Source organism: Pongo pygmaeus, chromosome 4, assembly GCF_028885625.2.
Source record: "Pongo pygmaeus isolate AG05252 chromosome 4, NHGRI_mPonPyg2-v2.0_pri, whole genome shotgun sequence".
In the NCBI taxonomy this organism is placed as follows: Eukaryota; Metazoa; Chordata; class Mammalia; order Primates; family Hominidae; genus Pongo; species Pongo pygmaeus.
The window spans coordinates 32,962,047-33,034,135 of record NC_072377.2 but is presented as its reverse complement, the minus strand read 5'-3'; the positions used below and the strand labels follow the sequence as shown (position 1 = coordinate 33,034,135).

Sequence of the window (72,089 nt, the reverse complement as noted above, 5' to 3'; positions counted from 1 at the left end):
AAAATACATTACAAAAATAATTAACAAGGTACTCTACTTCTTTCAACTTAGCTCTCCCCCAGTCAAAGAAAAAAATCAAGGACAAGTTCCACGGTTCATTCTACCATTTTTGTGGTACTGAGTTGTTACACTGAGCAAAAGTTTTAATCCATACTCTTTTAAGTTGCAAATAACATGCAGGGTGCAATGTGCTGAATCCAGTAAGAACAATGAACTAAATGTCATACACTCCTACGTCTCTAACCTTTCTCCAAGCCAATGGATCTTTCTATACTTCGTTTTAGTGGCATTACACACTATGGGTAGGGTAAACTGCAAGAAGGCAGCAGACAACAATTACTATTAAAACCAGAAGAAATGTAATTCTACTATTACTGCTTTAGACTTCTCATCAATGAGAAGTCACTATGGGAAATTGACCCCAACATTTACACAACAGGGAACTAGCTGTACTATGCAAATGTGACATCTAATTAATTTTTACATAATATTTTATTCATATTTTGACTTTTTGGCCATATCACCAAAATAACAACAGGTACTAATTCAAGAGTACACAAAATCATACGCAATTCAGGCCGGGAAATCACGTCTGTAATCCCAAAATTTTAGGAGGCCAAAGCATGTGGATCACTTGAGCTCAGGACTTCGAGACCAGCCTGGCCAACATGGTGAAACCTTATCTCCACTAAAAATACAAAAATTAGCAGGGCACGGTGGCACACCTGTAGTCCCAGCAATTCATTACATTTTACACAGATTTTTCTACTCTGGAACATAATTAAAATTTGAAGAACCTATTTATGGGAGGTGCAAAACCTATTTATGTGAGGTGCAAAACCTTCCCGCAAATTCCTACTATGCTGGTAACTTCCCAGGTCCCCCCAGAGACATAGATAACTTAGTGCCTTGCTTACAAGTGGGTGTTTACTGAGTGCCTGAGTGCAAGTTTGCAGAAAGCAAACTATCAGTAATCCTAAGCCCCAAATTTCAAGGAATTCCAAGATATGTGGATACCTCTATTCAAGGCACTTATAACACCAGATCATAAAACGCTGATTATCAAAATATCTTTTGCTCTCCCCATCTCAGAAGAGATTAGGTCCTATTAATCCATTTATGCCGGAGGTTGCAATTTTTTGAATTTATGCAACCAGACCTTGGCGATGATCTTGAGCAGTAGCACATAAATAACTACCACATGCCTAGCGTTCCAATAGTGGAACGCTAGGCATAAATGGGTTAATTTCTGTATGCCTTAAAGGGCCTAATAAACACAACACACACTGTATTTGTTGAATACAAGAAAAAAAGACTTAAAATTCCTCCTTAAAAAAAAAAATCATAATCTAGCTCTCTAGACGAAACCTGCATTAGCACTGACGCTGCATGTGTTCCAAAATTGGAGGTCAAGGAAAAAGAAGTGGGCCACCCCAATCCTAGCCATTAAATTCAAAAACCTCAATCTGATTTTAACTGGTAATGTCTTCAAGGGTAAATTCAGAAGGGAAAAGCAACGTTCATGACCACGTTTTATCCGTTTTTCCTGTTTCTGCTCCATTTTGCAACCTCATCTCTAAAATCAATTTAGTTCAGTTTTTTATGCTAATACGACAAAAAGATATTTTTTAAAAAGGTAATTAAATTGAACATAATTTTTCACTTTGAAACTGTCGATCATAACTACCGTCTGTTATTAAAAACTGCCTGGGGGCCTAAGAATTTTTCAAAGAACCACCTGGTACTCAACCCAAAGAATTCCACTGGAGAAGAAAGGTAACGGTAACTAAAGCCAGCCTCTAAACTTTTAACAAATATATTTTTACCTTAATGAGCCTGTTCCAATGTGGGGGTGGGGGGAGAAGCAGCTTGTAATTCAAGTAACTGATACTGAAACCGCTATTGTAGAATTTATACAAAACGCAACTTTAAAAAGAGAAACGAAATCTTCAGCCCTTGCTGATTGAGGGGAAGATGAGAAAAAAACGAGGTGAAATTGAACCAGGACTGAAGAGCACACGACTTCGGTATAACAGGAAGGTGACAAGAACAAGACCAGGGAAGGGGTCGCGCGGCCCCAGCAAGCCGCTAGAACCCCGTAGCTAGCAGCCGCTCGGGCGAGGGGAGACAGGTTGGTCGGAGGGGGCGTGGGAGGCGGCGAAGTGCGGAGGCGTGAGAAGGGGCGGGACTTGCACCAAGCGCCATTTTATTCTCTCGAAGCGTTCCCTCCCCCCGCACATCAGCCGTTCTTCCCCCGGCCCTCTCCCGCCCGCATCCGCTCTCCCAGTCTCCAGAGCGCCCGGCTCAGGGCGAGGGCCAGGGAAGAGCAAGTAACCGCACGCGCCCCACCTAGGTCGGCCGCCGCCGCATTGTCCCGGGGACGCCGCGACCCTCTCCCCGCGGCTCCTCGCCCCCCGGCCGCCCTCAATCTACCGCCCCGGGCCGCAGAGCCCGCCGCCTCGACTCGGCTCCCCTGGGACGGGAGTCTAGCGCGGAAGGGCCCACAGCGCGTCAGGCGTGGAGCCAGGAACGGAGGAGGGGGCCGGGGACGCCGAGGGGAAGGGGGAGGTAAGACAGAGCCGCCATTTCCCGCGGCCATTGCCGGCGAGAGGAGTGGAGAGCCTGAAGGCAGCTCATGGCCCGGCTGGGAGGGTGGGGGTCCCGCGCACTCACGCTTCGCTCGGCTCTAGCAGTCGAACACCCTCCTGCTCGTTCGCTCGCGACTGACAGAGAACCGGAAGTGACGGCAGCCAGCAGACGCCAGCCCCGCCCCGCTGGGGCTGCGGTCACGTGATGGGGCGTGGCCTCCCCACAGAAACGAACAGACCCTTTCCAGGGCCTTAAAGGGACCGCGTCTCTTCCTAAATGGGTGACGCGAAAGTCAGATGTTGGAAGATTACATCTGACCTTTGAGAGAATGAAAGAGCTAATATCCTTCTTGTAGGAGATAGCTTTAAAAAAAAAAAAGGAAAACGCCAATAAAGCATGAGTGACAAGCGCCAAGATTTGCGCTTGTTCAATAAATGTTTATTCTAATGAAGCGAAGGGGTCGTAATGAAAAAGATCAATACTCTGGCCCATTTTCCCAGAAATGGTCTTCCTACCCCACTTCACCCACCTCAATACATGCCTCTGCCTCCTAAAATCCAAAGGAAGGAAGCTAAAGTCACAGCGTTTAATTCCAGAAAGTGCAAGAAATCTTTGGAGTACTCCTTATTCCTGTACTGAAGTCCTGGAGATGTGAGGGAGTTCACAGAAGGCAAGAGGAATCCATATACAAGCAGGAATATAGCTAAAAGATTATTTGAATATGTATTTGAATGAATACTTCCCACAGCTAAGAATCAATATAAAGGCATATCTGTTAACAAAGATTTATCAAGCACCCACTACGTGTCAGACACTGCAGGAGGCAATTTACATTATTCATCCTAACAAGCATGTTCCAAAGCAGGAATGACTGTTCTCTCCATTTTATAGACGAGGAAACCAAAGTTAACGCCCTATGGAGAGGATATTTCCTATTATAGATGAAGTATGAATTGTCCTTATGTTCTCTCCCTCCCGACCCTATTTTCCTGCCTCAGGTAGAGGAATGGTATGGGATTTTACAAAGTAGAGGATGGAATCCTGTCGAAGCTCAGAATTGCACATCGGAGATGCCACAGAGGCTAAGGAAGGGCAGTGGGTTGCAGAAAGGGAGGAGTGTTTGGATCTACATATGGAGCGGTTAGACCTGTGGTTCCCACCCATCCCACCTTTATAGGAGAAGAGAGTTATATATTCCCTGGAAACATTAAAGCTGGGAGCTGAACGTGTAATGGGGTTGAGACGCAAAGAATACAGCGGATGGAATCAAAGTCTGAACACTAAACGTGAAAGCATCCCCCACACGTCCCTTTCTAGAATTACTTGACTTTTAAAGGATTAAATGCTGACAAAAATACAAATTAATTCCTTAGTTTGTTGTGAAACTCTCGATCATAATGAAATAAAAGAAGCCATGAAAATAAACACTGACATCAGGCGCGGTGGCTCACCCCTGTAATCCCAGCACTTTGGGAGGCTGAGGCGGGTGGATCACCTGAGGTCAGGAGTTCGAGACCAGCCTGATAAATATGGTGAAACCCCGTCTCTACTAAAAATACAAAAATTAGGCGGGCGTGGTGGCGTGTGCCCAGCTACTCAGGAGGGTAAAACAGGAGAATCATATGAACCTGGGAAGTGGAGGTTGCAGTGAGCTGAAATTGTACTACTGCACTCCAGCCTGGATAACAGAGTGAAACTCCGTCTCAAAAAAAAAAAGAAAAGAAACACTGACTGACATTATGCACTGGCATGGGACACTGCGCAGCTCCACACCTACCTAAAGAGATGCTTAATATTCAAGGTAAACCACTTATGCTTAAACTAATATGGTATCCCCTGCATCTGCAACCCTTCCAGCTTTAACAAGTTTTCATTCAGTTTCTGTGTCACTGAGGGAACTGGGCAGTGTGCCTGCTGTAGGTTTGGGTTTCGGTTCTCTAAGCGTCGGAGGTGGAGAGCTGTTAAGGAGGTATGCATTTTTAGAAGTAGGGAGACCTGAAACTTTGCATGCAAATTTGTTGGCTCAGTTTTCCTGGGTGTGGTACTTTGTAAAACTAATCGAAATCCTTGATCCTAAGCGTTGCCCATTTTTAAAAGGTAAATATAACTCAAGAAAATAAACAAAAATAATTTTTTTACATAGATGAAAGAGGAAGGAAATTTTTTTATTTTAAACAAAATAGAGGTCAGGCGTGGTGGCTTATGCCTGTAATCCCAGCACTTTGGGAGGCTGAGGCGGGTGGATCACCTGAGGTTAGGGGTTCGAGACCAGCCTGCAAACCTGATGAAACCCCGTCTCTACTAAAAATACAAAAAATTAGCCGGGCGTGGTGGCAGGCACCTGTAATGTCAGCTACGCGGGAGGCTGAGGCAAGGAAAATCGCTTGAACCCAGGAGGCAGAGGTTTCAGTGAGCTGAGGCTGCACTGAGCCTAGATCGCACCCATTGCACTCCAGCCTGGGCAACAAGAGCGAAACTCCGTCTCAAAAAAAAAAAAAAAAATAGGACAGCAGTTGCTTTCAAATAATAGAATGGGAAGGAGGTGTAATTCACAGGCATTTGTACATTGTGGGGTGGGGAATAGCTCCTTTTATAGGCAAATTCCTAGAGGGCATCTTTAAAAGTGAAGGAACTCCCACTTTCTACTCCAAGCCTTGGTCTGGAAGAAGAGGGTGGCACAAAAAGGAATGTGCTGAATTTGGAGAATCTGTAGGTGTCCCAGAAAGGGAGGTAGATTGGGAAGTAGGGCTGAGAAGGGAAATAGCTCACAAACTATGAAAGGGACAGAGCTTGAGAAGGAGACTGCCAGGAAGAAATTCCTGGAGGCCTGGAGTACGGCATGGGACTGTTAATGCGGTTCCCTCCAAGGCCTTATGCTGTCAACACCCTCCATTACTCGCTTCTTTCAAAGCTTCCGAAAAAGGCTTATTCAAGTATCAAGATATTATTTTGAAATGTTACCCAATGTGGCTCTTGTTACTAGCACTTCCTGCTTTCTGACCTTTACTCTTTCCCTATCCCCCATTTTCTCAGCTAGGGCATTTGACTAGAAGAAGGATATTAGACCAGAACACACAGACCAGATTTTTGGCTTTTGACTTTTTTAAACTATAAGGATTCCAGGCATAAATTATAGATTTACGATAATATGCTATTAAAGTTTTTTCTGGCTGGGTGCCGTGGCTCCTGCCTGTAATCCCAGCAATTTGGGAGGCCGAGGTGGGTGGATCACTGGAGCCCAGGAGTTGGAGACCAGCCTGGACCACATAGTGAGACCCTGTCTCTACAAAAAATACAAAAAAATGGGCCAGGCACGGTGGCTCACGCCTGTAATCCCAGCACTTTGGGAGGTCAAGGTGGGTGGATCACGTGATCAGGAGATCGAGACCATCCTGGCCAACATGGTGAAACCCCGTCTCTACTAAAAATACAAAAATTAGCTGGGCGTGATGGTGCGTGCCTGTAGTCCCAGCTACTCAGGAGGCTGAGGCAGGAGAATCGCTTGAACCCAGGAGGCAGAGGTTGTAGTGAACCAAGATCGTGCCACTGCACTCCAGCCTGGCAACAAAGAGAGACTCCATCTCAAAAAAAAAAAAAAATTAACTGGGTGTAGTGGTACGTTCCTGTAGTCTCAGCTACTCAGGAGGTTGAGGCAGGAGGATGGCTTGAGCCTGGGAGGTCGAGGCTGCAGTGAGCCGTGAGTGCGCCACTGCATTCATTCCAGCCTGGGTGACAGCCTGGGTGTTTTTGAGACCCTGTCTCAAAAACAAACAAACAAAAACAGTTCCTTTTAGCCCACCCCACTCGCCTGTAGAGATTATTGCAACTGTGAAAGGGAGGAGTCAGAAGAGAAAGGAGATGAGGCCCCTCTTCAGTGTCTAAGGAGTAGAGAAGTAGTTCTGCTGTCTGTCCCCACACCAGCCCTGGGGAAGGAAGGAAGCATCAAATCCCCAGAGGGCTTGGGGATCTGAGAGAGCAAAGCAAACTGGTGCCTTGCTTTCCAGGCGGCCAAGCTCTCTGAGCTCCTCTGCAACCCAAGTGCCCCTCCCTCCACCACACAGTTGGGGTAGAGATATCTGTGTGGTGTATCAGGATGGCCGACCTCAGGCAGCCTCACCGAGTTCAGAGATGTCCCAGGGTACTGCAGGATTCAGGGGAATGTCTTTCTCTTTGGCCAAGAGTGGCACAGATGTGTCAGTGACAGCCAGCAGACCTGGAGAGGACTTGCAGTGAGGAAGAGGAAATCTCACCACCCTCGACTTGCATAGAGTGCTGTAACAAAGGACATCTCAACAAATACCAGTGTGAAGAAGTGAGAAGGATCACGCATCAGACAAGATGAACTGTTAAGCAAAGGCCAATGATATGGTCTCCATCTGTGTCCTTGCCCAAATCTCATGTCGAATTGTAATCCCCAGTGTTGGAGGAGGGGCCTGGTGGGAGGTGATTGGATCCTGGGGGCAGATCTCCCTCTTGCTGTTCTCATGATAGTGAGTGAATTCTCACAAGTTTAGAAGTGAGGTTGTTTAGAAGCGTGTAGCACCGGCCGGGCACAGTGGCTCATGCCTGTAATCCCAACACTTTGGGAGGCCAAGGAGGGCGGATCACGAGGTCAGGAGATCAAGACCATTCTTGCCAATTTGGTGAAACCCTGTCTCTACTAAAACTACAAAAATTAGCTGGGAATGGTGGCTCGTGCCTGTAACCCCAGCTACTTGGGAGGCTGAGGCAGGAGAATCACTTGAACCACAGAGTCGGAGGTTGCAGTGAGCCGAGATCGTGCTACTGCACTCCAGCCTGGTGACAGAGCGAGACTCCATCTAAAAAAAACAAAAACAAACAACAAAAAAAAAACAGTGTGTAGCTCCTCCCCCTTCTCTCTCTTCCTCCTGCTCCAGCAATGTAGGACGTGCCTGCTTCCCCTTCTCCTTCAACAATGATTGTAAGTTTCCTGAGGCCTCTCCAGCCATGCTTCCTGCACAGCCTGTGGAACCGTGAACTAATTAAACCTCTTTTCTTTGTAAATTACCCAGTCTCAGGTAAGTCTTTATAGCAGTGTGAGAACAGACTAATGCGGCTGTCATGGACAGATGGGGAAAATGGGCTAGACTCTACCACTACCCTTAGTGCTCTGACACCATGTAATCCTACCCCACCTCTGTCCAGAATTTAGGAGAGAAAGGGGGAAAGGGAGAAATTATGAGTTTGACCTGAAATTGGCCATGATTAAGCTTTTACCACTAGGTGAAATGGTGATCATTAAATACAATCATAAGAAAATCAAGAAAGTCACATTTCCTGAAAGCCTGAGTTTGCAGCACAAGAGACATACCAGTAACATACAAAGAAGAGGAAACAAGAAAGAAAGGGAGAGGAACAGGCTTGTGTGCCAGGGATGTGGTGGGCAGATAGGGAGGTCAGCCGCCTCTGGTTTAACATCCAGGCTAAAGCAGGAAAGCAGATCACAGCATGAATGACTAGGAGAACATAACTCCTTCCAGGTTATTTTGGGAAAACTTAGGAATTCTGGAGGTCCCAAGGCACATGGAATGGTAGCACCAACCATTCAATTTGGATATTAAAAGACATGGTGGCTCTGGATGTCTAGAGGTTTTAGGAACACCTAGGATGGGGCCATGTGGATCATACATGCAAAAGAGAAAACAAATAAAACAAAAACCTGGGCATCCTCCAGTTTAGTGAGTCTGAAGAACTGGGAAGGGAGACAATACAAGGTAAGAGGGTTGTTATGGATTGAATGCTTGTGTTTTCCCCCAGATTCATATGTTGAACCCTTAATCCCAGTGGGATGGTATTATAGGTGGGGACTTTGGGGCATACTTAGTCATGAGGGTGGAACCCTCACAAATGGATTCATGCTTTTATGAGAAGAGACGAGAGAGCGTAATTCTTCTGTCTCTGTTCTCTGCCATGTAAGGATACAACAAGAAGACAGTCATCTGCAAACCAGGAAGTGGGCCCTCACCAGATATACAGGCACCTTGATCTTGGACTTCTCAGCCTCCACAATTGAGTAAAATAAGTGTTTATTGTTTAAGCCACCCAGTCTATGGTATTTCTATTACAGCAGACTAAGACAGGGGCAATATACACTCTCCCCAAGAGGAGACACAGGGAGCACCTACTCTTTGTAGGGTGTGAGTTATATCCATCAGATGCAGTGATGTGAGAAAAAGTTAAGGCAAAAAAAGCCTTGTGGGTGGGGCTCGGTGGCTCACACCTGTAATCCCAGCACTTTGGGAGGCTGAGGCAGGTGGATCACTTGAGGCCAGGAGTTCAAGACCAGCCTGGCCAACATGGCAAAACCCCATCTCTACTAAAAAATACAAAAATTAGCTGGGTGTGGTGGCACATGCCTATAATCCCAGCTATTTGAGAGGCTGAGGCAGGAGAATCCCCTGAACCTCAGAGGGTGAAATTGCAGTCAGCTGAGATCACACCACTGCACTCTAGCCTGGGTGACAGAGCAAGACTCTGTCTTTAAAAAAAAAAAAAAAAAAAAAAAAAAATCCTTGCTTCACAGGCTTTGAAGAAGCTGGAAAAAATCATTTTCCTTCTCCCTTTCCTGCCCTGCTAAACCCTGGAGTGTTAGGCCTAGAGACAGAGAAGAAGAAACCAGCAACTGTGTTCACCTGGTGTTATGTAGGCTTGACTTCAATGAGACATAATCCCAGATCAGAAAGCCAACAATGGCAGTCAAAAACAAAGAGAGTGAAATTCCCCTGTCAGCAGTTATAGTGGTAATGCTGGTCATCTGCAGACCAAAGTGGACAATTTAATATGGATGAAAGGAGAAAAGGAAGGACTGAACTTGCTCCCTATAGCAGTGCTATGACCCCTGCGCTAAAATTTTCTTCCACCAAACAAGTTGCTACAGACCCTTGTATTTTATCTACTGTCAAAAATTAACTTTCATAGTACAACGTTAAAAAAGCTAAGAATATGTAATTCCAAAAGTTTAATACTCCTTCTCACTCAAGTAATTATAAATAAATATGAATTACATGAATTACGTGTAAAGTCATATGCAATGAGTAACAGCAATATATTTAAGGAAGCTATTTAAATACAAACTGCTAAACATTTCTCCCCTAGGGTGACTTTTCTGAACTTGGTACTAGAGCTATTCTTAGATCCAACTTTCATTAGAAATGCGGTGTCACCTTTTATAGAAGAATGCATTTTGTAATAGCAAATATATGTACACTGTCTTTAGTAGGTGAATAGCACAACTCCTCTTGCTAGCTATACCTGACTTATTTAATGTGCAATAAAATAGTGTAATTACTTTCTAGTAAATATGCTGTAACTTACATTCAAATGGGTGTTTTCTCCTTCAAAAGTCATCTTCTTGGAGGCTGCAAAATCATTGTAATGACTCTGACATTGGTCAAAGTTAACTTTTAGAAATCCTCTTTGAGAATGGCTGTCAGAGCTTGAAGCATAGTTTTTTATAAGCTCCCAGCAACAAGAAATCTTTAGCTTTTGCAGTTAATTTCCATTTGTAAAGAGCAAAAAGGTTTCTAAGTTCCATGATCAGTAATATGAGTAATTAAGAAATTTATAAAAATGATATCCTTTTATGGATTATTAATTGGCCCTGGTAACAATTCCAAAAAAGAAAAATGTTGAGTGCAAATGTGGGATCACTGTTTGAACAAATATGTAATGTCCCAAGAAGACTACTTATGGAGGATAGTTCATTTACGTGTTCTGGTTTCACATGTTATGTGTTATGTGTTACGTGTTACAAAGATAGTCTATTTAAGTGTTAAATTTTCTGGAGTGCTCAATACTTTACATGCATACTATGTTGCTATGCTTGTGACAGTCAATAAAAATAATTTGAAAAATCCAATCCAAGTATCCCCCTCTTAGCTGGGGCCCAGCACTAGGCTGGCTGGTTGACCATCACACCCCTCGCAGGAAGCATAGCATGAGATGTATTAGCCAATGGGTTAGGTATAGTGACTGAATAGACAATCAAATACCATCATGGTCTCGACTGAAACAAGAACTTGATCTGCCAACAGCCCTGCTTAGCCAGAGATCACAGGAGAGAGTGATACCTGCACTGAGAAACCCAAATTATTTGATTTGGCAATACCTTCAGAGTACTACAGTTTAGCACAGATATGCAGACTGTTCACCTCTGAACTGTCAGAGAAACTAGCAGCCCAGGGTCAAGATTACAATGCTACTCAATCACATCCTGAACTTTTCATACCACTGGTACTTCACAGTGGTCTTTTCACATCATTGTGTCTTCAGTTAATGTATTTCTTGTTTGAGAGATCAGCTTATTGCTTTTGGTTTCAAAATTTTAACTATGATTAACAAACCAAGACAGGTGTATTGATTCTGGCATCTCAGTTTTTTAAAAGGTCTACTTTTTAGTAACCCCTTATATGGACATTCTTGATCCTCGGTGACTTCTGCTAGATTATCAAGCCCTAGACTTCAATAGTTAAATAGTGTATTCTTTCATGGCAGAACCTAGGACATAGTTGACTTTATATCCCTGAATAGGACAATACTGGAAATGGAAACTCATGCAGAAGTATATCCGACTAAGTCCGTCCGGGACATAGCATCCAACAAGAAAAACTGGGATCTACACACAGAAGAAAGTAGCAAGGTAAAGAAATCAGCAAATAATTTCTCTCCAACAAGTTTTTAATTTATTCGCTAAAAGAACTTCAACTGTTATAATTGTTAAGCAAATTCCTCAACAATTCTGCTTTCTTATGCCCACTGGTTTAGTTTTCTGCTCTTTCTTGTTTTAGCCCTTGCTCTAAATTTTCCTTTAAAGAAACTTCTAGAGGCATCTACCACATTAGATTCTGCTGAAATACGTTATCAGATTACTAATTTATTTTCTCTAAAGACCTGGAGCTTTTTTTTCAAATGAGATATTTCCTCTATGAATTCGAACTGTTATTCTGGAGGATAGTTTTCTTTTTTCTGTCTTCTATTTTTTGTTTTGTTTGCTTTGGTTTGGTTGGTTGGTTGGTGGTTTTTTGTTTTGTTTTGTTTTTCTTTTTTAGTCTGAGTCTTTCTCTGTCGCCCATGCTGGAGTGCATGCAGCAGTGTGATCTTGGCTCACTGCAACCTCTGCCTCCCCAGTTCAAGTGATTCTTCTGCCTCAGCCTCCCAATTACCTGGGATTACAGGCACCTGCCACCACGCCTGGCTGATTTTTTTTTTTTTTTTTTTTTTTTTTTTTTGTATTTTTAGTAGAGACGGGGTTTCACCATGTTGGCCAGGCTGGTCTCGAACTCCTGACCTCAGGTGATCCGCCCGCCTTAGCCTCCCAAAGTGCTGGGATTACAGGCGTGAGCCACTGCGCCCAGCAATTTTTGTTTGTTTTCTTATTTACCAGGGATGCTGTTAAATAGGATAGTTTTCTAATAAAACTTGCCCATTTTAAACAATCTATACAAATTCACATTTCTTTAGGTCATTTATGTAATTTTTATTAATTCTTCAGTATTCTGACTAGGAGCTCACCTATAAAGCCAAATTAGAAGCCTTAATTCAATAGTGTAAATATCTTTGTCAATTCCACATAGAAAGCAGAGATTTTGTCCTCATAACATGTTATCAAGGAGTTGATGCTAAATCCAAGCAGAACCCGAGATGTGCAGAAAGGATGCTGTTATCCATGGTGATTTAAGGAGAAAGCAGGTAGAACTAGTAAATGTGTCTCAAAAGTGATTCTCCAAGAGGGACTGGGAGAGTCTTGCCTTGTGAAAAGACACTTAGAGAATGCATAGCCAGATCTCTGGGTCCTCGGGTGCAAAGTCCACTGGGCATTAACACTTCTGATTTAGAAAATCAATCAACTGCCAAACTTACCTACTATGTACGATCACTGAGCTTGACTTTAGGAACAAAGAAATCCAAGGGGGAGTTGGCAGCATCTTCAGAGCACCTCCTATATACCGGGCACTTACGCATGTCATCTCATTGTATTCACATTAAGCCTGGGAGAGAGGTGTTTTTTTCCATTATAGAAAGGAAGAAACTGTACTCAGATTGGTGGAGGGAGTTACCTGAGTTAGTAGGTTGAATTGTAACCCCCCCAAAAAATCTACCCAAGTTCTAACCCCAGTACCTGTGATTGTGACTACATTTGAAAATAGGGTCTTTGCAGATGTAATCACATTATGACAAAGTCATACTAAATTAGGATGGGCTTCAAATACAATGACCCGTGTCTTTACCAGAGAAAGCAGAAAGATATTTGGATGCATCTTACAAGCCGAGGAACACCAAGGATTGCGGGCAGGCACCAGAAACTAGGCACAGGCAAGGGAGGACTCTTCCCTAAAGCTTTCAGGAGGAGCATGGCACTCCCGTTGCCTTGATTTTCGACTTCTACCCTCCAGAACTTTAAGATAATACATTTCTGTTGATTGATTGATTGATTTTTTGAGACAGTCTTGTTCTTGTCGCCCAGGCTGGAGTGCAGTGGCATGATCTCACCTCACTGCAATCTCTGCCTCCTAGGTTCAAGCAATTCTCCTGTCTCAGCCTCACAAGTAGCTGGGATTACAGGCGTCTGCCACCACACTTGGCTAATTTTTGCATTTTTAGTAGAGACAGGGTTTTACCATGTTGGCCAGGCTGGTCTCAAACTCCTGACCTCAAGTGATCCACCTACCTCAGCCTCCCAAAGTGCTGGAATTACAGGCATGAGCCACCACGCCTGGCCAAATTTCTGTTGATTTAAACTACGAAGCTTGTGACAATTTATTACAGTCTTAGGACACAAAGATACCAGTGTCACACAGCGGCTAAGTAGCAGTGCTGGAATTTGATCCCAGTTGTTTACTTCGCAAATACTAAACATAACCCATATACCATGCTATCAAGGGGGGATTTTGTTGCCACATGATTTCTGAACCTATTCAAGGCTGTCCTAGACGTTATGAGCCGAGGAGAAGTAGTAAACTGCCTGAATTCAACCTAAGAGTCACAGATGCCCAAACTGCGTTCTCTCCGAGAACTGATACATGGGGAGCTGCATAGAGGCATGGAGAGGTTGCTAAAGAGCTGGGTCCGGAGACCTACAGTGATATTGACCATAACAGGGCGAGGGCAAGTCATTTTACCTCCCTGGGTGTCAGTTCCCTGTTCCCATCAAAGGTCAAGTTAAATATTCCATGGGATCCCAGACAACTCTGTAACCAGTTGGCTGGCCCACCCTAGACCTTTTTAAAAAACTTTTTGGCCGGGCGCAGTGGCTCATGCCTGTAATCCCAGCACTTTGGGAGGCTGAGGTGGGTGGATCACAAGGTCAGGAGTTTGAGACCAGCCTGGCCAACATGGTGAAACCCCATCTCTACTAAAAAAATATAAAAATTAGCCAGGCATGGTGGCATGTGCCTGTAATCCTAGCTACTTGGGAGGCTGAGGCAGGAGAATTGCTTGAACCCGGGTGGCAGAGGTTGCAGTGAGCTGAGATCGCACTACTACACTCCAGCCTAGGCGACAGAGCAAGTCTCCGTCTCAAAAAAAAAAAAAATTCAATAGCTGTAAGGGTTCAGTGGTTTTTGGCTACACGGATGAATTGTATAGTGGTGAAGTCTGGGCTTTTAGTGTACCTGTCACCTGAATAATGTACATTGAACCCAATAGTGAAACATTTTAATTTCTACTTTTCTTTCTTTCTTTGGTCAGTAAGTTTTATTTTAGTCATTTTTTTTAATGTTTTTCCATTGGATTAGTTACATCTTCATTTAAATGTTTCATCTTGTATCTATTCATTTTCAGGCATTAGAAGTTAAAATAATGGAAATAGGGCTGGGAATGGTGGTGGTTCATGCCTGTAATCCCAGCACTTTGGGAGGCAGAGGAGAGTGGATCACTTGAGCCCAGGAGTTTGAGACCAGCTTGAGCAACAAAGTGAAACCCCCATCTCTACAAAAAATAGAAAAACTAGCCGGGCATGGTGGCATGTGCTTGTAGTCCCAACTACTCGGGAGGCTGAGGTGGGAGGATGACTTGAACCAAGGAGGTCAAGGCCGCAGTGAGCAGTAATTGCTCCACTGGCCAGCCTGGGTGACACAGTGAGATCCTGTCTCAAAAAAAAAAAAAAAAAAGAAAGAAAAAAAACGTAATATATTTCAGTGAAGTGCACAGTATTTCTTTCTCCTTCTTGACAGCAGCTCACACTTTTAATGAAGGACCCAAGCCAGCACAGTGCTCTCATAGCCACAGCAGGTATAAAAGAGAAATTGACTGTTTCAAAGATAAAAACAATGAACCGTTCCCAAACTAAACATTAATCTTTTGAAACCATCAACCATGCAGAGTAATGCAAATACTAAATTGGGTTGTTTTCCGGGATGACTTTTCTTTAAGAATGTCAAATGGCAAAAAAAATGCACCTGCTTTTACAGCTGTGACTCTGAACAGAATCAAGCAAAGTCCCCCAGTAACGCGTCCTGTCCAATCTAATAGGTATAGAAAGGAGGCATTCTTAGCTAAGAAGAAGAACTGGGCTATTGTCACTTTGACTTGCCCTTCTTTGTGTGTGTTCAAAGGAGTGCTATTTATAAAAGCTCTAAAATCAAAAGATTAATACAGTCGAGGAACTTTTGAGGCACCCTCTTAGACACTGGCTCAATTTCTTCTCTTTCAGCAAGCTGAGCTGCAGTGACTGCCAACAGGGAGAGAAAGAAGGTGATTGCATGTGAGAACGTGGAAACTGGAGCACTTCTTTCCAACCTCCCTTGTGAATTCTCTCAGAGGTGGAAAGCTCATGGCATCATATCACAATAGCCTCCTTCTGTCATTTTAAATGCACAACCAGGATTGTTATCAACAATATTATTGTTATTATTATTTTTGTCATTTTATTATTTTGGTGTTGGAGAATCTGATTCCCTGAGCATAAATTTGGGGTATGTGTGTGTGTGTGCACACATACATACACATACGTATTAAATGACAAATTAAATGACATACTATCCATTGTTGTTGAATAAACAAGAAATGTTTTGTCAACTCTACAGGAGATGCCAATAGAATCAATAAATACAGAGCAAATTTGAAGAGCAAGGTACTGTGCCAGCCATTTTGAAACAAAGATGATTCATTCGAAAGGTAAAGTGACTGCTAATGGGTATGAGGTTTCTTTTTTCTTTTTTCTTTTTTAAATAGAGACAGGGTCTTGCTATCAGGTATGAGGTTTCTTTTTTTTTATTGTGAGACAGAGTCTTGTTCTGTCACCCAGGCTGGAGTGCAATGGCGTGATCTTGGCTCACTGCAACCTCTGCCTCCTGGGTTCAAATGATTCTCCTGCCTCAACCTCCCGAGTAGCTTGGACTACAGGCATGCGCCACCATGCCCGGCTAATTTTTTGTATTTTTAGTAGAGACAGGGTTTCACCATGTTGGCCAGGCTGGTCTCGAACTCCTGACCTCAACTCCTGACCTCAGGCAATCCGCCTGCATTGGCTTCCCAAAGGCGTGAGCCACTGCGCCCAGCCAGGTATGAGGTTTCTGATTGTGGTGATAAAAATGTTCTGGAATCAGTGATGATGACTATATAACTTTGTGAATATACTAAAAATCACTGAATTGTAACTTTAAAAAGGTGAATTTTATGGTATGTGAATTGTTTTTGTTTTTGTTTTTGAGATGGAGTCTCATTGTGTTGCCAGGCTGGAGTGCAGTGGTGCGACCTCAGCTTACTGCAGCCTCCGCCTCCCGGGTTCAAGCGATTCTCCTGCCTCAGCCTCCCAAGTAGCTGGGACTACAGGCACACACCACCATGCCCAGCTAATTTTTGTATTTTTAGTAGCGATGGGGTTTCACCATGTTGGCCAGGATGGTCTCAATCTCTTGACCTCATGATCCGCCTGCCTTGGCCTCCCGAAGTGCTGGGATTACAGCATCACCGTGCCCAGCCTATGGTATGTGAATTCTATCTCAATTTATACATACATACATGCATATATATAATTAAAGAATAGCTAGTATGTGCCAGAGAGTCTGTGCTAGGCATTGGGTAAATCATACCTAACCTGTTTGAGTCACTGACTCTGTGTCAGCCTGTGTGTGAAGTTCTTTGCATACATCCTCTTATTTGATCTTTATAATCTCCTTGGAGGGAATGAGTATTGGTACCCCATTTTATAGCTAAAGAAATGGATTTAGAGAGTCCCTTGCTCAAAATGACATGTGAAGTTAGGTTTAATCATGTGAAACTGCCATTTTGTAGGCAGTATTTATGTTCATGTGTCATCAGTTTCTTATAGCTCAATCTAGTAAGTAGCTCTGTCTCTCTGAGTTTGTAACTGTGTACATCAGGAAACCACTCTAGCCAGATTAAGCAGCAAAGAATCATGAGAAGGTAAGAGCCTATGTCCATAAATGGCAATGTGTACTAAAAACGACTTCATATGAGTGAAGAAATAAGGTTATATTGTGTGAAGTCACAAATAATTTGAGGTTTATCTGTTACAGCACCTAGCACCACTTACCCTAATGAATACACCAGGTCTATTGGACTCCAGAGGCTGTGTTCTTGTCCACTGGTAATTTGTCTCCTTCAGGGAGTTTAGAATCTGTTGACAGATACATGTACAATGTACTAGAATACTAGAATCAAAAATAGAAATTGGTAAGTTCCACTAGAGTGAAACAAATAATGAATTATAAGGTTAACATAACAGAGAACACAAAAACCAGTGGCTTAACCAAACTAGGCCCTTATTCTTTTCACAAAGCAAGAAGTCTGAGGATACAGTCCAGAGCTAGAAGATCATCCTCACAATTCCATTAGCGAAGCAAGATATATCTTCCTTTCCACACCACCATCCTTAGCATGTGGCATTCTGTGAAGGAAGGATAAGTCAAAGGACAAAGGTGCATGCCGGTCAAATTAACCCCTTTTTAGGCCCCCTCTGAAGTCTCTCCCAGAAATGAACACTTGGCAAGAACTATTTCAGTGGCTGCTTGTGATTTCAAGGAAGACGGTAAAATATTTTTTTTTATTTTTTTATTTTTAAAAACAGGATTTTTTTTTTTTGAGATGGGGTCTCACTACATTGCCGAGGCTGGTCTTGAACTCCTGGGCTCAAGCGATCCTCCTGCCTTGACCTCCCAAAGTGCTGGAGTTTGAGTGAAGTGGCATGAGCCACGGTGCCCGGACTAAAATTTGATTATTACTAAGATGGTGAAATTTACAACTCTGTACAAATTAGGATGCTGTTAGTAATGGAAAATGAGGAGTGAACAGTAGGAAGGCAACTAACACATTCTGCCTCATACAGGAAGAAAGTTCAAAAGCCTGGGTAGACAAAGACGGGCAAATATCTACTACAGAGATCAGCCAGGATTTACACCCAGGTTTGACTGCTCCAGAGCCAGTACTGTTAACTCCAGGTGATGCTGACTCCTTCATGGAGTATATAGTCTAGAAATGTGTTTGTACTTCTTACTGTGACATAAAGATATTATATTAGTTTCCTATTGTTGGTGTAGCATATTACCACAAACTCAGTAGCTTTGAATAACAATAATTTAGGGTTTTACATTTCCAGAGTTCAGAAGTCCAAAATCAGTTTCACTGGGCTAAAGTCAAGGTGTTGGCAGGGCTGGTTTCTTCTATTTCCTTGCCTTTTTTTAACTTCTGGAGGCTGCCTGCATTCCTTGGTTCATGGCCCTTTCTTGAATCATTCCAAGCTCTTGCGTCTGTGTCCCATCTCCTACTTTCATAATGAAATCTCCCTCTTCCTCCTTTTTATAAGGACACTTGTGATTACACTTAGGGCTCATCCAGATAATTTAAATAATCTCTCCATCTCAAGATTCTTAACCTAATCCTATCTGCAAAAAAATTATTTTGCTTTATAAGGTAAAATCAAGAGGTTCCAGGGATTAGGACATGGATACCTTTGATTGACATATTATTCAACCTACCACAATAGTAAGTTAGAAATTATTAAGTGCAAGGAAAAAAAAAAAAGGATGACCACATTGGCAATTGCCTTGAAAAAGCAGCAAGCAAACTGAGAAACATAAGATTCAGAAGGCCAAAAGAGAAATACTACTTGGAGAGCCCAAAAGAAGAGTATAAACAATCTGGAAATGGAAGGATAACACAGACATCATGGGGAACAAGTAAAATAACCCTAAACTACAAACAGGCTGTGTCAGAGCTGAGGGGAGACTTTGAGACCAAGAGACCCAGTAAGGGTTTATCTCCAAAGCTAGACAAAATGTGGTTCAAGATTACTCATGGTGGCCAAGCGCGGTGGCTCATGCCTGTAATCCCAGCACTTTGGGAGGCTGAGGCTCGAAAATCGCTTGAACCTGGGAGGCAGAGGTTGCAGTGAGCCAAGATCACGCCACTGCATTCCAGCCTGAGCAACAGAGTGAGACTCGGTCTCAAAAAAAAAAAAGAAGAAGAAGAAAAAGATTACTCATGGCCCTGGGAATGTCTTCCAAGCCTTTTATACCCTCCTGTGTCCTTTCCAGTGATAGAAGGCATCTCTGGCTCCTCCTAAAGTTTGAAGAGCCTCAAAATCAGTACTCAGATGAAGCAAGAGAGGTGCCTGGTGCCCACACTGACCCTGGACTTGCATTACCCTAAGTGCCTCCTTACTTCTTAAATTTTACACACTAGACACCTCACTTTCTCTCACCCCAGTCCCCAGCTCTGGAGAGCTCATAGATAAGCAAGGCCTTGAGGTCTTGAGGAGTTTACCAAACCCTGAACAATGTGAAGGAAGATATTTTAAGCTGTATAATTTATCAATCTTCCTCCTATTATGAGCCCTTGAAGACATTTTAATTTCTGAGTCTAGACATTTTGATGAAGCAAGGCATCCCTTCACCCAGAGGAGCACTCAAACAAAAGCTGAATGTCTCCTACTATTTGCTTTTGGTTAACTTTATTTCTTCTTCTTTTTTTTCAGATGGAGTCTCCTTCTGTCACCAGGCTGGAGTGCAGTGGTGTGATCTTGGCTCACGGCAATCTCCACCTCCTGGGTTCAAGCGATTCTCGTGCCTCACCCTTCCGAGTAGCACGTACCACCATGCCCAGCTAATTTTTGTATTTTTAGTAGAGACGGGGTTTCACCATGTTGGCCAGGATGGTCTCGAGCTGCTGACCTTGTGATCTACCCACCTCGGCCTCCCAAAGTGCTGGGATTACAGGCGTGAGCCACCGTGTCCAGCCTTTTTTTGTTTCTTTCTTTCTTTCTTTTTTGAGATGGCGTTTTGCTCTGTCACCCAGGCTGGAGTACAGTGGCACAATCTCGGCTCACTGCAACTTCCGGCCTCCCAAGTTCAAGTGATTCTTTTGCCTCAGCCTCCCCAGTAGCTGGGATTACAGGTGCCCACCACCACGCCCCATTAATTGTTTGTAGTTTTAATAGAGACAAGGTTTCGGCATATTGGCCAGGTTGGTCTCAAACTCCTGAACTCAGGTGATCCGCCCACCTCGGCCTCTCAAAGTGCTGGGATTACAGGGGTGAACAACTGTGCCCGGCTTCTTTAGGTTAACTTTCAAGTCATCAAAATTCAAGTGTCTTAAAAAGGAGGCCACACCCCAGGGGATTCCTCCCTGCAACAGGCCTGCAGGGACCTCAAGAAGATCTCTGTGAGGACACAGGAGGCACCCAGGAGGCCTTGCTGTTCATACGCCTGTGTGACCTGGATTCTATGGACTGCCTGTGCATGGCTCTTTTGCTAGTTTGGTGGTAAAACAAAGCAAAAGGTGAAAAAGAAATAAGGATTAAAAGTATCTGCTATGGTTTAGATATGGCTTATTTCTGCCCCCCAAAACTTATGTTGAATTTGATCCCGAATATGGTGATGTCGGGCCTAGTGGGAGGAATTTGGGTCATGGGGGTGAATCCATCATGAACAGATTAATGCCCTCCCTCAAGGGTGAGTGAGTTACACTCTAGCTCTATTACTTCTTGGGAGACAGCCAGTTGTTAAAAAGAACCTGGCACCTCCCACCCTGTATTAGTCCATTCTCACGTTGCTATAAAAAAATACCTGAGACTGGGTAATTTATAAAGAAAAGAGGTTTAATTGGCTCATGGTTCTGCAGGCTGTACAGGAAGCATGATGCTGGGATCTGCTTGGCTTCTGTGGAGGCTTCAGGAAACTTACAATCATGGCAGAAGGTGAGAAGCAGAGCAGGAGAGAGAGAGTAGGGAAGGTGCTACACACTTTTAAATGCCCAGATCTCATGAGAGTTCACTCACTATCACAAGGACAGTACCTAGGGGGATGGTGCTAAATCATTCATGAGAAAGCCATCTCATAATCCAATCACCTCCCACCAGACCCCACCTCCAACACTGGGGATTATGTATCAATATGAGATTTGGGCAGGAATACACATCCAAACCATATTACCTTCTCTCCATTGCTTCCTCTCTCGCCATGTGATCTTTGCAAACACCTGCTCCCTTTCGCCTTCCACCATGAATGGAAGCAGCCTGAGGCCCTTACCAGATGCAGATGTCCAATCTTGGACTTTCCAGCCATCAGAATCATGAACCAAATAAACTTTTTTTTCTCTACAAATTACCCAGCCTTAAGTATTCTGTTATGGCAACACTAAATGGACTAACCATCAAAGTCTAAACAGGAATGCTTTTTCTTATTATGACTAGAAAACCTGTAACTTCTGATGAGACTGTCCCAGAGAAAAAAAGAAAACAATCTGAAAATGCAAGAGAAAAAATGAATCCAGGAATGTTTGAAAATTACCCTTTAAGCTCATGTTCCCTACAAGGGTTGGGAAGAGGGGCCGGTTTGAAAGACTGATGATTTGCTCTTGTGCAGGGTTTGTCGACCCTGACAACATTACATTTGGAGTCAGATAAGTCTTTGGCAGGGGGGACTCTGCTCTGCATTGTAGGATGTTTGGCAGCACTCTTGGCCTCAACCCACTGTATGTCAGTGATATCTCTGCCCTAACTGTGACAACCAAAAAAATGTCCCAATATATTGCCAAATGTTCCCTGGAAACAGAAATAGTCCCTGACTGAGAACCACAGCTCTGGGGAGTTATCAGTGCTTCAGCTGAGTCCATCAAAGTAACTTTCCCATCATAGAATTCCTGTTAACTCTGAATAAGAAAAAAGGCAATAGTATTCTTCAAAATGACACGTCACAGAACAGTAACTCATCATTCCAGCTACCCTAGAATAATAAACAAAAATAGATTACAAATGGATTTTTATATATTATATGGAAGCCCTAAATTAGTGGAGAAGGGGAGACACAGGGAGCTCGCTGTACCCCTCACAGAGACTTCCAAAACACCTTATACCTCTCCATCCACAAAAACTCACCTGCAGATGCTCCCTCGTCCTACCCTTCTTATCTGAAAATGATACCAACAGCTACATCTTTTTAACTCTGCAATTCAGGGAATCTCAATGGAGATCATTAGATAGGTGAGAATTGTTTTAAAGTGTTGAACTTTACACATACCTAAAAAGTTCATATACATGTGTGCTCTATAAATGAAATTATATATTTTTATATATGAAATTATATATACACTATATATAATTTTATTGTATATAATAATATATACAATATACATATACATTTATTGTATGTAGTAATACAAATTGGCCCCTCTTCCCAACCCTTGTAGAGAGCATGAGCTTAAAATGTAATTATAAAATAACCCTGGATTCATTTTTTCTCCTGTGTTTTCAGACTGTTTTCTTTTTTCTCTGGGACAGCCTTATCAAGAGAAGTTATATGTTTTTTTAATCATAATAAGAAAAAAATTCCTGTTTAGACTTTGATACTTAGTCTATTTAGTGTTGCTATAACAGAATACCTAAGGCTGGGTAATTTATAGAGAAGAAAAGGAGTTAGTTTTTTCTAGGAACCAAAGATAATAGTAAAATGGACGTTGGTGCAGCTTCAAGTGTTTCAACACAACATCCTCTCCATGGATGCTCACAACAGGGTGGGGAAGTGATTAGCGTCATTTCTTATGCATCTGGTGTCCATGGTAGTCACATAGATAATAGGCCTTTAACTACCTCTGACACCAAAGAGGAAGTGCAATGTGGTGCACATTGTACATTGCATGGAGAGAAACTGCCTGTCAGGACCACCCCTCTCTGCAGCCCCTATGTCCTATCTTATGGCTGTCAAGGGAATCAAGTTGCTATTTATAAGGAGGCCCAGGCCTGCCATCCCTACCTTCTCCCTTTCCTCCAGCCCCCATCCCCACTCATGCTAGTTCTGCCTGCAGTTGCTGCTCTGCAGTTCTCTCCTCTCAGTAACATCAATTTTTCATTGCTTCAAGCCAGGTCTCTGAGCATCCTTAAAACACCTCTCCTGATACCTCCTGTACAGCTGGCTCAGTGATTAGCTCTGGGCAAGAACAGAAATGGACCATTAATTCCCAAAGCATGTCAACATTTCCTTGACTGTCTGCCTGTGAAGAACTCTGGGGTGTTGGGGAGGCAGCTGTTTTGCAGGTTCCCCATAAGAGTAAGAAAAGTAAACCACAGCAGAAGGATGAATAGAATAGACAGAAAGCTACAATGGGGAAAGAAAACTCCACTTTAAAAAAGGTTCCTTAAGGGCAGGATGTTGAAGATTCCAGGTGTTGTTTAAACAGTGCTGTCAAGGTGCACTGTATTTCTTTCCAAGCTTCCTGTTTGTCCCCAGTGAGACAGAGTCTGAGGGCTAAGTCATCCCCACCAGTTGTAAATATCTACCCTAACAACTGATAAAGAGTACAATGGCCGTACATCTTTAGACTTCAGGGTAGTTTTGTTAGTTAGGATTCTCCAAAAAATAAAGAGAACCAACAGGATATGGTGTGTGTGTGTGTGAGTGTGTGTGTGTGGAGAGAGAGAGAGAGAGACAGATTGTGGGTGCTGGCAAGTCCAACATTTGCAGGGCAGACCAGCAGACTGGAGACCCAGGGAACAGTCGCTGCTACAGCTCAAGTCCAAGGCTGCTTGCAGGCAAAATTCTCTGTTCCTTGAGGGATCTCAGTCTTCTTTCTTAAGGCTGTCAACTGATTGGATGAGGCCCACTCACACTATGGAGGGTAATCTGCTTTACCCAAAGTCTACTGATTTAAATGTTAATCATATCCAAAATACCTTCACAGCAACATCTAGACTGGTGTTTCACCCAGTTGACACATACAATTGACCATCAGAGTAATCCTAAAACCTCCCAAGTACAATAGGATCTGAATCAGGGCTGAAATATAGGCAACTGCCCCTAGAGAGCCTCTCTGAGATGATCTGAACTTGATAAATGGGAAGGTAGGTCTGCCTTCCACATACCTCTCTGCAGCCATCTTGTTCAAGTCTGCCCTAAAACTGTAACTCCTGCTAGATCCCCATATTTCCTTCCCAAATGACCATAATGCTTACACAAACCTCTTGTACTTGCTGGCCTTTGCTGGTAGTTCAAAGTCAGAACGGTTGCCTAGATCCTCAAGTAGGCCTAGGCCACAAATATTGGAGCACTAATGTGGGGAGCCTGGAGCTATTCTGGGATGGAGGAGCCTGGGTTGGAACCAAGAGCCAAGATAAGTAAGCACAATGTAATGGAAAGATTACTAGCCTGGGAACAGGGCGACCTAGCACTATATTTGTCACTAACAAATATCAATTAAGCACTGTGTATCTATTTCCTTATTTGTAAAATGAGAGGTTTGGGCTCAGTGACCCAGAGCTGTATAGTCCATTCCAGCTCTAAGATTTGTTGGTTTCATTAGGCTATTGTAATGTGGGGTCTGACTACCGCATGACCACCAAATCCATGGCCAAGCTGACCCATATTTTAGGAGCCAGAGTATTTTGGATTGCCTTTTTTTTTAAGGGATGGGGTCCTGCTCTGTTGCCCAGGCTGGAGTGCAGTAGTACAATCAGAGCTCACTGCAGCCTCTGAACTCCTGGCTTCAGGTGATCCTCCCATCCAGCCTCCCAAAGTGCTGGGATTACAGGTATGAGCCACCATGCTCAGACTGGATTGCTATTATTTATCCTTTTAGCCATTCATTTATTAAACTTGTGCCTACCCTATGTAGGAAAATCTTCCATAGTATTATGAGAAATACAAATAAATTAAATACAGTATCTCTGCCTCAAGGAACTTAAAATCCAGTTGGGACATAATTCAGTTAGGATGTGTTTGGCTGCAAATAACAGAATTCCTGACCAACAGTGGCTTAAGCATTGTAGACCTTTATTTATCTGCAATAAAAAGAAGTCTGGACATTCTGGAAAAGGAGAAACTATGGAGACAGTGAAGATTAGTGGTTGCCAGGGGTTACAGGGAAGAGAGGGATGACTAGGCAGAGCACAGAGGATTTTCAAGCCAGTTAAGCTACTCTGTATGACACCATAGGTTTGTCCAAACCCATAAACTGCACAACACCAAGAGTGAGCCCTAATGTCAACTGAGGACTTTGGGTGATTATGGTGTGTCAAGGTAGGGTCATCAATTATAACAAATGTTCCACTCTGGCAGGAGATGTTGATAACTGGGGGCTACACATGTGAAGGAGTGAAGGACATGCCATCCCAAACTATGCTGGATAGCATATTGATTATGTCATGTTGAAAACATTGGAGGAATTGTGGTTTCAGAAAAGCCTAGCTGATATTTCTCTTCCTGCATACAGCAAGCAATAAAGGCTCCTCTGGGAGGGGTACCCTCGCCACACCAGGGCAAGAAGATAGGCCTTATTACCAGACACTGGGCATTGGGGACTGCAATGGACCTGAATAAATATACTTGACAGGGACTGAAAACAGTGGCCCATGCCTATAATCCCAGCCTTTTGGGAGGCCTAGGCAGGAGGTTCCCTTGAGCCCAGGACTGAGGATGCAGTGAGCTACGATGGCACCACAGTACTCCAGCCTGGGTGACAGAGTGAGACCCTAAATGTGTGTGTGTGTGTGTGTGTGTATGTGTGTACTAAATGAAGTAACTCTTATCTTTCACTAGTTTTGCACCCTCCCAATATATCTCCTAGTGATGTGCCTAGAAAATTTACTGCCCCTAGCCAGATTTTCTGATTTTCTTTGTCCTGTTATTTCTTCTCAAACTTATTGTTTTGTGTCTAAAAAGTTGTGTAGGGCACCCTTGACATAAGTAACTCCATCTTAGAAAAAGACTCCATCTTACATTTCATAATGCACTTTGGCAACAGGGTCTAGATGTTTTGTCTGATTGATAAAGATTGTATCCATCCAAATATGGACATAACAAAGCACACTCTTCTATCAGTCCTTACTGGAGGACTCTGTGTCCAGGAAAAGAGCAGGACTTCAGCAGCTTGAAATGGCCATCTTTTTTTTTGAGACGGAGTCTGGCTCTGGCTCTGTCGCCCAGGCTGGAGTGCAGTGGTGCAATCAATCTCAGCTCACTGCAAGCTCCACCTCCCAGTTTCATGCCATTCTCCTGCCTCAGCCTCCAGAGTAGCTGGGACTAAAGGCACCCGCCTGAAATGGCCATCTTAACAGACATCATCTTGGCCAGGCACGGTGGCTTATGCCTGTAATCCTAGCACCTTGGGAGGCTGAAACGGGTGGATCACTTGAGGTCAGGAGTTCAAGACCAGCCTGGCCAACATGGTGAAACCCCATCTCTACTAAAGATACAAAAATTAGCTGAGTGTGGTGGCAGGCACCTGTAATCCCAGCTATATGAGATACTCAGGGGGCTGAGGCAGGAGAATTGCTTGAACCCAGGAAGCAGAGGTTATAGTGAACCAAGATAGTGCCACTGCACTCCAGCCTGGGCGACAGAGTGAGACGCTCTCAAAAAAAAAAAAAAAAAAGACACTGGCCAGGTGCTGTGGCTCACACCTGTAATTCCAGCACTTTGGGAGGCTGAGGCAGGCGGATCACCTGAGGTCAGGAGTTCGAGACCAGCCTGACCAACGTGGAGAAACCCTGTCTCTACTAAAAATACAAAATTAACTAGGCATGGTGGCGCATGCCAGTAATCCCAGCTATTCGGGAGGTTGCAGCAGGAGAATTGCTTGAACCCGGGAGGCGGAGATTGCGGTGAGCCAAGATCGCGCCATTGCACTCCAACCTGGGCAACAAGAGTGAAACTCTGTCTCAAAAAAAAATAAAAGAAAGACACCATCTTGCTGTCACTTGTGATAAGCACCCAGCATCTGCCAGCCAAAGACTCTGCCCACTTCAAAGTTTCTCCCTTGCAAGACCTATGGACCTCCCAGGCCAGACCAGGATATTCTTTTTGTCTATATCACTCTCCCTGGGCTGGTTTGTTAATCCTTTTCCTATCCCTTTTCTCTTGATGTAAAATGTTACTTTCTTGTGGAATGTTTAATCTGTAACATTTATATATTGATTAAGTGTACCATTATGTATGGTTTGCAATATTGACTGATGGGTGGAGTGGCTTGAGCCCATGTGCATGCAGCTCTAACTATTGAGTGAACAAAAGTACTAGGAGAATTGCCTCCTGAGGAACTCCATGTAGCTCATGGCTTCTATGATTGAGACAGTGTCGATGAAAACCTGACCTTGTAGAAAGACACAGATGCCCACAGACCTGGTTATATCTGACCTTGTGCCACTTATGATAAAAGTATAAAAGCATCTTTCTTTGGCTACTTCTTTGGACTTTACTCTCTTGTGAAGATCCCCATGGACAAGTAAAACTAATAAAATGTGTATGTTTTTCTCTAGTTAATCTGCCTTGTGTCAATTTGGTTTCTAGATCCAGCAGAAGAGCCCACATTAGAGCTTAAGGAGGATTGGAGGTGGGCTCTGACTTCCCGACACGTTTGGAAGCAGGAGGTATATGGGAAACCTCTGTATCATCCTCTCAATTTTGCTGTGAATTTAAAACTGCTCTAAAAAATGATGTGTTTTTTGTTTTTTTCTTAAGTCTGGAAGCTGGCAGCTCCAGGACTGGATTGGGGCTCAGTGATATCATCGAGGACACAGACCCTCTATGACAGCCCCTCTGCAGCAAGTCCATAGGCCTACACGTCATAGTTGCTACCACGCCAAGCTCTCTGTCTTCACACTAATGCCTAGAAGGAAGGTAGAAGCATAAGGAAAAAAGCTTTTGCCTGATAGGCTCTACTTTTTTTCTTCAGGAAAAAAAAATATTTTCCAGGTGCACAACAGACTTCCCTTTTTATCTTATCATCTGGAGTTGGGTCACACTACTTACCCCAGGCTAATCCTGATGAAGGGAAATGGGATTCCCAGCATGATTTATCTCTGGGTGCCTCTGTGGTTGCTGACCAAAAAAGGAAGAAAATGGCTCACAGAGAGAAAAATAAATATATATATATATACACACACACACACACACACACACACACACACACACACATATTAAAATGAAAGGTCATATATTCACAGGGAGTATACATATATATACACACATATATTTCTTTTCTATATATATATAGTTGAAAGAAAATTCAGCGATTTATATACTCACAGTGAGAATTGTGTATGTGTGTGTGTGTAAACTGTATTTCTTTTCTATTATATATACATCGTCACAGGAAGATTCAGGGAGCTTTACTTTTCCAGGGAGAAAAAACAATTTTTCCCTCAACCTCACATAATTCTTAGCTGGGACACCTGTAACAAAAGAAAGATTAACATGAGAAAAATAAACAAGTTTATGAATGCCCATGGCACACATCAAACAGAAGAAACCTCAAGGAAATGTATCTCAAAGCACTGGCTTAGAACTCTGGCCTATAGAGCATGTTTAACAAAGAACAATAAAATTGTGGGGAAATGATAGGACAAAAGAAAGCAGTTCTAGGCTTGCAACAGCAGAAAACTGTGGAAAGGTAAGTAAATGGGAGGAAGTTAACGGAGTGAGTTTTGTCTGCAGACTCCTCTGTGCTATCCCTGGGCTGTTAAGAGTTTAGAGCTGTCTCCAGTAAAGGAGAATTTATATCTTGTCTTTAGGCAGAGAATAGGAAGGATAGAGAGAGTTTTCCTTCTTTTGCTGTCTCCTAATTGTCTTTAGATCAAAAATAATTTTTATGTCAAAAAGATATATTGTGAAATGGCATATTCTGGTTTCATTCAACTTGACGTAAACATTTTTTGTTGGGTGTTTTTGTTTTTGTTTGTTTGGTTTTTGTTCTTTGTGCTCTGTGTGTGTGTGTTTGTTTGTTTGTTTGTTTGTTTTGAGACAGGGTCTCACTCTGTTGCCCAGGTTAGAGTGCAGCAGCACGATCTTGGCTCCCTGCAACCTCTGCCTCCTCAGTTCAAGCAATTCTCCCGCCTCAGCCTCCCAAGTAGCTGGGACTACAGGCATGCGCCACCACACCCAGCTAATTTTTTTATTTTTTGTAGAGACAGGGTTTTACCATGTTGGCCAGGCTGGTCTTGAACTCCTGGCCTCAAGCAATCCACCTGCCTCAGCCTCCCAAAGTGCTAGTTTCTCCTATAAGAATGACTTCTAGTATAAACTCCAGGACTCTATTACCTTCTTTAGGTACCCTGGCTCACCAATCAGAAAGACATAATTTTTGCCCAAAACCCCATCATAGGGGGTACTATCTGGAATTTTAGGATCCCTCCTCAGACTAGCAGGCCTAACAAAAGCTATTCCTGAAGCTAGGATATGGGGAGCCTCAGAAATTGTATCCTTCCTATTCATATAAGTGAGGACAAAAGATGTCACTCTTCCACCTCTGGAGATCCCTTCCCTCCCTCAGGATATGACCCTCCACTTCATTTTTGGGGCATAACATCTTTATAGGACACAGGTAAGGTCCCAATACTAAGAGGAGAATGCTTAGGAATCTAACAGGTTTTCAAGAATGCATCGGTAAGGGCCACTAAATCCGATTTTCTCAGTCCTCTTTGTGTTCTGGGAGGACAGGCAAGAGTGCAGGTTTTCGAGAATGCGTTGGTAAGGGCCACTAAATCTGACCTCCCTCGGTCCTCCTTGTGGTCTGGGAGGAAAACTAGTGTTTCTGCTGCTGTGTCAGTGAGCACAACTATTCCAATCAGCAGGGTCCAGGGACCCTTGCAGGTGCTTGGGCAGGGGGAGAAATAGAACAAACCAAAACCACGGGTGGTTTTGTCTTTCAGATGGTAAACACTCAGGCATCAACAGGCTCACCCTTGAAATGCATCCTAAGCCATTGGGACCAATTTGACCCACAAAACCTGAAAAAGATGCGGCTCACTTTTTCCTGCACTATGGCCTGGTCCCAATATTCTCCCTCTGATGGGGAAAAATGGCCACCAGAGGGGAGTGCAAATTACAATACTATCCTGCAGCTTGAACTCTTCTGTAAGAGGGAAGGCAAATGGAGTGAAATACCTTATGTCCAAGCTTTCTTTGCATTGAAGGAGAATACACAACTATGCAAAGCTTGCAATTTACATTCCACAGGAGGACCTCTCAGCTTACCCCCATATCCTAGCCTCCCTATAGCTCCCCTTCCTATTAATGATAATCCTCCTCTAATCTCCCCTGCCCAGAAGGAAATAAGCAAAGAAATCTCCAAAGGACCACAAAAACCCCCAGGCTATTGGTTATGTCCCCTGCAAGCCGTAGGGGGAGGGGAATTTGGCCCAACCTGGATACGTGTCCCCTTCTCCCTCTCTGATTTAAAGCAGATCAAGGCAGACCTGGGGAAGTTTTCAGATGATCCCGATAGGTACATAGATGTCCTATAGGGTCTAGGGCAAACCTTCGACCTCGCTTGGAGAGATGTCATGCTACTGTTAGATCAAACCCTGGCCTTTAATGAAAAGAATGCAGCTTTAGCTACAGCCTGAGAGTTTGGAGATACCTGGTATCTTAGTCAAGTAAATGATAGAATGACAGCCGAAGAAAGGGACAAATTCCCTACTGGTCAGCACGCCTTCCCCAATATGGATCCCCACTGGGACCTTGACTCAGGTGATGGGGACTGGAGTCATAAACATCTGTTGACTTGTGTTCTAGAGGGACTAAGGAGAATTAGGAAAAAGCCCATGAATCATTCAATGATGTCCACCACATCTCAGGGAAAGGGAGAAAATCCTTCTGCCTTCCTTGAGCAGCTACAGGAGGCCTTAAGAAAATAAACTCCCCTGTCACCCGAATCACTCAAGGGTCAATTGTATCTTGTTTATTACCCAGTCAGCCACAGATATCAGGAGAAAGCTCCAAAAGCAAGCCCTGGTCCCTGAACAAAATCTGGAGGCATTATTAAACCTGGCAACCTTGGTGTTCTATAATAGGGACCAAGAGGAACAGGCCCAAAAAGAAAAGCGAGATCAGAGAAAGGCCACAGCCTTAGTCATGGCCCTCAGACAAACCAACCTTGGTGGTTCAGAGAGGACAGAAAATGGAGCAGGCCAATCACCCGGTAGGGCTTGTTATCAGTGTGGTTTACAAGGACACTTTAAAAAAGATTGTCCAGTGAGAAACAAGCCACCCCCTTGTCCATGTCCGCTATGCTGAGGCAATCACTGGAAGGTGCACTGCCCCAGAGGACAAAGGTTCTCTGGGTCAGAAGCCCCCAACCAGATGATCCAACAACAGGACTGAGGGTGCCCAGAGCAAGCGCCAGCTCATGTCATCACCCTCACTGAGCCCCGGGAACATTTAACCATTGAGGGCCAGGAAATTGACTTCCTCCTGGACACTGGCGTGGCCTTCTCAGTGTTAATCTCCTGTCCTGGATGACTGTCCTCAAGGTCCATTACCATCCGAGGAATCCTGGGACAGCCTGTAACCAGGTATTTCTCCCACCTCCTCAGTTGTAATTGGGAGACTTTGCTCTTTTCACATGCCTTTCTTGTTTTGCCTAAAAGTCCCACACCCTTATTAGGGAGGGATATATTAGCCAAGGCTGGAGCTATTATCTACATGAATATGGGGAACAAGTTACCTATTTGTTGTCCCCTACTTGAGGAGGGAATCAACCCTGAAGTCTGGGCATTGGAAGGACAATTTGGAAGGGCAAAAAATGCCCACCCAGTCCAAATCAGGCTGAAAGACCCCACCACTTTTCCTTATCAAAGGCAATATCCCTTAAGGCCTGAAGCTCATAACGGTTTACAGGATATTGTTAAACATTTAAAAGCTCAAGGCTTAGTAAGGACATGCAGCAGTCCCTGCAACACCCCAATTCCAGGAGTACAAAAACCAAATGGTTAGTGGAGACTAGTGCAAGATCTTAGACTCATCAATGAGGCAGAAATTCCTCTATATCCAGTTGTACCCAACCCCTATACCCTGCTTTCTCAAATACCAGAAGAAGCAAAATGGTTCTCTGTTCTGGACCTCAAGGATGCCTTCTTCTGTATTCCCCTGCACCCTGACTGCCAGTTACTCTTTGCCTTTGAGGATCCCACAGACCACACATCCCAACTTAGGTGGAAGGTCTTGCCCCAAGTGTTTAGGCATAGCCCTCACCTGTTTGTCAGGCACTGGCCCAAGATCTAGGCCACTTCTCAAGTCCAGGCACTCTGGTCCTTCAGTATGTGGATGATTTACTTTTGGCTACCAGTTCAGAAGCCTCGTGCCAGCAGGCTACTCTAGGTCTCTTGAACTTTCTAGCTAATCAAGGGTACAAGGTGTCTAGGTTGAAGGCCCAGCTTTGTCTACAACAGGTCAAATATCTAGGCCTAATCTTACCCAGAGGAACCAGGGCCCTCAGCAAGGAGTGAATACAATCTACACTGGCTTATCCTTGCCCTAAAACATTAAAACAGTCCTGGGGTTCCTTGGAATCACTGGCTTTGGCCGACTATGGATCCCCAGATACAGCGAGATAGCCAGGCCCCTCTATACTCTAATCAAAGAAACCCAGAGAGCAAATACTCATCTAGTAGAATGGGAACCAGAGGCAGAAATAGCCTTCAAAACCATAAAGCAGGCCCTAGTACAAGCTCCAGCTTTAAGCCTTCCCACAGGACAAAACTTCTCTTTATACATCACAGAGGGAGCAGGGATAGCTCTTGGAGTCCTTACTCAGACTCGTGGGACAACCCCATAATCAGTGGCATACCTAAGTAAGGAAATTGATGTAGTAGAAAAGACTGGCCTCACTGTTTATGGGTAGTTGCAGTGGTGGCCGTCTTAGTGTCAGAGGCTATCAAGATAATACAAGGAAAGGATCTCACTGTCTGGACCACGCATGATGTGAATGGCATACTAGGTGCCAGAGGAAGTTATGGCTATCAAACAACCACCTACTTAGATACCAGGTGCTACTCCTTGAGGGACCAGTGCTTCAAATACATATGTGCGTGGCCCTCAAACCTGCCACTTTTCTCCCAGAGGATGGGAAACCAATCGAGCATGACTGCAAACAAATTATAGTCCAGACTTATGCCACCCAAGATGATCTTTTAGAAGTCCCCTTAGCTAATCCTGACCTTAACCTATATACCGATGGAAGTTCATTTGTGGAGAATGGGATATGAAGGGCAGGTTATGCCATAGTTAGTGATGTAACCATACTTGAAAGTAAGCCTCTTCCCCCAGGGAGCAGTGCCCAGTTAGCAGAACTAGTGGCACTTACCCGAGCCTTAGAACTGGGAAAGGGAAAAAGAATAAATGTGTATACAGATAGCAAGTATGCTTATCTAATCCTACATGTTCATGCTGCAATATGGAAAGAAAGGGAGTTCCTAACCTCTGGGAACCCCCATTAAATACCACAAGGAAATCATGGAGTTACTGCACGCAGTGCAAAAACTGAAGAAGGTAGCAGTTTTACACTGCCAAAGCCATCAAAAAGGGGAAGGAGAAGGGAGAACAGTAGCATAAGCAGCTGACAGAGGCAGCAGAAAGGAAAGAGAGAAAGAGACAGGAAGTCAGAGACAGAGAGAGAAAGACAGACAGAAAAAGAGAGAAAGAGAAACATAGGAAGTCAAAGAGAAGGAGACAGAGAGGAAGAGACAGACAGAAAATCAAACAGAGAAGGAAAGAGGAAGAGACAAAGAAGAAGTCAAGGAAAAAGAAAGAGAGATAGAAATAGTAAAGAAAAGTATAATAATAATAAAATAAAAAACAAAAATAAAAAAAGAAATAGTAAAGAAAAAACAGTGTACCCTATTCCTTTAAAATCCAGGGTAAATTTCTGTCTACCCAGCCAAGGCATATTCTTCTTATGTGGAACGTTGACCTGTATCTGCCTTCCCACTAACTGGACCAGCACCTGTATCTTAGTCTTTCTAAGTCCCAACATTAACATTGCCACAGGAAATCAGACTCTATCAGTACCCCTCAAAGCTCAAGTCCATCAGCGCAGAGCCGTACAACTAATACCCCCTACTTAAAGGGTTAGGAATGGCTACTGCTACAGGAACTGGAATAGCCAGCCTATCTACTTCATTATCCTACTACCACACACTCTCAAAGGCTTTTTCAGACAGTTTCCAAGAAATAACGAAATCTGTCCTTACTCTACAATCCCAAAAAGACTCTTTAGCAGCAGTGACTCTCCAGAACTGCTGAGGCCTAGACCTCCTCACTGCTGAGAAAGGAGGACTCTGCACCTTCTTAGGGGAAGAGTGTTGTTTTTACCTTAACCAGTCAGGGATAGTACAAGATGCCACCCAGCATTTACAGGAAAAGGCTTCTGAAATCAGACAATGCCTTTCAAATTCTTATACCAACCTCTGGAGTTGGGCAACAAGGCTTCTCCCCTTTCTAGGTCCTGTGGCAGCCATCTTGCTATCGCCTTTTGGCCTTGTATTTTTAACCTCCTTGTCAAATTTGTTTCCTCTAGAATCAATGCCATCAAGCTACAGATGGTCTTACAAACGGAACTCCAAATGAGCTCAACTAACAACTTTTACCGAGGACTCCTGGATCGACCCACTGGTCTGTTCACTGGCCAAGAGAGCTCCCCTCTGGAGGACACTATGACTGCAGGGCCCCTTCTTCACCCCATCCAGCAGGAAGTAGCTAAAGTGGTCATCAGCCAAATTCCCAGCAGCAGTTGGGGTGTCCTGTTTAGAGGGGAAAGTGAGAGGTGACAACATGCCAGCAGCCCTCGCTCGCTCTTGGTGCTTCCTTGGCCTCAGTGTCTGCTCTGGCCACACTTGAGGAGTCCTTCAGCCTGCTGCTGCACTGTGAGGCCCCTCTCTGGGGCTGGCCAAGGCCAGAGCCAGCTCCCTCTGCTCACAGGTAGGTATGGAGGGAGAGGTGCGGGCAGGAGCCGGGGCTGCATTCGGTGCTCATGGGCCAGCATGGGTTCCGGGTGGGCATGGGCTCAGTGGGCCCCGCATTCAGCATGGCCGGCCAGTCCCTGCTGGGCTTAATCAGAGGAAAGCTCCCTCTGGGCTGCCAGAGTGCCCAGGCTGGGTGCTGCAGAGTCCCGCAGCGAGTGCCGGTGACAGGTGAAGCCAGCTGGGCTTCTGGGATGGGTGGGGACTTGGAGAACTTTTCTGTCTAGCTAAAAGATTGTAAACTCACCAATCAGCACTCTGTGTCTAGCTAATTGGGTGGGGACTTGGAGAACTTTTCTGTCTAGCTAAAGGTTTGTAAATGCACCAATCAGCACCCTGTCAAAATGGACTAATCAGCTCTCTGTAAAATGGACCAATCAGCTCTCTGTGTCTAGCTAAAGGTTTGTAAATGCACCAGTCAGCACCCTGTCAAAATGGACCAATCAGCTCTCTGTAAAATGGACCTATCAGCAGGATGTGGGCGGACTCAGATAAGGGAATAAAAGCAGGCTGTCGGAGCCAGCAGTGGCAACCTGTTCGGGTCCCCTTCCATGCTGTGGAAGCTTTGTTCTTTGGCTCTTCACAATAAATCTTGCTGCTGCTCACTCTTTGGGTCCATGCCGCCTTTATGAGCTATAACACTCACTGCGAAGGTCTGCAGCTGCACTCCTGAAGCCAGTGAGACCACAAACCCACCAGAAGGAAGAAACTCTGGACACATCTGAACATCTGAAGGAAGAAACTCCGGACACACCATCTTTAAGAACTGTAACACTCACCGGGAGGGTCAATGGCTTCATCCTTGAGGTCAGTGAGACCAAGAACCCACCAATTCCAGACACAAAACAATCCTGCCTCAGCTTCCCAAAATGCTAGGATTACAGGTATGAGCCACTGCATGCGGCTGATATAAACTTTTTATTGAGGAAGAAACAAACTGTTTGCACATAGGCACTTTACAACCAAGAGATAAGAATGGCCCTCTTGTAAAGGTTAGAGTAAGGCTTATAAAGAGTAAAAGAGGAAGTTCATAGAGCTTAATTTTCATTGGTTATTTTAAAGTATCTTTTCCTTTTAGGGCAAGAAGCTGACTTAGGCTGTAGCTGATTGGCTACAATGTATTGATTCATGCTGAAGGAGGAAATAAATTTCAAGAGTTCATTAAAATTTAAGTGAGTATTTCAGGAAATGGGGCTTAATGAGTTTTGCTGAGCTGCCTGTTGGCCACTGGCTCAGAGGCAAAGGTCAGCCCCAGCCCCCATTTTGATTTCTATTTTACAATATATAATCGGTATAAGCATTAAACAACAATGCAATCAGGATAATCAACAACCAGACTTGTCCACAGGCCAGCATTCTGCTTCTGGTCTCCCACCTCTCCTTGTATCTATCTGTACGACATTGGTTAAGACACAAGCTGGAGGCCTGGGGGCCTTGTAAAAATAGCAATGGAGAGGATGGAGGGCATCAGGTGAGAATTCTTCATCCTTTCTACTTACGAATTTTATTCTAGCTCTATTAGTGGGGTAAAAGTGTATTACAGCAGATGACTACCATTTCAAATGTGGGCCCTGGCAAGCCCTCTTCTGATCTGTGAAGACCAAGCCCAGCTACTCCAACCCTGCAAGTCAGGCTAACAAGATCGGGCTAATCTCATCCTCTGTTGAAAGTAAGAACACAGGCTTCAGAGTGAAAGGTACGCAGCCAGGCTTTCAACTCTTGCCTGAAGACATTTGGCAAATCACTGAGGTGTTGCACTTTCCTCGCCTGGAAGATGGTGCGACAATCTACCTAACTCAAAGGGCTGTTGAAAGGACTGAATGAGAGAACAAGTTAAGTAAGCACTCAGTACAGTGCCTGGTACAAGATAATTGCGTAATAAATGTTGAAGTTTAAATTATGATTTAAATGGATTGTAAGATTGAGGCAAGGACTGTGTCTAATATCTTGTTCACACATTTCTTTTACTGATAGCCCACCCTCTTGCCCACCTAGCACAGTGGGTCAGATGTCAATTAAGAATGAAGGAATGCCAGGCCACATGCAGTGGCTCATGCCAGTAATCCCAGCACTGTGGGAGGCTGAGGTAGGTGGATCACTTGTGCTTAGGAGTTCAAGGTCAGCCTGGGCAACATGGTGAAACTCCATCTCTACAAAAAATACAAAAATTAGCCGGGCATGGTGGTAGGTACCTGTAGTCCCAGCTACTCGAGAGGCTGAGGTGGGAGGATTGCTTAAACCCAGGAGGCCAAGGCTGCAGTGATCTGCAGTCGCACCACTGCACTCCAGCCTGGGTGACAGAGTGAGACCATGTCACAAAAAAAAAGAATGAATGAATGCTATCTACGCACATTAGGATGGCTATAATCCAAAAGAAAGGAAGAGAAAAGAAGAGAAGGGAATGGAAGGGAAGGGAAGGGAAGGGAAGAGAAAAACAAGTGTTCAGACATCTGGAAGAAATTGGAACCTTTGTGTTGTTGCAAACGCAAAATGGTGCAGCTGCTATAGAAAACAGCATGGAAGTTCCCCACAAAGTTAAAAATAGAACTACCATATGATCCAGCAATTCCACTTCCGGGTATATACCAAAAAAAGAATTGCAAGGAGGAGCCGGATGTGGTGGCTCACACCTGTAATCCCAGCACTTTGGGAGGCCGAGGCAGGCAGATCACTTGAGGTCAGGTCACCAGCCTAGCCAACATGGCAAAACCCCTCTGTACTAAAAATACAAAAAAAAAATTAGCCAAGTGTGGTGGTACATGCTTGTAGTCCCAGCTACTCTGGGGGCTAAGGTGGGAGGATAACTTGAACCCGGGAGGTGGAGGTTGCAGTGAGCCAAGATCGTGCCACTGCACTACAGCCTGGGTAACAGAGTGAGACCCTGTCTCAAAACATAAAATAAAATAAAACAAGAATTGAAAGGAAGGGCTTGAACAGATATTTGTACACCCTTGTTCATAGCAACATTATTCCCAGTAGCCAAAAGGTGGAAGAAATCTGAATGTTCACTGATGGATGAATAGATAAACTGTGGTATATACATATAATGGAGTATTACCCTTGAAAGGGAAGGAAATTCTAACACATGCTACAACATGGAGGAACCTAGAGGAGATAATGCTAAGTGAAATAAGCCAGTCACAAAAAGACAAATATGCATGATTTCCCTTATACGAGGACCTAGAACAGATCATAGAGACAGTAGAATCATGGTTGACTGGGGCTGGTTTGAGGAGTTATTTAATAGGTACAGAGTGTCAGTTTTGCAAGATGAAAAGAGTTCTAGAGATGGGTTGAACAACAACGTGAACGTACTTAACCCTACTGAAGTGTACACTTAAAAATGGGTAAGATGGTAAATTTTGTGTTACGTGTATTTATCACAATTAAAATTTTTTAATAAAAAGGAATGAATGAATGTGTTGACATATGCTATACCATAAATAAACCTTGAAAACATTAGATTAAGTGAAAGAAGCCAGATGAAAAAGACCACTATTGTATTCTTCTATTTACGTGAAATATCCAGAAATAGGCAAACCCATAGAAACAGCAAGTAGTTTAGTAGTTGCCACGAGTTGAGAGGAAGGAGGAATGAGGGATGAGTGCTAATGGGTACAAAGTATCTTTTTGGGGTGATGAAAGTATTCTAAAATTAGATAGTAATGATGCCAACTCTATGAATATATAAATATCACTGAATTGCATAAAAGCATACCTCAGGATATTTTGTGTTCAGTTACAGACCACTACAGTAAAGCAAATACTGCAATAAAACAAGTCACATAACTCACGCCTGTAATCCCAGCACTTTGGGAGGCCGAGGCGGGCAGATCACCTGAGGTCAGGAGTTCGAGACCAGCCTGGCCAACATGGTGAAACCCCCGTCTGTACTAAAAATACAAAAATTAGCTGGGCATGGTGGCACGCACCTGCAATCCCAGCTCTTTGGGAGGCTGGGGTGGGAGAATCACTTGAACCCAGGAGGCGGAGGTTGCAATAAACAGAGATCGTGCCACCGCATTACACCCTGGGTGACAGTATGAGACCCTTTCTCAAAAAAAAAAAAACAAAATTATTTCCCACAACACATGAAAGTTACGTCTATACTATACTGTAGTCTATTAAGTATAGAATAGCATTTTGTCTTTAAAAACAATGCACATACATTAATTTAAACATAATTTATTGTTGGCTGGGCACGGTGGCTCATGCCTGTAATCCCAGCACTTTGAGGGGCCGAGGCGGGCAGATGGCATGAGGTCAGGGGTTTGAGACCAGCCTGGCCAACATGATGAAACCCCGTTTCTACTGAAAATACAAAAATTAGCCGGGCACAGTGGCACATGCCTGTAATCACAGCAACTCGTGAGGTTAAGACAGGAGAATTGCTGGAACCCAGGAGGCAGAGGTTGCAGTGAACCAAGATAGTACCACTGCACTCCAGCCTCTGTGACAGAGTGAGACTCCATCTCAAAATAATAATAATAAGTTATGCTAAAAATGCTAACAATCATCTGAGCCTTCAGCAAGTCATAATCTTTTTGCAGGTGGAGGGTCCTGCCTTGATGCTGATGGCTTCTGATTGATCAGGGTGGTGGCCCCTGATGGTTGTGGTGGCTGTGGCAATTTTTTTAAGTAAGACAATATGACATTTGTCATATTGATTAGTCCTTTCATGGAAGATTTTTCTGTAGCGTGTGATGCTGTTTGATTTTATCCACAGTAGAACTTCTTTCAAAATTGGAGTCACTCAAGCCTGGCTGCTGCTTTATCAACTAAATTTCTGTAGTGTTCTAAATTCTTTGTTGTGATTTCAACAATGTTCACAACATCTTTACCAAGAGTAGATGCCACAGAAAGAAACCACTGTCTTTGCACATTCATAAGAAGCAACTCCAGGCCATGTGCAGTGGCTCAGGAGAAGAAGAAGGAGAAGGAGAAGGAAAAACTCCTCGTCTGTTCAAGTTTTATCATGAGATTGCAGCAATTCAGTCACATCTTCAGGCTCTTGCTATTCCTACCACATCTGTAGTGACTTTCTCCACTGAAGCCCTGAACCCCTCAACGTCATTCATAAGGATTGGAATCACCTTCTTCCATAGTTAATGTAGCTATTTTGACCTCCTCTCATGAATCATGATTTTTTTTTTTGTTTTTTGAGATGGGGTCTCACTCTGTTGCTCAGGCTGGAGCGCAGTGGCACAATCACAGCTCACTGCAGCCTTGACCTCCCAGGCTCAAGCAATTCTCCCACCTCAGCCTCCTGAGTAGCTGGGACTACAGGTATGCACCACCACGTCCAGTGGATTGTTTCAATTTCTAGTAGAGACAGGTTCTCACTATGTGGCCCAGGCTGAGCTCAAGCAATCCTCCCACCTCAGCCACACAAACTGCTAATATTACAGGTGTGAACCCACTGTACCCAGCCAGAAGCCTCTTTTTCTAATCTTAATCTCTATATGGTAGCTAAAAGAATTGTTACATTCTTAATAGCATTTGAATGGTGAATCCTTTTCAGAAAGTTTTCAATTTGCTTTGCCCGGATCCATCAGAGGAATCACCACCTATGGCAGCTATAGCCTTAGAAAATGTGTTTCTTAAATAGTGAGACTCAAAAGTTGAAATTATTCCTTGATCCATGGCCTACAGAATGGATATTTTGTTAGCAGGCATGAAAACATTAATCTCCTTGTACTTCTCCAGCAGAGCTTTTGAGTGACTAGGCACATTGTCAATAAGCAATAATATTTTGAAAGGAATCTTTTTGTCTGAACAGTAGGTCTCAATAGTGGGCTTAAAATATTCAGTAAACTATGCTGTAAACAAATATTCTGTCACTCAGACTTTGAGCATAGGCAGAGTAGATGTAGCATAAATCTTAAAGACCTTGGGATTTTTGGAATGATAAATGAGCATCGGCTTCATCTTGAAATCAGCAGCCGCATTAGCCCCTAACAAGAGGGCCACCCTGTCCTTGGAAGCTTTGAGGCCAGACATTGACTTCTCTCTAGCTATGAAAGTCCTAGGTGGCTGTTTCATCTACATTGAAAATTTATTGGCCGAGTGCAATGGCTCACACCTGTAATGCCAGCACTTTGGGAGGATGAGGCAAAAGGATCACTTGAGGCCAGGAGCTCAAGACCAGCCTAGACAACATAGCATCTAGATAACATCTCTACAAAAAAAATTAAAATTAGCCAGGGCTGAGCACAGTGGCTCACACCTGTAGTCTTAGCACTCTGAGAGGCCCAGACAGGTGGATCTCTTAAGGTCAGGAATTCGAGGCCAGCCTGAGCAACATGGCAAAATCCCGTCTCTACAAAAAATACAAAAAATTATCTGAACATGGTGGCATGGATAATTGTCTGTGGTCCCAGCTACTCAGAAGGCTGATGTGGAAGGTTCACTTGAAACTGGAAGGCAGAGGTTGCAGTTATCCGAGATCACACCACTGCACTCCAGCCTGGGTGACAGAGTGAGACTCAGTCTCAAAAAAAAAAAAAAAAAAAAAAAACAAAAAAAAACACATTGTTTAGAAAAGTGGCATTGATAGACTTTCTCCAAGGTTTGTTGCCACAAACCTTCAATTTATAAAAAACACAGTATCTGCAAAGCACAGTAAAAAGAGGTATGCCTATAATTTAAAAGGTTAACTTTTGGCCCGGCACAGTGGCTTACGTCTGTAATCCTAGCACTTTTGAGAGGCCAAGGCAGGCAGGTCGCTTGAACCCAGGAGTTCAAGACCAGCCTGGGCAACATGACAAAACCATGTCTCTACAAAAATACAAAAAATTACCTGCATGTAGTGGTGCTCTCCTGTAGTCCCAGCTACTCAGGAGACTGAGGTGGGAGGATCACCTGAGCCTTGGAAGTCAAGGCTGCAGTGAGCTATGAATGCACCACTGCACTCCAGCCTGGGTAACAGGAGTGATACTCTGTCTCAAAAAAAAGGGGGGGTAACTTTTATCATAACTTTTATTAGGTATGAATTATATCTCAATAAAGCTGTCATAAAAAATGAACAAAGGCCGGGCACAGTGGCTCACACCTGTAATCCCAGCACTGTGGGAGGCTGAGGCAGGCAGATCACCTGTCAGAAGTTCGAGACCAGCCTGCTCAACATGGTGAAACTCCATCTCTACTAAAGCATACAAAAACTAGCCGTGTGTGGTGGCTCACACATGTAATCCCAGCTACTTGCGAAGCTGAAGCACAAGAATCGCTTGAACCCAGGAGGCGGAGGTTGCAGTTAACCAAGATAGTGCCACTGCACTCCAGCCTGGGAGACAGAGTGAGACTCTGTCTCAAAAAAAAAAAAAAAAAGAACAAATGATGTTCTAAATTACAAACAGATCACTGGGGTTGTTTTAATTCAGTGTCGATCTCAGTAGAAAGGAGGTTGTCCTGAGTGACCACGAAACTTTGAGATTTGCTAGTAAACACCTGCCAAGAGCTGCAAAAAACCCTAGGCTTTTGCAACTTACCATAGGACCCACGCTTATCTGGAGCCACAGGATTATCTAACTATACAGTCTCTTTAGGGCATTCGGGCTAGAGGCAGTACATCTCTTCCCCTAGAAACGCCCTACAGGGAATTCAGTTTACTACTTGCCATTATAATGATGTAATTGCATGCTATTCATGGATAATGTGCAAAAACAATCACCAGAGAGTATAAACAAACAGCTGGTGAGCAACCTCCCTGCAAAATGCTAAAGGCAAACTTCAAAAGTTGTTTTTTTTTTTAATCAGTTTTTAAAACCTGATGTGGTAGCCCCAAATGTGCAGCAGAGCATATGTGGCAGCTCGGAAGCAACAGAGACACATTCTGTAAAATGGCACATTGTCAGAACCATTCACAGGAGAAAACCCGAAGGCAGTGATGAGGCTGAAAGTGGAACCACAATTCACTGGCAGGCCTTTATTCCCACCAATGATCCAAACTTTTCATGCTTAAAAACACCTTCTGTCCCCATAACACATTTTTGCACAGCATGTAAATTTCAAGTGGCTTCTCCCAAAAATACCTTTCTCACCCACCCTAGAGGAGCCTGTAAGACTTATTCAAGAAACTCTGCCCAAGGCTGGGAGTGGTGGCTCCTGCCTGTAATCCCAGCACTTTGGGAGGCCAAGGCGGGTGGATCACCTGAGGTCGGGAGTTCGAGACCAGCCTGACCAACATGGAGAAATTCTGTCTCTACTAAAAATACAAAATTAGCCAGGCATGGTGGCGCATGCCTGTAATCCCAGCTACTCGGGAGGCTGAGGCAGGAGAATTGCTTGAACTCAGGAGGCGGAGGTTGCTGTGAGCCGAGATCGCACCATTGCACTCCAGCATGGGCAACAAAGCAAAACTCCGTCTCAAAAAAAAAAAAAAAAAAAAAAAAGAAGCTCTGCCCAGTCAAGGCCCCTGTGCTGGTTGTCTGGGGGCTAACGTGCAGGGCATTTCTAGCCCCCCAAGATCATCAGCCCATATTGCACAAGGACCTAGAGCTGTATTTTGAATAGCCTAAATGGACCTGCTAGAACTGAATCTTGGGGGAAAAAAATTGAAATATTTGAAACTTACCTGACCAGGCGTGGTGACTCATGCCTGTAATCCCAGCACTTTGGGAAGCCAAGGCAGGAGGATCACTTGAGCCCAGGAGTTCAAGACCAGCCTGGGCAACATAGTGAGACCTCATCTCTACAAATTTTTTTTAAAAAGTAGCGTGGTGTGGTGGCATGCACACACCTATAGCCCCAGCTACTCAGGAGGCTGAGATGGGTAGATCACTTGAGCCCAGGAGGTTGAGGCTGAAGTGAGCTATGATGGTGCCACTGTACCCCAGCCTGGGTGACAAAGTGAGACCCTGTCTCAAAAAAAAAAAGAAAAAAGAAAAGAAAAAGAACTTACCAAACCATCATTATAGCAGAAATATAAGCATATGTAAACAATTAATGTGGCACTGAAAATAATGATGATTAGAAGCATATCAGGTGTAGTTTTGTTCATTGCCTGTCTTTTCTGAGAAATTGGTAAATTCTTCAAGCCCCAGCAAGGAAAGGCAGAGTCTCAAACCTGACCAGGTTTGTCATCTGAACCCCACTATATTGAATATTCTTTCTGCCCTCTCCTGTGGGTTCTATCTGAGTCATGACAGGCTTTGAGCATTTTCTTAGTGCTTATCCACGGATCACTGGTTGGCTTCATTCTCTGTGGTTGCTTCTTTCTTTTCTTTTTAAAAATTGAGATATGGGCTGGGTGCGGTGGCTCACGCCTGTAAATCCCAGCACTTTGGGAGGCCAAGGTGGGTGGATCACTTGAGGTCAGGAGTTCAAGACCAGCCTCGCCAATATGGTGAAACCCTGTCTCTACTAAAATTAGAAAAATTAGCCAGGTGTGGTAGCAAGTGCCTGTAATCCCAGCTGCTCAGGAGGCTGAGGCCTAAGAATCCCTTGAACCCAGGAGGTGGAGGTTGCAGTGAGCAGAGATCACTCCACTGCACTCTAGCCTGGGCAGCAGAGTGAGACTGTCTCAAAAAAAAAAAAAGAGAGAGAGAGAATCTATGTACCATAAAATTCACACTTTTAAAGTGTCCAATTCAGTGACTTTTAGCATATTCACAAGATTGTAGCACTATCACCACTATCACCTCAAAAAGAAATTCCATGTGCATTAGCAGTCATCCCATTTCCTACTTCTCCTGGTGCCTTGACACCACTAATCTAATTTCTGTTTGTTTATTTATTTATTTTATTTTTTTTGAGACAGACTCTCGCCCTGTGGCCAAGCTGGAATGCAGTGGCACGATCTCAGCTCACTGCAACCTCCACCTCTGGGTTCAAGCCATTCTCCTGCCTCAGCCTCCTGAGTAGGTGGGACTACAGGCACACATCTCCACACCCGACTAATATTTGTATTTTTGGTAGAGACAAGGTTTCACCATGTTGGCCAGGCTGGTCTTGAACTCTGACCTCAGGTGATCACCCACCTCAGCCTCCCAAAGTGCTGGGATTGCAGGCATGAGCCACTGCACCTGGCCTAATTTCTGTTTCTATAGATTTTCCTATTCTGGACATTTCATATAAAAGAATTCTATAATATGTGGTCTTTTGTATCTGGCCTCTTTCTTGGCATAATGTTCTCGTGGTTCACCCACGCTGTTGCGTGTGTCAGCACTTCATTTCTTTTTTTGGCTGAATAATATTCCACTGTATGGGTATACCATATTTTGTTTATCCATTCATTGGTTAAGGGAGATTTGGGTTGTTTCCACTTTCGGGCTATTATGAATAACGCTTCTGTGAACTTTCATGTACAGGTTTTTGTTCAGACATACGTTTTCAGTTCTCTTGGGTATATACATAGGAGTGGAACTGATGAGTCACATGGTGACTCTGTGTTTAACGTTTTGAGGAGAACTGCCAGATCCACTGCGCCATTTTACATCTGTGGTTGCTTTTGGCTGTGGCGTGGTGGGGCCTTTTCTTGGCTTCTGCCTTTTGTGCTCCTCGTTATCCCACCTGAACCTCAAGTGGCAACACACTTCCAGGAATGTCTTGTTTTCTCCTCGAACTTACTCCCAATCAAAGTGAAGTGACCTGTTCCCAAGGAAAGAGAGACGAAAGAGAAAAAAATGCAGCAGGGTCCAGCTGTACAACCAACATTGAGCTCCACAATGTATGTGTTCAGTTCTTTTCTTACTCACAGTAAGACTTGAGGTAGATGTCATTGTCCCCACTTTATCAATGAGGAAGTGGAAAAGGCTTCCACGTTTGTCATTTGAACCCCACTATGTTGGATATTCCTTCTGCCATCTTATAGTTTTATTTCTCTAAGCTCCTTCCCAAGAAAGTGGTTCTCAAACTGTGCATCACAGAACCTGATGGTACTTTGGGGGTTCAACAACAAACAGCATTTTCTTCCAAACAATGAGTGTTTAACATTCCTGAAAAATCCGCTCCTCATTTTTATCTATCTTAGAGTTTAATGGAAACCTTGTCAGTCTTTTTCTTTTCTTTTTTTTTTTTTTTGGAGACAGAGTTTTGCTCTGTCACCCAGGCTGGAGAGCAGTGGTGCAATCTTGGCTCACTGCAACCTCCGCCTCCAGGGTTCAAGCGATTCTCGTGCCTCAGCCTCCCAAGTAGCTAGGACTACAGGCACGTGCCACCACGCCCAGCTAATTTTTGTATTTTTAGTAGAGATGGGGGTTTCACCATGTTGGCCAGGCTGGTCTCAAATACCTAACCTCAAGCAACCTGCCCACCTCGGCCTCCCAAAGTGCTGGGATTGCAGGTGCCCTGACACCTCATCAGTCTTATTTACCACTTTTTGTCCAGGGCTTACAACAATACATGGCATACAGTAATTGTTCAATAAATATTTTTCTAGTTAATAAATTTTTCTCTGCTAAAAATTTGGGAAACCATTGTGCTAAGGCATTGCTTCCTAAACCCGACAAAGTCAAAACTTGCAATTTAACTCACTGTTAAATTGCCCATAGAATATATTTTTTAAATATAGCTCATGAGGCCCTGCTGAATCAGACTCTCTAGGGTGGGTGTTGGCATTGCTGTTATGAATCTCCTCCGGTGATGCTGAAAGAGCTTTCTGCAGACCCTAGTTTGCAAGCCACTGCTCTGAGAGGTACTGGTTCTGCTTGGCCTCGGGGTCAGTGACATCTATGGTTGCTTTCCCAGGCCTAAGAGATCTTACTCTGGCCCAGAGCCACAGTCAACAACTGTACAGTCAGGAATTTTTATCCAGATCTATTGTCATGACAGTCCACTGGCTACAGCTGGCTTCACTCTAACCATTAGACTTTTCTTTTTTTTTTTTGAGACCGAGTCTCACTCTGCCGCAGTGGCACGATCTCATGTGAGTGCAGCGGCACAATCTCCGCTCACTGCAACCTCCGCCTCCTGGGTTCAAGCAATTCTCCTGCCTCAGCCTCCCAAGTAGCTGGGATTACAGGCACCCACCACCACGTCCAGCAAATTTTTGTATTTTTAGTAGTGACAGGGTTTCACCATGCTGGCCAGACTGGTCTCGAACTCCTGACCTCAGGTGATCCACCCACCTCGGCCTTCCAAAGTGCTGGGATTACAGGCATGAGCCACCACGCCCGGCCACCATTAGACCTTTCAATGTGACTACAAGCCTGAAGAGCACTACAAGCCAGTCTTTCCCTAGACCTCAACTTTAGACCTTCTTTCTTATTATTATCTAGTAGCAATTAAAGCCATGCTAGATTGAATATCAGAAGTTCTCCATGACTGGAGAAAAGAATCTCACCACTTCTAATACACTGTAATTCTTCCCCCTTACCCCCAACCTCCGCTCACCAAGGACTTGATGGATAAGCTTATGCCATGCAATGGGGTTCCCCTTTCCCCTCCACCTATAAAAAGTGGCAGTAGGTCCCACAGATTCAGTTCTTCTTTCAAGGTCAAGGACAGTGTAGGAAATGGTAACATCTTCCACTCCATTCCATTACACTGGGGCCACCCACTGATGGTGGCCCTAAAGAGAAAAAAGAACTCCTGACTCACTTATACATGCTTGCTTAGAGTCCCACTTCCCCTTTTCTCCTAGGAGGAAGAAGGACTTTATCTTACCAGCAAATCTGAAGATTATCTAAAGATATTCAATTATGTATCTATAGTCAGAGTAGACCCACAGTGTGAGGAAGACCAGGCTATGGCAGCAGGGCTGCCCCTTAGGCAGAGTGGGGATAGAAGAGTGAGGGTGGGAATAGGGGTGTTGGCTGAGGAGATGGAAGGGGAAGCAGGAAGGCAGGGCAAATCTGGATGAGCATGAGATAGAGCCCAGTCAACAAAGCACAGTACCCATGAGGGTGCAGCAATCTCCAATCCCAGTGCAAGCAAATCACTGGCCCCAGGGACTTGAGAAGCCTCAAGATGGCCTCACAGGAGTGCAAAGGAAATAAAAATAGTCTCTCTAGCACTTTGCCACCCAAGGGGTGGTCCTGAAACCAGCAGTGGCAGCATCACCCAAGTGTTTGTTAGACATGCAGAATCTCACGTCCCACCACCTAACTTACCAAGACCTCAGCATGATTTGAATGCACATTAAAGTGCTCTGAACCAGCTTGAGAACAAGCACAACTCAGTATTAAAACACAGTAGATGGTTCAGCTGAGGCTGCGTCTAGGCAACTCTCAAGCTTTGATGCACATAAGAATTGCCTGGAAAGATTCTGATTCAGGCAGAATCAGAATTTTCAGATGCAGAATTTGGGTGGGGCACAAGAATCTATATTTTTAGCAAATGCACAGATGATTCTGATTCCAGAGGTTCCAACTGCTTTACTTCTGAACAGAGGACATGAAGTTCCCACTTACGTGTGTGCAGAATAATATTTTATATTCTTAACTCATTGTTTCCATGTATGTGTCTCTTTTGCTCATTGCCGATTTCCAGCAGATAGGCCATTTTGTGCCCATTGCCATTTGGAAAGGGTGTGAGAAGACTGAAGTCTAAAGAACAGAGAGACAGACAGATAGACTTCTTCCTCACTGTGGCTCGCAAAAGCCTAAAGCCTTTGGTTGTACTTGTACAATGCAAACAAATGCCAGTAGATAGGCTATTAAGTGTGAGTCCCAGTGGATTAGGAACTAAATTCAGTTGTGGTAGAAAATAAAGACAGCAGAATATGGAGTGAAAATTGCACCAGCTACATGGGAAGGTTGGCAGGATTTTAGCTCAAGAACATTCTTCTAAAGAGTCCTCTGGTGGGGCACCTCTGGTGCAGCAGACTCTCTCGGCACTACCTCCAACTTTTCTCCATAGAATCCTGGGCTTTTCTACCAAATGTCCAATTTTCCTTATTCTTTCTTCGTGTATTTTCTCTATTCTCCTCAACATTGCCTTTAATGGCCCATCAGGAAACACCACCATGACCCTTTCAAACTAGAGAACCCAAACAACAGCGGAGAAAACAGCGATTCTTTTGATCCACTTTCTCCCAGGCCAGGGAAAACCCAATGTTTCAAAACACGTTGCTTTCCCTACCGTTCCTGGAGAGAGAATGAACCATGTGAGTTCTTCCTCGGTGAGGCCAGTCACATGCCTGACCTGCTCTCCAATCAGCAGAGAAAAGCACAATGTTTCCCTATTAAAACCAGATGAACTTTCACAGCTACTCCCCAAATATTCTTATCAATGTCGTTCTTCACTAGAAGTTAGGATGAAATACGTATTAGTGCTTGGCAGAAATGCCAGCTAATTGCAGCTAAGATAGTGTTGTAATTTCTACCCTTCTAAATTTCTCAACGGCAAAGTTCAGCTTTCCTAAAGCTTCCGGGTCTTTGCGACCTGAAATGTCAACCCCGCAAAGACCAATTCCTATGAAAAAGCATTTGCTCTGTAATTGGTTATGGAAATGGAACCTTTAAGTGAGCTTCCGGGAGTAACAATAGTCTGCTAGAGCAACGGCAACCCCATCCTCCTCTTTCTTGAAGTGAGCACCAGGACTGAAGTACAGACATACTCAGGATAAGAGCAGAATAATTCCCACACATAATCTCCAGTCTCTGTTATTTCTGTACAGGAACTTTTCCTAGTCCATCCAAAACACAGCAGGGTCTGGCCTTGAACCAGCGCCACATCTCCAGACCTGCCCTGAGCCTCCGCGGCAGCCTGTTCCAGGACTCCCCTGGGAAGAGCAGTGGGAGGCTGTCTCTCCTCCAAACCCAGCAAGGTTTCTGTTCACACTTTTCCAGAGTCAAAGTGGATTAAGCTGTCTAAAAGTGGGTACAGTTAACAGAAGTGACTCAAATTATAAGCATTACCTCTGCCTGCCCCCACTTCCTCTTTCACCACCTCTGAGAGGCACCTGTGGGTGCCTCCTGCGTTGATGATCCTCCCCCTTGGGCTGCAGCATATGTATGAACGTATGACGCCACTGCTGTATGGTGGGATGCCAACTGGAGAGGAGTCTGTTGATTCTAGAGCAGCTGACTTCTGTCATGTTTCTCCCTAGAAATAGAGAGAAGCCACAGAGGGAAGAAGGTGTGAAATGGGGCCAGGCGTGGTAGCTCACACCTGTAATCCCAGCATTTTGGCAGGCGGAGGCGGGAGGATCACTTGAGGTCAGGAGTTCGAGACAAGCCTGGCCAACATGGTGAAACCTCATCTCTACTAAAAATACAAAAATTAGCTGGGTGTGGCCGCGTGTGCCTATAGTTGCAGCTACTCAAGAGGCTGAGGCAGGAGAATCACTTTAACCCAGGAGGCAGAGGTTGCAGTGAGCCAAGATCACACCACTACACTCCAGCCTGGGTGACAGAGTGAGATTCTGTCTCAAAAAAAGAAAAAAAAGAAAGTGTGAAATGGGAAAATGAGGGATGAACAGCAAGTCTGGATCCTGGTAGTTCATTTTCTGCTTCCCTACTTCCTGAAGCTTTGCGGCCCTTGGGTTTCATAAAGCATCACTGTGAGTCATCCCACTATCTCATGTCTCCATCACAGCTACACTATTTCTTCACTTGTATTGTCTGCCTCTCTCACAATCAGCCAGGCTCTCCTTGACACCAGGGACCTTTTTAAATTCAGATTTGTAACGAAAGCCCATGGTGGAATAGTTAGGCACAGAAAAAGTGATTCAAATGTCAGTTGAATAAATAAAAGGACAACTTGATTATCACACACTATCCTGAAAGAACATGTGTGTCATAACAAAAATCAATGGATATCATGTTTGGTGCTTTAAACACACACACACACACACACACACACACAAATATGAAACATCTTTTCTGCCATCCATGGGTTGACAGCTAAATAGAATACTCTTTTGTAAATAAACATGACTATTTATACAAAACATATGGCAGCAGAATAAAAATATTGTATGTTTACGAATGACTTATAAAACCCCATATAATGTGGGAATGGATTTAATAATTGTGGGGGTTTTCTGCGCAGACACAACAGTGGAGAGCACATTTTCTCCGTGGAATCCAGGAGGCTTCCTGACAAGAAAGAGATACTATCAAAAGAGCTTTCAAAACACTGCAAAGAGTCCACCTGGAGACCAGGAAACACAAGGGAGAGCCAGGTGCATACTGGGTAGGAGCATGGGGCTGGTACAACCTTGGAGGGTGCAAGAGAAGTGAGAAACTCGGGGTTTTTAAGTTTGCTAGGGCCACTGTAACAAAGTACTGCAAATCGGGTGGCCTAAACCAGTGGTCCCCAACATTTTTGGCACCAGGGGGACCAGTTTCATGGGAGACAATTTTTCCATGGACCTGGATCGGGGGCAGCAGGGAAGGTGGGGACAGTTTCAGGATGATTCAAGCACATTACATTTATTGTGCACTTTATTTCTATTATTATAACATTGTAATATTTAAAGAAATAATTATACAACTCACCATAATGTAGAATCCGTGGGAGCCCTGAGCTTGTTTTCCTGCAACTAGACAGTCCCATCTGGGGATGATGGGAGACAGTGACAGATCATCAGGCATTAGATTCTCATAAGGAGCCCACAACCTAGATCCCTCACATGCGCAGCTCACAATAGGGTTTGTGCTTTTATGAGACTTTAATGCCAGCTCTGATCTGACAGGAGGTGGAGCTCAGGCAGTAGTGTTCGTTTGCCCACTGCTCACCTCCTGCAGTGCAGCCCAGTTCCTAACTGGCCTATGGTACTGTTCTATGGCCCTGGGGTTGAGGGCCCCTGGCCTAAACAAAAGGAACTTTTTTTTTTTTTGAGATGGAGTTTCACTATTATTGCCCAAGCTGGAGTGCAATGACATGGTCTCAGCTCACTGCAACCTCCGCTGCCTGGGTTCAAGAGATTCTCCTGCCTCAGCCTCCCGAGTAGCTGGGATTACAGGCACCTGCCACCATGCGTGGATAATTTTTTGTATTTTTAGTAGAGGGAGGTTTCACTATGTTGGCCAGGCTGAACCCAGCCCAGAACTTCTTGTTTCATACTTCTGGAGGTTAGAAGTCCAAAATCAAAATATCGGGAGTGTTAGTTCCATCTAAGGGCTATGAGGGAAGGATCTGTCCAGGTCTCTCTCCTTGGCTTATAGATGGCCATCTTCATGTTCAGATGACAGTCTCCCTGTGTACCTGTCTGTCTCCAAATTCCCCTTTTTATAAGGACACCAGGCATATGGGACAAAGGCTCACCCTGGTGATCCGATTACCTCTGCAAAGATCACATTCTGAGGTACTAGGGATTAGGACTTCAACGTATTCATTTTGAGGGGAATACAATTCAAACTGTCACGCAGATGCCCTGGAAGCACTATAGATGAGGATGTGTTCCTGGCTTAGTTCGAATTCTAGATCTCCAGTCAAAAGGTTTTTTTAAATCACCCCATTACCACACCACCACCCTAGCCCCCAGATCTTCTCATCACACACGCTTTTTGTCTTTTTTCTTTTTTTTTTTTTTTTTTTTTGAGACAGAGTTTCACTCTTGTTGACCAGGCTGAAGTGCAATGGCGCAATCTCGGCTCACTGCAACCTCTGCCTCCCGGGTTCAAGTGATTCTCCTGCCTCAGCTCCCAAGTAGCTGAGATTACAGGTGCATACCACCACGCCCAGCTAATATTTTATTTTCAGTAGAGACAGGATTTCTCCATGTTGCTCAGGCTGGTCTCGAACTCCTGATCTCAGGTGAGCCGCCCACCTCAGCCTTCCAAAGTGCTGGGATTACAGGCGTGAGCCACCATGCCTGGCCTCACACATGCTTTTTGTGGCTGCTAGTAAACAAGGGCTCTTTGGAGTCACTCGTGCCTGTGGAATCTCCTGCAAGACTTTCAAAAGTGAGTTGTTAGGCTTGGTGCAGTGGCTTATGCCTGTAATCCCAGCACTTTGGGAGGCCAAGGTGGGCAGATTGCTTGAGCTCAGGAGTTCAAGACCAACCTGGGCAACATGGCGAGACTCCCGTCTCTACAAAATAAATAAATAAATAAAAGTGAGTTGTTGCCTCCCTAGCAGTCATTCAACCTCTTGATGGGAGCACTGACATTGTGATGCAGAGGTTAAAACTGCCAGACACACAAATTCTCAGTTCAGTGTGCAGCCAGAGCACAGGCAGTTGACTCACTCTTGACTAACGGGACCTGATGTGGCTTCTGCTGGGAACTTTTGGCAAAGCACATCTCCATTAATAACTAAAAGATGCAGGATGCGAACACCCCTCCCTTCCTGGCCTGGACATGGCCTGGTGAGGATGTAATGCTTGGGAGCTCCAAAGTGATTTTTTTTTTTTTCAGAGATGGTGTCTCACTCTGTCACCCAGGCTGGAGTGCAGTGGCGTGATCTCGGCTCACTGCAACCTCCACCTCCCAGGTTCAAGTAATTCTCCTGCCTCAGCCTCCCGAGTAGCTGGGATTACAGGCAGCCACCACAGTGCCCAGCTGATTTTTGCATTTTTAGTAGAGGCAGGGTTTCACCACGTTGGCCAGGCTGGTCTCGAACCTCTGACATCAGGTGATCTGCCCACCTGGGTCCAAAGTGATTTTAAAACCATGAAGGGAGATGGCACCAAAACACTAGAACGGCAGAACAGGAAAATGAAAACCTTTTCTCAACTTTGGTAGGCTGATATCCATAGGCTAAGCCCTGGAACCTATCAATTTTACCTTATAGATTTGATAAAGTTAAGGATCTTGAGGTGAGATTATCCTGAATTATCTGGGTAGACCCTAAACGTAATCACAAGCGTCCTCATGAGAGGGAAGCAAAGGGAGATTTGACAACAGAAGTAGGGGAGGAGATGATGGAAGCCAGAGGTTAGAGTGATTTGAGGAAGGAGTCACGAGCCAAGGAAAGCAGACAGCCTCCAGAAACTAAAAAATGCAAGAAAACAGAACTTCCCTAGAGCTCCCAGAAAAAAAAAAACAGCCCTGCCAACTGACTTTAGTCCAGTGAACCTGATTTTAGACTCCGGCCTCCAGAACTATGAAAGAATAAAGTTGTGTTGTTTTAAGCCAAGTTTGTGGTAATTTATCATAGTAGCAGTAGGAAATTAATACAACCACCTAAAACTGAACCAACCCAGGGAACACGATTCCTCTTGATTTCTTGTAAAATGGCATCATTTTCTAAACTCCGAATTTTGTAAGCTACTTTTAGCAAGGCTTGTTGTTTGTTACTTGTAGTCCCAAGCATCCTAAATCATACTTTTAACATGACTGGCGGCAGTTTTAGTGGAGCTATTATTAGTTAGGATATTGGTTCAGCTGCTAACATAGGAAGAATTTTTTTTTTTTTTTTTTTTTTGAGATGGAGTCTCATTCTTGTCACCCAGGCTGGAGTGCAAAGGTGCGATCTCGGCTCACTACAACCTTCACCTCTCGGGTTCAAGCGATTCTCCCGCCTCAGCCTCCCAAGTAGCTGGAACTACAGGCACCCACCATCATGCCTGGCTAATTTTTGTAGAGATGGGGTTTCACCATGTTGGCCAGGCTGGTCTTGAACTCCTGACCTCAGGTGATCTTCCCGCCTCGGCCTCCCAAAGTGCTGGGATTACAGGTGTGAGCCACCACGCCCAGCACCCCCACCTTTTTTTTTTAAAGGAGGACTGGTAGTGCAGGTCTGCTTTGAGAGTTTTGCTCAGAAGTAGTCTTCTTTATTTAGCATATTGGATACCTCTCACTTTCTTTTTTTTAGTAGTGATAAAATAAGTAGCAATATTTTTATATAAGAGTATGTCTTATTGCTCTGCCATTCCTTAGGGGTTGTCCTCATCCTCATGGTCCAAGACAACTTGCCACCAATACAACTGCAAGCCAGCCAAGAAAAGAGTGGGAGGCCCACAGACAGGGCACACTCCAGAAAGCTGCACCACTTCCATTCATAGTGCAATGGTCAGAACTTGGTCATCTGGCTACACCTACTTGTCAGGGAAGCTGGAAGTCTTTAGTCGAATGTGCACAATTAGAAACACAAAAATAAAAATAAAAGAGCATGTACATACTGGAGACCATAAGTGGTCTCTGTTTCAGTTCTGTTTCAGGAATGATGATATGAGCATTTAAGTTAAAATCAAGGAGGCTTTAGCATCTCACGACAAATGACCCTAATACTCAATGCTACTGATGAAACTTATCTCATTCCAGATCTCCTCTGGTCTACGGCCATGGTTTAAGAATTTGTGGGGGCCGAGCGTGGTGGTTCAAGCCTGTAATCCCAGCACTTTGGGAGGCTGAGGCGAGTGGATTGCTTGAGCCCAGGAGTTCAAGACCAGCCTGGCCAAAAGCCTGGGCAATATCCCTACTAAAAATACAAAAACTAGCTGGGTGTGGTGGCACACACCTGTAGTCCCAGCTACTCGAGAGGCTGAGATGGGAGCATCACTTGAAACCAGGATGTCGAGGCTGAAGTGAGTCGTGATCATGCCACTGTACTCCAGCCTGGGTGACAGAATGAGACCCTGTCTCAAAAAAAAAAAAAAAAAAAGAATTTGTGGGGAGGGTAGCAGCAGATTCTGCAATATATAAGAAAGAAACAAATGGTGGTGCCCTTCTCCATTACCTTCCCCTTGTGCCCAGGGCACCTCTTTGAAGTATTAGTTCTCCGGGAAGACACTGAAACAATGCATTGCTCTAAGAGGAAGCAAAACCATACTGCTTTGCAGATAGTCACAGTAATTCTTGGGGATTCCCAAGGCTGCCAAGTTTATTTCTCCTGTGAGTTACGCTGAAAACCCCCAACCCTTGGTAAATAACCTGAACCAGTCTTCTTGCTACATTGCTTGGTAGATTTTAGAGTCACTCACTGCAGGAAACAGAGGCTGGAACATTCCACTCCCTAGGTGAGAAGCCATTTTCAACTACACCCTGTAGTTCACGGTGCTATCTGGAGCCAGAGTGAATGCCGGTTGCCATGGCACTGCTTTAAATTGTGCCTGTGCTGACACATCTCATCGCAATGTCACATGCTGCTCCCATACACTAGATAGATAGAGCCACATCTATCTCTTCCTCATGTTTACCTATTGATGCCTGAGCTCTGCGTTAGGAATAGAGATACATCAGCCAGAAAGCAAATCGTGTGGGTGCCACACCTCCCCGGCTTATTTATAAGGGGTTGAAAACACCTGAATTAGGCAACAAGCGATCTGAGTTCTACTCACAGTTCTCCACTCTGTGGCTTTGGACAAATTCCTTAAAATCTCTGACCCTTGGATTCCTCACCTGTACAATGAATGAGATGGAGTAGAATATCTCTGCAGTATCTTCCTGATGTAATGTCTCTGATTCCTGCACGCCGTTTTGAAGCAGCGGAAGCTCTGCAGAGAATCAACATCAAAGTGTGAGTGAGGCAATTCCCGTAAGCAGTTGCAAGGCCCTGCCCTGCTGACTGTTTCTGAAATTCCCCTCCACCATCTCTGAGCTGTTAGGGATTTGTTTTGAGTTAATTTTCTGGCAAGATGCCACTTGCCAAAAGGTCCCTTCTGGTGCACTAAGAGGACTGTTTTCAGCTTGGATTATTATTTGCCTTGGAAATGCTTTCTTCTCAAGCCAGTCGCTGGTTCAGTGCTCACAGTTTTGGTCCCAAAGATAGCTACACCTCTGAATAAAGTAAGTTCTGAAACTAGACACTTTGGGATGCAAAGGCGGGAGGGTCACTTGGGTTCAGCAGTTCAAGACCAGCCTTGGCAACATAGTGAGACTCGTCTCTACTAAAAATACAAAAATTAGCCAGGTGTGGTAGCGTGTGCCTGTAGTCCCAACTACATCACTTGAGCCCAGGAGGTCGAGGCTGCCGTGAGTCGGAATGCAATGGCTGGACAACAGAGTGACACCTTGTCTCAAAAATAAATAAATAAACTAGAAAAAGACATACATGTGAGGCTGGCTTTTGGACATGTTTTATAGAGTAGCATCTCATGGGACCAAGGGACAAAGCAGCTCTGATACTTGTCTAACCAACATGCAGCTGGTCTCGTTAGCTGGTCTCATTTCATATTTGCATTGTCCTGCCCCCTAGCAGTCATCTGTTGTTTGTAAAAACTGGGCTCTTGCTGGGCGTGGTGGTTTTTGCCTGTAATCCCAGCACTTTGGGAGCCTGAGGCGGGCAGATCACGAGGTCAGGAGTTCGAGACCAGCCTGGCCAATATGGTGAAACCCCGTCTCTACTAAAAATACAAAAATTAGCCGGGCGTGGTGGTGTGTGCCTGTAGTCCCAGATACTCAGGAGGCTGAGGCAGAAGAATCGCTTGAACCCAGGAGGCAGAGGTTACAGTGAGCTGAGATCGCGCCACTTCACTCCAGCCTGGGCAACAGAGCGAGACTCCATCTCAAAAAAAAAGAAAGAAAAGAAAAAAACAGGGCTCTCACTTTCAAATTCTCCTTCACATCCCATCTCAATTATTTGTGGGAATCCTCACATGGGCTCTTATGTATAATCCTCAAACAAAAATATGGTCTGGGAAGTAAGAGTAACAACGGTAATAGAATGTCTTGGCTCAAACCAGGGATATGCAAGTCATAGGAAAAAAAAATCTAGGGCCTTGATAGCAATCATCATCTTTTTTATTTTTGAGACAGGGTCTCACTCGGTCACCTAGGCTGGAGTCCAGTGGTGCGATCTCGGCTCACTGCAGCCTCAACCTCCCGGACTCAAGCCATCCTCCCACCTCAGCCTCCCAAGTAGCTGGGACCACAGGCGCATGCCATCATGCATGGTGAATTTTTGTTGTTGTTGTTGTTTTTGTTTTGAGCCAGAGTCTCGCTCTATTGCCCAGGCTGGAGTGCAGTAGTGCAATCTCGGCTCACTGCAACCTCCACCTCCTGGGTTCAAGTGATTCTTGTGCTTCAGCCTCCCTAGCAGCTGGGACTACAGGTGTGCGCCACCAAGCCTGGCTAATGTTTGCATTTTTAGTAGAGATGGAGGGGTGGGGGTGGGGGGTTCACCATGTTGGCCAGGCTGGTCTTGAACTCCTGACCTCAGCCTCCCAAAGTGCTGGGATTACAGGCATAAGCCATTGTGCCCGGCCCAGACTTTTTGTATTTTTTGCAGAGACAGCATCTCACTATGTTGCCCAAGGTGGTCTCGAACTCCTGGGCTCAAGCGATCCTCCTGCCTCAGCCTCCCAAAGTGCTGGGATTACAGGCTTGAGCGACTGTGCCAGGCTGCAATCACCATCTTGATAATAAGGTTTGTCTACCTCAGTTTGCCTGATAGGGAGTGAGAGGAAAATCTAGACAGACTTCACAGAGAAGATGAAACATTGGCTGGCTCTCAAAGCATGAATGCCGGATCCAGTGATGATGGCTTTGGGGGAAGACCTGATGAAGCAGATGCCCCATGCCTTGCCCCCCAACTGACTGACCTCCCCTTTCCAAACTTCAGTTGCAGCACTTGTACATTCATTCTATATTTTTTAGTCTTTTGTTTTTAAAAATGTCCTAATCTTAGAATTAAGGCAAAAAGATAATTGTATGTCCTTTCACTGTCATGCTGGAGCATTGTCCCAACAGGTCCACCCAAGTGTTATTCATCTGGAGAATGTACCTTTGTTTGACTTGTTAATTATTATTATTAGGGTCCAGATTCTATGAAGTTACCTGTTAACTTATAGCTTTTTGTCTGTTAGAGATGCAAATGACTCCTATTCTGTAGAAAAGACAATCCTAAAGTTTACAGTTTATTCACCTATAGGACATAAACTAGATTTCCCTTTAACCTAGCTAACTTATTTCAGTATGTCTTTTCTGCTGTATAAACCTCTGTTCCTTGAATTCTCCTTCAACTAGATTTATTATCTTTCTGGTCCCTTCATTAAATGAGTTAGATTAATATTTGACACGTGCTTACTATATATTTGATGGCAGCATGTTTTTTACTCTTAGAGGGAGACTCAGCCTAAAAAAAAAAAAAGAAAGAAAGAAAGAAAAGAAAATTATCCTTTGGCATTCATTTAACAAATAATTATTGAAAAACTTTTTTTTTTTTCTGAGATTGAGTCTCGTCCTGTCGCCCAGGCTGGAGTGCAGTGGTGCGATCTCAGCTTAATGCAAACTCCGCCTCCCAGGTCCCGGTTCAAGCAATTCTCCTTCCTCAGCCTCCCGAGTAGCTGGGATTACAGGTGCCCACCACCATGCCCAGCTAATTTTTGTATTTTTAGTAGAGATGGGGTTTCACCATGTTGGCCAGGCTGGTCACAGACTCCTGACCTCAAATGATCCACCTGCCTCAGCCTCCCAAAGTGTTGGGATTACAGGCGTAAGCCACCACTCCAGGCCTATTGAACAACTGTTATAGGCATCTTAGTCTGTTTAGGCTGCTAGAACAGAATACCATAGACTGGGTGGTTTATAAACAACAGAAATTTATTTCTAACAGTTCTGGTGGTTGGGAAGTTCAAGATTACAACACTGGCACATTTGGTATCTGCTGAGAGCCTACTTACTGGTTCACAGATGGCCTCACAAGGCAAAAGGGGCAAAGGAGTTCTCTGGAGCTCTCTGGAGCGTCTTTTATAAAGGCACTAATTCTATTTATGAATGTACTACTCTCAAGACCTAATCAATTCCCAAAGACCCACATCTCCTAACATCATCACTCTAGGGGTTAAGAGTTCAACATATAAATGTTAAGGGAAGCCTGGGCAACAATGGCAAAACTTCATCTCTACAAAAAAATATATATATATATAAAATACATATTTATATCTATATATAGAATATATAGAATATATATTCTATATCTGTATACACACATATACACAAAAAATAGCCTAGCATGGTGGCGCCCATCTGTAGTCCCAGCTACTTGATGTTGGCACCCATCTGTAGTCCCAGCTACTTGGAGGACTGAGGTGGGGATGATCACTTGAGCCCCAGAGGTCGAGGCTGCAGTGAGCCATGTTCGCACTACTGCAAAGGATCTCAGTTTGTCACCCTGTCTCAAAAAAAAAAAACTGGGAAAACACAGAGGCAGTAGATATTACAGAGAGCAAGATAGACCTGGTCTCTGCCCTCATACAGCAAACATTCTGAAGGGAGAAAGATTGCAAACATATCAATAAATTGTAGACTATGCTTAGTGAAATGAAGAAAAATACATAAAGTGCTGTGACAGAGATTATTGGGGTAGGTAGTCACAGCAGGCCTCTCTGAGAAGGTAACATGAAGCTGAGACTTGAAAGACAGAAGCCAGCTCTACAAAGAGGGAGCGGGGAAAGGTTCCAAGAAGAGGGAAACAGCAAGCACAAGGACCCTGCAGTGGGGCCAGCTTCAGATTGTCCTGGGAATTAGAAGGCCAGATGATGAGGGTGGGATCCATCAAAGGCAAGATGGCCTGAGATATAGTCAAAGAGGTAGTGTGGAAGTTAGACTTTTAATGTCAGGACTTGTCATTACCAAGAACTAAGGAAAGAAGAAGGGGGCTGATCACCACCTAAAAGCCGGGTGGCCTTCACGTCTTAATTATTTTATTATATTATATTATTTTATTTTTGAGACAGGGTCTCACTCTGTCACCCAGGCTGGAGTACAGTGGCTCAAACATGGCTCACTGCATCCTTGACCTCCTGGACTCAGGTGGTCCTCCCACCTCAGCCTCCTGGGTACCTGGGACTACAGACACACACCACCAAGCTTGGCTAATTTTTTGTATTTTTTGTAGAGTTGGGATTTCACCATTTTACCCAAGCTGGTCTTGAACTCCTAGGCTCTAGCAATTTGCCCACCTTGGCCTCCCAAAATGCTAGGATTACAGGCGTGAGCCACCATGCCTGGCCACACCTTAGTTATTTTAATACGTCAGATAGCTTTCTTAATGTTAACATCTTACGTACCATGGTACAGTACATTTCTCAAAAATAAAAGATTGATCCTGGTACAATACTATTAGCTATTCTACTAAACTCAGATTCTTCCGATTTCTCCAGTTTTTCCACTATATTATTTTCTGTGTTTCAGGATACCACATTGCATCATTTGTCATATCTCTAGTCCCCTCTAATCTGTGACAGTTTCACAGTCTTTCCTTGTTCTTGAAGAGTGCCAGGTATTTTGTAGACTATTTCTTAATTTGGATTTTTCTGATGTTTTCTCATGATTAGACTGAGGTTATGAATTTTAAGGAAGAAACAACAGAGGTCATGTGACAAGCATTCTTTTACTTCTTTTTTTTTTTCTTTTTCATTCCTGGCTGACTAAAAAAAAAAAATCCTGGCTGAGAACTGTCTTGTGACACTCAGGGGAGGAGGGATTTTGTGATGTACAGGTGAAGAAGGGGAAGATTTTCATGAAACTGAGGTAGGGGAGAAGGATTTCTGTTTTTTTTTTTTTTTTTTTTTTTTTGACAGAGTCTGGCTCTGTCGCCCAGGCTGGAGTGCAGTGGCGCGATCTCAGCTCACTGCAAGCTCCGCCTCCCAGGTTCCCGTGATTCTCCTGCCTCAGCCTCCTGAGTAGCTGGGACTACAGGCGCCTGCCAGCACACCCGGCTAATTTTTTGTATTTTTAGTAGAGACGGGGTTTCACCATGTTAGCCAGGATGGTCTCGATCTCCTGACCTCGTGATCCGCCCGCCTCAGCCTCCCAAAGTGCTGGGATTACAGGCGTGAGTCACCACACCCGGTGTGAAGAAGGATTTCAAGTTATTTCACAAAGAGGGAGAAACATGATTATAAGTGAGTAAATTCAAAAGTCTGGCTTCGGGTCAGCATGGTGGCTCACGCTTGTAATCCCAGCACTTTGGGAGGCCAAGGTGGGTGGATCACCTGAGGTCAGGAGTTCAAGACCAGCCAGGGCAACGTGGCAAAACCCTGTCTCTACTAAAAATACAAAAAAATCAGCTGGGAGTGGTGGCACACATCTGTAATCCCAACTACTCAGGAGGCTGAGGCACGAGAATCACTTGAACCTAGGAGGTAGAGGTTGCAGTAAGCTGAGATCACGCCATTGCACTCCAGCCTGGGTGACAGAGCCAGACTCCGTCTCAAAAAAAAAGTCTGGCTTCGGTCAAATGGGCTGATAGCATGCATATCAAATAGGACACAGTGTCCAGCAAAATTTTAAAAAGCTGGGGTTTTGCTAAGATTTTAACTCTTTCTCTGACGAGGAGTTTAAGTAGTGTGAAGCTCTATTGTGAGGTTGTTTCCCTTCATGAGTAGGTAAAGATAGTGTTGCGCACAATTAGATTTGAAGTGACTCCAAGACTAGGGGAAGTTGGCAAAGGGTTTTAGACCAGAGACTGGTATTCCAAGCTGAAGAAACAGCATAGTGAAAGCCACGCAGGCGTGAGGGAGCACTTGGCATATTCAAGTAATTGGATTGCTTGAAGGGTAGGATGAGCAAGGGAAACAGTGAGACGTAAGATGAGAACAGAGTCAGGGGCCACAGCAGGAAGAGCCTTCTACACCATGTTAAGGTATTTGGGATCTTATAAATGATCCAGAAGTCAACAGTTCACTTCATTCTGAACCATGGTCCAAAGCCCAACCCGATCCAATTACCTTGCAAGTTCAAGTCACACATTTCAAGGAATCACCAGGCAAAGGTAAGCTGCAAGTTCCCCATTTGCTCAGGCAACATTCCTTATCAGTTGGTCAAGAGTGTTAGCTAACATGTTATGAAAAACAGCACCTTATTACTATTGGATCCGCCATCACCAATATTTATTTTGTTTGCCCTACTGAAAGGAGTGGCTGTGTGGCTCAGACATCCTCACTCATTTCTTGTACTGATTGTGTGATTACATGTTCTCTTTTTCTCTAGATCTTTCTACCTTCTCCTTTATAGTTGCCTTGGCACCTTCCACTAACCATTAAATGTTGATTCAATCTCAAGCCCTTTTCTCACCCTATGCTCTTGTTCCCTATGTGATTTTATCTAGCTTTGTGCTTCCCTTGCTATCCATGTCCTGAAAATTTATTTGTTTGTTTATTTATTTATTTGTTTATTTATTTATTTATTTTCTTGAGACAGAGTCTTGTTCTGTTGCCCAGGCTGGAGTGCAGTGGCTCAATCTCGGCTCACTGCAACTTCCGTCTCCCAGGTTGAAGCAATTCTCCTGCCTCAGCCTCCCGAGTAGCTGGGATTGTAGGTGACCGCCACTGAGCCCGGCTAATTTTTGTATATTTAGGAGAGTCGGGGTTTCCTCATGCTGGCCAGCCTGGTTTCAAACTCCTGACCTCAGGTGATCTCCTTGCCTCAGCCTCCCAAAGTGCTGAGATTACAGGTGTGAGCCACCGCACCTGGCCAATGTCCTGAAAATTTAAAAATCTATTCCACCCGAATTGCCACCTGAACGCTAGGCTGCACTTCCAACTGTTTCCTGGCTTCTGACCCTTCTGTGACACATGCACCTCAAACTCAGCATGTCCAAAACAAAACTTTGAGGGGCCAGGCTCAGTGGCTCATGCCTGTAATCCCAGCACTTTAGGAGGCCAAGGCAGGTGGATCACAAGGTCAGGAGATCGAGACCATCCTGGCTAACACAGTGAAACCCCGTCTCTACTAAAAGTACAAAAAATTAGCCAGGCATGGTGGCGGGCGCCTGTAGTCCCAGCTACTCAGGAGGCTGAGGCAGGAGAATCACGTGAACCCGGGAGGCGGAGCTTGCAGTGAGCTGAGATCGTGCCACTGCACTCCAGCCTGGGCAACAGAGCAAGACTCCGTCTCAAAAAAAAAAAAAAAAAAAACTTTGTGTCTTCCTTTCCTCCACCAATATCTGCTCCTCCCTCCTTCCCTCAGCTGTTATGACAATCAGTCACCTGATCTCCCAAATTAAAACACTTAAAGTCATCTCTGATGTCTCCTTCTTTGTTACTTCCCACATCTAATCTGCTACTCAAATTTGTCCATTTTTTTCTTTCTTTCTTTGAGACAGGATCTCACTCTGCTGCCTAGGCCAGAGTACACTGGGGTGATCTCGGCCCACTGCAGCCTGGTCCTCCCAGACTCAAGCAATCCTCCCACCTCAGCCTCCCAAGTAGCTGGGACTACAGGCACGCGCCACCACAACTGGCTATTTTTTTAATGCAAATTTTTACATTAAAATATGTTTATAAATCATAGTAGTTGTTTTTCCTCTTGATTCAACATTTCTCCCTCCCCTAACAGGAGCCCTAGAACCTGAAGAGCATGTGCATTACTAACCAGATATACAACCCAGCCACCCCATCCAAACTGGAATCTGATTACTAATGGACTAGAATCGGGGCTACCCCCAAGGGATGGGAAGCAGTAACTATGCTCTCAGGGAGAATGGGTACTGAGGGTGCCATCAGTCAAAAGAGCCGAAAGCTGTGCACTGGGTCTAGGATGACTTGCACACCCTGTTCACTGCACAGTTTCCAATCACCATGGACAGGGGAATCTTGGAACACCAGTCTCACTCAATGATGCCGCATGTCTGCGCTCACATTGATAGTAAAGAGAGTAAATATCATTCCCATGACAATCGGAATAAAGATGAAATTGAGGGTGGTGACCGCAGTAGGCAGCAGTCCCGGTATGGATTGGTATGAACATCTCCGTACTGAACGGGGGGCTGCAATCTTCCTGTACACTTGCTCTTTAACCTAGGGGACTGTTTTTTTAACTTGAAGTTGAATTTCCACATTGGTTCCTGTCTGTTCCCAACAATCTTTCTGCACCAGAAAAGCAAGCATTTGGAATTCTTTAATGTGCTGGGGGTGCTTGGATTCTTGGAGATTCGAGCAGCAAATGGCTCATACATATATGGTACAGAGATCGGATCATACAAGCCCGGAGACAGTGCAGCTTCTCCATTGACTCTGGTCGCACAGGCAAAGCCAGGGAAGCATCCAGCGTGTAGTGCCTTTGGTACAACCTGGTCCAAAAGGCAGCAGTGCAATTGACAGTCCAAGCATTCTTACAAATCAGGGAAAAGTTCACAATGTCCTCAGGACGGATATAGAAGACCAGCAATAGCCAAATATCCATGGGATACTCTTCTCCTCCAGCCCCGTCCAGTTCTTCTTTATGCCTCTCGCTTTTCTTTTTTCTGGAGACAGTTCTCTCACGGATGCTTTCCTCCTGGGCATCCATCTCATCACCGCTGTCGATGATGTCACAGGGCTCACCAGCCCCAGAAAGAGCTTCCTCTGCAGGAACCTGAGAGGCTTCCAAGCCACAAAGAGATTTTACTTCCTGCTGAACAGCATTGGCTAAGGCTTTCTTGACTCATCCAGACCTCACGACCGCTGGATCCGAGTTGGCGTAATCCACCTCGGTCACTTGTCCAGAGCAGGCATCGTGGGCCCGGAACTGGAGTCACTTTCCTCTCTTGGGCATGGCGACCGTGTCAGGGCGAGGCCTGCCTAGCCCATGTCTCCGGCCAGAGAGCTGGCCCCGGGAGCCGCAGGCTATTTTTTGTATTTTTTGTAGAGACGGGGTTTCGCCCTGTGCCCAGGCTGGCCTCAAACTTCTGAGCTTAAACAATCCTCCCGCCTCAGGCTCCCATGAGCCACTATGCCTGGCCAAATTTGTCGATTTTTAAACCTATGTTTTCCCCTTTTCCCCATATACTTGATTTCACATCTTCATCTCTCATCTGAACTATTATTTCATCATAGGATTTACCGCTCTCTGTAGTGATTTATTCGGATTACATCTGTGTTGAGGAATAGGCATCGGATGCTCTGTGGCGCTAGTTCTTACCCATGTATGTATGAAACCTGGGCAAGCCTCATAGTTTTTCATTAATTCTAAGAGGTAAAAAATATTCTGATCGCGGCCGGGCATGGTGGCTCACTCCTATAATCCCAGCACTTTGGGAGGCAGGGGCAGGCAGATTACTTAAGGCCAGGAGTTCAAGACCAGCCTGGCCAAGATGGTGAAACCCCGTCTCTACTAAAAATACAAAAATTAGCCGGTCATGGTGGCTCATACCTGTAATGCCAGCTACTCGGGAGGCTGGGGCAGGAGAATAATTTGAGCCTGGGAGGTGGAGGTTGCAGTGAGCCGAGATCACGCCATTGCACTCCAGCCTGGGTAATGAGAACAAAACTCCATCTCAAAAAAAAAAGATAAGAAAGAAAATATTCTGATTGCTTTCAGCCACAAGAAAAACTAATGTTATAAATTATATGTCTCATGCAGTATAATAATCAGAACTCTTGACTTTATGTCAACTTGCCTCAGCGTGGCCTGCTCAAGGCAGAAGCATGCAGTCAAGGAGAGGGTGATTGTCTGCTTCTCTTTTTCCTCTGGGAGCCTCTCCTCCACAGCCCACACTTTCTGGGACTTCTGACCCTCCAGGCTTGGAGTTTCTCTGAACATGTTAAATGATTTGAGCTGATGCTTCTCTCCTGGTTACTCCAACGGGCTGGCCAGGAAGCTCCCTGACTGCTCCTCTTCACTTGGAGTTGGGGGATGGCCTCTGCTTTGGTTTGTCACTCATCACCCCTGGCAACCTTAGCATGGGGTGGCCGTCTCCACACAGACTCTCTCTGTTGTGTCCCATCATACCCTCAGGCAGTCCTCTTGGGCAAGATCTCTTTTTCTGTTTTTTAAAGACAGGGTCTTGCTATGTTGCCTAAGTTGGAGTGCAGTGGCTATTCATAGGCGTGATCACAGCTCGCTGCAGCCTCCAACTCCTGGGCTCAAGCAATCCTCCCTCCTCAGCCTCCCAAGTAGCTGGGACTATAGTCACACCCCACAGTGCCAGGCAAAATCTCTTTTTAAATGATGCCAGGTCAGAATTCATACATCAGGTTTCACCTCTGGTCCCAGAAAATAAGCACCTTAGATCCACTGCTTGGGGAGTGCAGCTGCTTCTAAGGCAGCCTCGCAACCTTTTTTTTTCAATGACAACTTTATTGAGATATAATGCACATATCATAAAATTTGCCACTGAAGCACATTCCATGGGTGTTAACATATTCACAAGGTTGCATAACCATCCCCTCTCTCTAATTCAAATACTTTCATCACTCCAAAAAGAAACCCCTGACCCATTAGCAATCATTCTGCATTCCCTCCTTCTTCTAACCTCTGGAAACCACCAATCTACTTCCTGTTTCTATGAATTTTCTTATTCTGGACATTTCATATAAATGGAACTGTACAAGATGTGGTCTTTTGTGTCTGCCTTCTTTAACTTAGCATTATGTTTTCAAGGTTCATCCACGCTGTAGCATGAATCAGTATATCATTCCTTTTTATGACTGAAAATATTCCATTGTTTAGAGATACCACATTTTGTTTATTTATGTTTATTTATTGATGGACATTTGGGTTGTTTCCATTTGTTGGCCATTATGAATAAGGCTTCTATAAGCATTCATGTGCAAGTTTTTGTATGGACATATGTTTTCATTTCTCTTGGGCATACACATAGGAGCACAATTGCCTGGTCATATGGTGACTCTATGTTTAAATTTTTGAGGAACTGCCAAACTGTTTTCCAAAGTGGCTGCACCATTTTACAATCCCATCAGCAATGTATGAGGGTTTCTAATTTCTCCATATCCTGGCCAGCGCTTCCCATTTTGTCTGTTTGTTATTTTACCCATCTAGCAAGCATGAAATAGTATTTCACTGAGGCTTTGATTTGCATTTTCCTAAACTACCGGATGATGTTGAGCAGCTGTTCATGTACTTATTAGTCGCTTGTATAACTTCTTTAGAGAAAGTCTATTCAAATCCTTTGCCCTTTTTTTTTCAACTTCTATTTTTGTTCAGGGGGTACACGTCCAGGTTTGTTACATGGGTAAATTGTGTGTCACTGAGGTTTGGTGTACAAATGATCCCATCACCCAGGTAGTGAGCATAGGTAGTTTTTCAACCTTTGCCCTTCTTCCATCCTCCCTTTTCTAGTAGCCCCCAGTGTCAGTGGGCAAGGCAGCTTATGCCTATGATCCCAGCAATTTGGGAGGCCAGAGAAGGAGGATTGCTTTTGTCCAAGAATTTGAGAACAGCCAGGGCAATTTAGTGAGACTCCGTCTCTAAAAAAAAAAAAAAAAAAAAAAAAAAAGTGTGGTTTTTTTTTTTATTTAGCCAGGTGTGGTGGCACATGCCTGTAATCCCAGCTACTCAGGAGGCTGAGTTGGGAGGATCACTTGAGCCCTGGAAGTTGAGGCTGCAGTGAGCTGTGATTGTGCCACTGTACTCCAACCTGGGTGACAGAGTGAGATCTTGTCTCAAAAAAAAATAAAAATAAATTAATTTTGAGACAAGACCTCACTCTGTCCCCAGTGTTATTGTTCCCTTCTTATGTCTTTGTGTACTCAATATTTAGCGCCCACTTATAAGTTAGAACATGCGGTGTTTGGTTTTCTGTTCCTGCATTAATTCACTTAGGATAATGGCCTCCACCTGCATCCATGTTACTGCAAAGGATGTGATTTCATTCTTTTTTATGGCTGCGTAGTATTCCATTGTATATATGTACCACATTTTCTTTATCTAGTCCACCGTTCATTGGCACCTAGGTTGATTCCTTGTCTTTGCTATGGTGAAAGTGCTGTGATAAACTTATGAGTACACATGTCTTTTTGGTAGAATGACTTACTTTCCTTTGGGTATATACCCAGTAATAGGATTGCCAGGTTGAATGGTAGTCTTGTTTTAAGTTGAGAATTCTCCAAACCTTTTCCCATGGGTACTGAACTCATTTACATTCCCAGCAACAGTGTATAAGCATTCCCTTTTCTATGCAACCTCAGCAACATCTGTCATTTTTTGACTTTTTAATAGCCATTCTGAGTGATGTAAGATGGTATCTAATTGTGGTTTTGATTTGTATTTCTTTAATGATTAGTGACATTGAGCATTTTTTCATGTATTTGTTGGCTGCATGTATATCATATTTTGAGAAGGGTCTGTTCATGTCCTTTGACCACTTTTTAATGAGGTTGCTTGTTTTTTGCTTGTTGAATTAAGTTCCTTATAGATTCTGGATATCAGACCTTTGTTGGATGCATAGTTTGCAAATATTTTCTCCCATTCTGTAGGTTGGCTGTTTAGTTTGTTGATAGTTTTTGTTTGTTTGTTTGTTTGTGTGTGTGTTTTGCTGTGCAGAAATTCTTTATTTTAATTAGGTTCCACTTGTCAATTTTTTTGTTGCAATTGCTTTTGGGCACTTCATTATAAACTCTTTGTCAAGGCCAATGTCCAGAATAGTATTTCCTAGGTTTTCTTCTAGAATTTGTAAAGTTTTAGGTCTTACATTTAAGACTTCAATCCATCGTGCATTAATTTTTGTATATGGTGAAAGGCAGGAGTCCAGTTTCATTCTTCTGCAAATGGCTAGTCAGTTATCCCAGCACGATTTATTGAATAGGGAGTCCCTTCCACATTGCTTGTTATTGTCAACTTTGTCGGAGATCCTATGGTTGTAGATGTGTGGCTTTATTTCTGGGTTCTCTATCCACTGGTCTATGCACCTGTTTTTGTGCCAGTGCCATGCTATTTTAACTTCTGTAGCCTTATAGTTTGAATTCGGGTAGTGTGATGCCTCCAGCTTTGTTCTTTTTGTCTAGGATTTCTTTGTTTATCCCCTTTTGCCTATTTTTAAACTGGGTATTTTGTGCTTTGGTTGTTGAATTGTTAGAGTTATTTATATATTTTGGATCCTAGCCTCCTTTTTAAAGCCAGCTGAAAGGCATCACCAACTGTGGTTTTGCCCTGGGGATTTTTCAAACTGTAGTAGGCTAGGACAGGGGACCTTTGTCAAGCTTTTTAGATAGTTCTCTTGCAAGTATGGTACATTAACCACTCTCTCCAAAGAAATCCTTTCTCTCCAATATTTTTTTTTTTTTTTTAGACAGGGTCTTGCTCTCTGTCACCCAGACTGGAGTGCGGTGGTATGATCTTGACTCACAGCAGCCTCATCTTCTGGGCTCAAGCAATCTTCCCACCTCAGCCTCCTGAGTAGCTGGGACCTCCTGAGTAGCAAACCACAGGCTTGCCCCACCATGCTCAGCTAATTTTTTAATTTTTGCAGAGACAGGGTCTCGCTGTCCAGGCTCATCTTGAATTCCTGGGCTGAGGCAATCCTCCCACCTTGGCCTCCCAAGGTACTGGGATTATAGGCACGAGCCTCCATACTCAGACATCGTTTCCAGACTTTTTGATCTTCAACTCAATCTTTGATGACTTTGAGGTGGATGAAGGGACAAGAATAACAAAAATTGTTTTATCTGCTCCCTTTCTAGGTCACATATAGTTAGGGTGACTAATTTATCATCCAAACCAGAAAACTTTTGAGTGAAAGGAGGTACGGGCCAGGCGCTGTGGCTCACACCTGTAATCCTAGCACTTCGGGAGGCCAAAGTGGGTGGATCACCTGAGGTCAGGAATTCAGGACCAGCCTGGCCAACATGGTGAAACCCCATCTCTACTAAAAATACAAAAAATTAGCCAGGCATGGTGGCGGACACCTGTAATCCCAGCTACTCAGGAGCCTGAGGCAGGAGAATCACTTGAACCTGAGAGGCAGAGGTTGCAGTGAGCTGATATCGTGCCACTGCACACCAGCCTGGGCAACAAGAATGAAACTCTGTCTCAAAAAAAAAAGAAAAAGAAAAAGAAAAAAGAAAGGAGTTACTAAAATAATGAAAATAATATAATTGGAATTTTTATTTATTAACTGATAGATTGACTTCATTTTATCAGTGGGGTTACCTATAATAAAATTCTCTTCAAACCCTACTTTCAAAAATACAGTGTCCTAAAAAATAAAAAATATCAAAACTCTGTATAGCAAGAATGTTTTCACATTGATTATCTAAACAATACAAAAAATAACCTAAGCACACCTAATTCTCCCAGTATAAATTCATGCACCATAACCAATTCCTCTCAGCCGTACTCCTTCCCTCTCTCACAGCCCACGGGAACCTTCAGCTCTCCTTTACCACTTGGGAGCCACAGGAAACTTCAGGGATAATTCCTGACTGTCTCCAACTAGTCTCATGATGCCACCATCTCTTCTGTTCTCCTCATGTGGTCGTGGGTCACATCTGCCAGTCTGCCACCTTCTTAAAATTCTAGACGAGACTCAAAGCAGAAGCCCATGTTGCTCTTAGATCTGCGGACATAAAGAGGGGTTCTTATCACCCAGGCCCATTGACAATGAGAGTTGGGGGCGTAGTGTATGGCCCTTATACTCTTCCTAACTCTTCAACTGCTTTATTCTTCTTGACTTGAAGGATTTTTCCTAGTTGGGGAGAGAAAGACTCAGGAAAAAAGGATTCCTACCATTTGCAAATCCTTTCAAGTTTTCCGTCTTAGGTTAAACTCTCAGCTCTAGAATTGGAAGCTGAGTCTATTCTCTCTCCATTTCTGGCTTTCTCCTGAGACCCATGGTATACCCATGTTCCCTGGTCTGAACAGGGTGGTCAAAGGAGAAAAAAAAACACCACTTTATTATTCAAGAATATACATACACACGTGTGTGTATATGTGTGATATTTATATTTATACATCAACTTATTGAAGGAGCAGACACTTAGAAGGAAACACTCTATCTGGTCACTAGACCACCACTAATAATTAAGGGTTCTCTCCTCCATTTATCCAATTTCTTGTCCCCCTGAATGCTGGCCAGCACCTCAGATAGATGGCAATTTTTCTGCCCAACTTTGCATTTCTAAATGATCTCAGCTTTGGTGCACCTGCCAATGAAAGGTTGAAATAAGCTTCCACTGACCACAAGTGCTGGGCATGGACATAAATAATAAAACAAGGAGCAATTCCTGATGAATTGCTCATTTCTTGTGTACACCCCTACTCGCATCATGTGGCAGCAACCTCATTTCCCTTTTCACAGTGTCATTCACCCCAGCCGACACCATTACCCTTTTTTGCCTGCTCATGGCTAGGACAGAAACCATTATTGTGTCCCCTATGAGAAGTATTCCTCCCTTAGAGAGTAAGACCACCAGCTGAGCATGGTGGCTCACCCCTGTAATCCCAGCATTTTGAGAGGCCAAGGTGAAGGATCGCTTGAGCCTAGGAGTTGGAGAGCAGCCTGGGCAACGTAGTGAGACCACATCTCTATTTTTTAACAAGAGTTTTTAAAAATTAAAAATAAATAAATAGGCCGGGTATGGTGGCGCACGCCTGTAATCCCAGCTACTCAGGAGGCTGAAGCAGGAGAATCACTTGAACCTGGGAGGCGGAGGTTCCAGTGAGCCGAGATTGCGCCACTGCACTCCAGCTTGGGTGACAGAAAGAGACTCCGTCTCAAAAGATAAAATAAAATAAAAGTAAAGTAAATAAATAAATAAATAAGTGAGCAAAATAAACAAGACAGCAAAGCCCAGAGTTGCATACATGGGAAGCAAACATTTTATAATTTAGTAATTAGGTAAAACTTTGAAAGGCACCACCGCCAA

The 72,089-nt window shown here is 44.2% G+C and overlaps 1 protein-coding gene, 1 long non-coding RNA gene and 1 pseudogene across 2 annotated transcripts in view; all 3 read right to left on the bottom strand.

The window, feature by feature from the left end:
• Positions 1–2,786, bottom strand: part of SUB1 (SUB1 regulator of transcription) — an 18,600-nt gene extending 15,814 nt beyond the window's left edge. The window contains exon 1 of the mRNA XM_054488413.2: positions 2,674–2,786. The gene's annotated coding sequence lies outside the window, so the exon portion shown is untranslated. The remainder of the gene's footprint in view (positions 1–2,673) is intronic.
• A 9,681-nt stretch (positions 2,787–12,467) lies between these two features.
• Positions 12,468–58,636, bottom strand: LOC134739582 (uncharacterized). Its single transcript, XR_010126377.1, has 8 exons — positions 58,589–58,636; positions 55,963–56,057; positions 51,175–51,232; positions 49,591–49,777; positions 28,083–28,228; positions 27,807–27,875; positions 17,105–17,188; positions 12,468–12,596 (listed from the first exon to the last, which is right to left on the bottom strand). It is a non-coding gene; the product is annotated as an uncharacterized LOC134739582 (long non-coding RNA).
• Positions 58,637–63,817: 5,181 nt separating this feature from the next.
• Positions 63,818–64,939, bottom strand: LOC129037180 (putative transmembrane protein 183BP; annotated as a pseudogene).
• Between the last annotated feature and the right edge of the window lie 7,150 nt (positions 64,940–72,089).